We start from the raw sequence: 72,089 nt of genomic DNA, 5'->3' as shown, positions 1-72,089 counted from the left end.
TAAATTTAATATGTCTTATTAGTTCCCTACGTGGACAAGGCAATTGCGACCCACTCCAGTACTCTTGCCTGGAAAAATCCCATGGACGGAGGAGCCTGGTAGGCTGCAGTCCATGGGATCGCTGAGTTGGACACGACTGAGCGACTTCACTTTCACTTTTCACTTTCATGCATTGGAGAAGGAAATGGCAACCCACTCCAGTGGTCTTGCCTGGAGAATTCCAGGGACAGGGGAGCCTGGTAGGCTGAAGTCTATGGGGTCGTGCAGAGTCGGACATGCCTGAAGTGACTCAGCAGCAGTTCTATAAGTGCCCGACATTTTACAGCATGCATTCTTTACTCAATAGTCTAGTAAGTTCATATTTTTGTACTTTTATGAAACGACGAAAAGACATAATTTCTCTCTACTGTTTTCACTGCTCATGCCATTTTTGCTGCCTTGAATTCTAACACAAACATATATGCACAATTTGATACTTTATCATTACTATTCTACCTGTCAATATCTATTTGGATATATCCACATAAGTTCTTTTCTTAAGTTCTTCTTTCCTTTCTGCATATCCAAATTTTCAACTACAATAAGAGTTTCTTCATTATAAGACCTTAAAATGTTTCCTTTACACGGCGTTATTTCATAATTTTGGCTATCTCCCTCCATTTAAAAAACTTCCTAGAAATGAATCCATCTATCCATCTTGTTAGAAGGATATTTGCACTTATTATGGACATCTAATTCATCTATATCTCTTAGGTCACTAGGTACTGCCATTTTAGATTTAGTCACAACCACATTTTATATAATAAACAGTAAATTCAAAACGCTCTTAGTATTTTGAGTATTTATCTTGGCTCTAGGTGGACTAACCATGCTGCTGCTACTGCTGCTAAGTCTCTTCAGTCATGTCCGACTCTGTGCGACCCCATAGAGGGCAGCCCAGCAGGATCCCCTGTCCCTGGGATTCTCCAGGCAAGAACATGAGAGTGGGTTGCCATTTCCTTCTCCAATGGATGAAGGTGAAAAGTTAAAGTGAAGTCACTCAGTCAGGTCTGCCTCTTAGCAACCCCATGGACTGTAGCCTACCAGGCTCCTCCGTCCATGGGATTTTCCAGGCAAGAGTACTGGAGTGGGGTGCCATTGCCTTCTCCCTAGATTTTATTATAGTTAGATGCCGGAAGAGTCAACATATTTGGGCATGTAACAAAGGACATGATGTGTACCAAATTATTTAACTGGAACCAGAAAAATGTATGATAACATGAATAATACATTTAACACTTACCTTGTAGCTCAGCTGGTAAAGAATCCACCAGTAATACAAGAGACTTCAGTTCAATCCATGACTTAGGCAGATCCCCTAAAGAAAGGAATGGCTACCCACTCCAGAATTCTTACCTGGAGCTGGTAGGGTACAGTTCATGCATTTGCAAAGAGTTGGACACAACTGAGTGACTTTCACTTTTCACTTCAAATTTTAAAAGTGAATATTACTGAATTTCACATTATTTGGCATCACTAATGAATGTTTCACATGCGATAATTCAATTAAGTGGGTAATAGAATATTATTTTTTAGTTTATTAATATAAAATATAATAAAGATATTCACCATATAGGTAGCCATTAGCAATTGCTATAGAAAGTTCAAATATTAGTCTATATTATTAAGACATAATAGAGTTTGCAAATAGCTTACAAACAGCTTACAAATACCTGAGAAAAGAAGAGAAGTGAAAGGCAGAGGATCAGGAAAAGATACCCAACTGAATGCAGAGTTCCATAAATTAGCAATGAGAGAGAAAGTCTTCCTAAGTGAACAATACAATGAAATAAAGAAAAACAATAGAATGGGAAAGCCTAGACATATCTTCAAGAAAACTGGAGATACCAAGGGAATATTTCATGCAAAGATAGGCACAAGAGAGGACAAAAATGGCAAGAACCTAACAGAAGCAGAAGAGATTAAGGAGAGATGGAAAAATACCCAGAATACCTGTACAGAAAAGCTCTTAATGACCCAGATAACCACAATGGTGTGGTCACTCACCTAGAGCCAGGTATCTTGAAGTGTGTAGTCAAGTGGGCCTTAGGAAGCCTTACTAAAAACAAGGTAGTGGATGTGGTGTAATGCCAGCTGAGCTATCCCAAATCCTAAAGAATGATGCTGTTAAGTGCTGCACTCAATATGCCAGCAAACTGGAAAACTCAGCAGTGGCCACAGGACTGGAAAAGGGCAGTTTTCATTCCAATCCCAAAGAAAGGCAATGCCAAATAACGTTCAAATTATCCTAAAATGGCACTCATTTCACATGATACAAAGATGCTCAAAATCCTCGAAGATAATCTTCAGCAGTACATGAACAGAGAACTTCCAGATATTCAGGCTGGATTCAGAGAAGACAGATGATCAAATTGCCAACATCCATTGAATCATAGAGAAAGCCAGGGAATTCCAGAAAAAAATCTACTTTTGCCCCATCGACTCTGCTAAAGCCTTTGACTGTGTGGATCACAACCACCTGTGGAATATTCTTAAAGCGATGGGAATACCAGACCAATTTAGCTGCCTCCAGAGAAATCTGCATGCAGGTCAAGAAGCAACAGTAGAACAGGACATGGAACAATGGAATGGCAGGTTGGTTCAAAATTGGGAAAGGATATATTCAACACTGAATATTGTCACCTTGCTTATTTAAATTATATGCAGAGTACATCATATGAAGTGCTGGCTGGATGACTCACAAGATGGAATTAAGATTGCAGTGAGAGATATCAACAACCTCAGATAGCAGATGATACCACTTTAATGACAGAAAGTGAAGAGGAACTAAAGAGCCTCTTGATTCAGTTGAAACAGGAGAATGAAAAAGATGGCTTAAAGTTCAACAATCAAAAAACAGAGATCATGGTATCCAATCCCATCACTTCATAGCAAATAGACGGAGAAAAAGTGGAAACAGTGTCAAATTTCATTTTCTTGGGCTCCAAAATCACTGTCTACAATGACTGCAGCCATGAAATTGAAAAGCGCTTGCTCCTTGGAAGTAAAGCTATGACAAAATTAGATAGCATATTAAAAAGCAGAGACATCATTTTGCTGACAAATTTCCATATAATCAAAGCTATGATTTTTCCAGTAGTCATGTACGGATTTGAGAGTTGAACTATAAAGGGTGAATGCCAAAGAATTGATGTTTTCCAGCTATGGTCCTGGAGAGAGTCCCTTGGACAGCAAGGAGACCAAGCCAGTCAACCCTAAAGGAAGTAAACCCTGAGTATTCATGTGAAGGACTGAGGCTGAAACCGAAGCTCCAATACTTTGGCCACCTGATGTAAAGAGCTGACTCATTGGAAAAGATCCTGATGCTGGAAAAGATTCAATGCAAGAGGAGAAGAGGGCCACAGAGGAATATGTGACTGGATGACCTCACTGACTCAATGGACATGTAGTCGTGGGTGTGTTCAGTCTCTTCAGTCATGTCTGATTCCGTGACCCTATGTACAGTAGCCCTGCTAGGCTCCTCTCTCCATGGAATTTTCCAGGCAAGAATCCTGGAGTGGGTTGCCATTTCTTTCTCCAGGGGATCTTCCTCAGCCAGGGATTGAACCCAGGTCTGTTGCATCACAAGCAGATTCTTTACCATGTGAGCCACCAGGGAAGCCCATCATTGGACGTGAATTTGAACAAACTCAGGGAGATAGTAAAAGGGAAATTTTGCCTGCTGCAGTCCACAGAGTCACAAAGAGTCAGACATGGCTTCACGACTGAACAACAACAATAAATTGGTATATAACTACAGATTTATATTCCATTTGTCTAGATTTTAGAAAGCTAAAAATTAGATGACAGTTAAAAAAGTTTAAAACGTAGTAACTCTTCTGAATTAGGGATAAGTATCCTTAAATACGTACTGTTAATGGAATTATGATTTCCTCCATTATAATAGAAATGACACAATGAGATTATAAGGAAAAGAAATAAGTAATGCCTAGATTTAGCAAACTTATCTAAAAGTAAAACTTAAACATTGAAGTTACTCTTGACAAGGAGTAGATGTTCAGCATTGATGAATGAAGTGAAAGCAAGTTAACAGCAGGGTGATCATGTCCTTTGTCCCCCTATATCTTTTAGAAAGGGAAATCAATTCTCAGAGGAACTCACCAAAGAACAAACTAACTGATACACTACATATCCAAAGTCTCCTATACTCTGGAGTTGTGTGATGAGATAAACTGTCTTCAAAATACCCAAGCGTAAGAATTTCCTGTTTCAGTGACTCGGTCATAAGAATGTACTTTTTCCACTATTGTTTCACTCTGGGCCTTCACAGGGCAGTCTGTGAAGACCACAGACATTGTTTGATTTTCACAGTAACCTGGCCACTCACGAGAAGAGGCAGGACTCTGGCCTGTAGAAGGTATGTGTTTCCCTCTCCTTCCTAATTCCTCATCTCATTTAGCAGGAGATTACAAATGCCAATGTGGTTCGACTTAGGGACAATTGCTAAGCAAACAAATTAAAGAGATATTGGTATCTGTATTTGATATTTGGGTATTTTAGTTTTGGGAGAAAATAAGAATAAAATATGAAGTATTTGGGAAGATTTCTTAAAATGTTCAAATTCTTGCCTGCAGACATTATTCAATGGAAAACTTTCATGTATAACTGAGTTTGTTAATCAATCCAATTTAAGACGGAATATCAGTAGCATCAGGACAAGGGACAGTTAACATTGTATTTTGTCATCAATAGACATAGAATTAGATATAGTATTAAATATTTAACTCAGCCCTTAAAAATATGTTATTAAAATGGATTCATAGAATTGTGAGTGGCCAATAAAATTCTTCACTGGTCTAATTAAAGTAAAAATCAGAATATGGTACCTCCAGTAAAATGCTGGATTAACTCAATTATATACAATCAAATGCTTTATAAAAACTTGGTCATAAATTTGAAAAAAGATAAATCACACTAACACAGAGATTTCTTTCTAATAAATTATATGCCTGATATGAATACTATCATGGCAATTGCATTAAAATAAGAAATAAAATAAAAGGCAAATTTAATATTAGGTGTTTTACATGCTTTATATCATACATATTTTTATTCTCATTTTAGATTAGTAAACTCATTTGCTAAATACTAAATAATTTTTAAAGGTCATACATTGTAAATTTCAAAGCCAGAATTAATTGTAGATTGCACTACTACAGAATCCATTGACTGAATTTTTAAGGCACATTGTTGACTTCTTATAATTGCTGATACAACTAAAGCTTCCCTCATTGACTTAACAGCCTCAGGATCTTCCTCGAAGTTTGTACCAACATTGTTCTTCCATAAATGATGTATGCTTTTCCTTATCATTTTGTGATTTCATATCTTAGCCATTGTCAACTGTCAATTACTCATGTGAAATAAGTATTTAATGACATTTTAACATTGTTTTGTCTTTATATGATGAACTCTTTGGAGAATTTAATATGTCATGTACCATTTTTAACATATAAAATATTTATTTAATTTTTAATGATTTCTTAGAGCTCCACAATCACTCAAATTAGAAGAATTATTTGATAGCATCTCATTCCCTTTTCATTAATGAATGTCCCAATTAAAGTAGATTAATGCAGAGTGTACCATATATGCCAATACTGTTATTCCCTCATCATAGAAAGCTGTCTTTAACTTTTAGCGGATTTTAAACTTACCTATATAATTGGTGCATGTTTTTCAAATATAGACTTTAATTTGAACAAAGATATTATAACAATTTTCAAGTGTTTCTGTGAATTTTGACTTTCAATTCATCAGGATATTACTATTCATGAACTTTTTCAGTAATCTACTAATTTTCATTGTTCCAATAAACATGTAACATTATGTCAAACAGAGAATTAGTTGTTTTTAACTGATTGATGATGGTTTACAATCTTGGTTTGATTTCTGTCATACATCAGCATAAATTAATCATAGGTGTACATATGTCCCCTCCTTTGAGTTTACTTCTCACTTCCCGCCATTTCCCACCATTCTTGGTTATTACACATCAAATACTATTTTTAAAACTACTTACTCTACGAAAAACAGTTGTCTAAAGGTCTACTGAAATGAGAACCAAACTTGGATTTGCTCAACTGCTAAATGAGTGCTGTTAACTGATCTCACACATCACCCAGTTTAACCTTTCAAGGCTTCTTGTGATTTTATACACCATTTATTAACTACTTATGTGAAGTTTCCATAGAGCAACATCCTTGACATTAAACAGCCACAGAGATGAAGAACCAAAAGGAAAACTACTCAGAACCGAGTCTGGTTAAGGACACCAGGAGACAGCAAATGAGAGGTAAGATCCTGAGAAGATCAATTTTAGCAGCTGAGCAGGAGAAAACCTACGTGGGATTAAACTTTCAAATTGCCTTTCTTTATGTCAATGGAATGACAGGAACTACCGCTGCAAGTGTAAAGCATTTACCCGCTTACATGTTTTTATTAATGAGACTTAGAGCTGGAATTTGAAATACAATATTCTAATATGACATATGTGCTGTGCTGTGCTTAGTCGCTCAGTTGTGTCCAACTCTTTGCCACCCCATGGACTGTAGCCCGCCAGGCTCCTCTGTCTATGGGGATTCTCCAGGCATGAATGCTGGAGAAGGTTGCCATGCCCTCCTCTAGGACTACCTACCCAGGCATTGCTGTAATTTGTAGTCTTTGATCTACAACTCGTGAAGCCTTATATTCGCTGAAAAAGGAATGGTATATTCTGAGAGGAGGATTGCAATGGTAAATGTTTTGGGGTCCAAGTTGATGTCTTTGAATTCTCACAGATGTGGGATCTTTTGTTCTTCTAAAATAACTGTCTTCATCACTCCTTTCTCAGTGTTTCCTTTTCTCTCCCTGCAGATTCACCGTCAGCTCAAGAGAAGCTCATTGTTGTGATCCTGGGAATCCTGAGAATGTTTTGTCTTGATGTATGCTATAGTGAGAGTGATAACTTCTATTCCACGTAAGTCAAGTTTTGAAAGATTATGATTGAACCTTTCATTTTAATGATCGTTGGTGCCTCTAAAATGTCATATTATTATGGAATAGAACTCTTATTTTAATGTGTGCATTTAGCCTAAGTATTGAATTCTTATTCTGAGTTGAGCAAAGTATAAATTACAGAATGATTGTAGGGAAAATTAAATATATACATAGATATTTTCTGATTTCATAACTCAAAGATATACTTTAACAAATTGAAACACCTTATTGAGAAAAACAAATTAATTCTTGAGATTGCTTGAACCAAGTATTGTAAGAGGTGGTGGAGTCTTTTCTCTAAGATTTTTGAAATATACACCCCCCAGTCTTCATTACCTCATTAATTATTCTTAAAGCAATTTTTTCCAGATCATCCTAAATCCTACAAACACCATGTTTATACTAAAAACATAATGATTTATTTAAATCAATGTTAATATTTTCGAAGATTACTTCCATTTTTTTCTAGGTACCCAAATATCAGGACAAAATAAGTCCTCTCTGGTAACAAAGCTCCAGAAAGGTACATAATGATTTCAAACTTCTAATATAAATATAGTTTGTGTTTTGTCTCTCTCTTAGGCTAGTGAAGATAGAAACAGATTTTGGGGTAGAACATAAATTATAAAATCAGGCAACAAATATTCCTAAATAATCATTATAAGAGAGGCTTTCTCCCTATGCAGCAATATGATCACCATATCCATTATAGGCAATTGACTCTAATTTTATCCTGCTATAAGAGATAAAAAATATTGTTATTCTAAAACAGAGCGTTTTAGTATCATATCTAAAAAACCATTGCCTAATCCAGGATCACACTTTCACCTATGCTATCTAAAGCATTGTTTTTACTTCTTCATGTTTGTGCTTTCATCCATTTTCAGTTAATTTTCACATGTGACATAAGGGAAATATGATATATCTTTACATCCATTTATTTAAATCTTTGACTTTTAACAAGTTTGTTTTTAAAGTATATGTTTTGCACATATTAGTTAAATATATTTCTGGATATTTTATTATTTTTGATCTATTTTAAATAAAACATTTTTCTTTTTTTTATTTTTTCCAACTTTATTGAGCTATAACTGACATTTAACATTGTGTAAGTTGAAGGTATACAATGCATTGATTTTATACACATATATTGTAAAGTGATTACCACCAGCCACATAATTACCACTTCTTTCTTGTGGTGAGAATATTTAAGATCATTTCAGCAACATTCAGGTATTGAATACAATATTTTAAATTACAGTCACAATCCTGTACATTAGATACTCATGTATTTATTTTATAACTGAAATTATGTACCCTTTGAATATTTCTCCCCCTTCTCTGCTCCCCAGAACCTAGAACCTACTATTCTGCTCTCTGCTTCTATGAGTTCAGTTTTTCAGATTCCACAAATAAGTGACAGCATACAATACTTGTCTTTGTCTGACTTATTTCACTTAGTATAATGTCCTTAAAGTTCATCTATGTTGTTGCAAATGGCAGAATTTCCTTCTTTCGTGTGCCTGAGTATTGTATTGTATGTATGTGCATACATGTGTGTGTGTGTGTATCCCACAACTTTTTAATCCATTCATCTGTCAATGGACACCTAGGATGTTTCCATATCTTGGCTGTTGTGAATAATTCTGCAAAATGCTATTTTCAGATTACTCATTGCTGGCATTGAGATCACAAGCTCTACCGTAAAAATCCAACTACCTTAGCATCCCTGAAGGCTTTTTCATGAGGTAATTTGTGCCTTCCTTTATAGTCTTATCTCCCTAAAAAGCACAGGAATAAAACTCCTGAACATTAATTGACATCTTAAAATTTAATGTATGCCTTTTAGTCTGCCCCATGTTATGTTTTCCTGGAGCTAATGATGTACTGATGTCCCTGAGAGCTCAGTTGGTAAAAAATCTGCCCACAATGCGGGAGACCCTGTTTTGATTCCTGGGTTGGGAAGGTCCCCTGGACAAAGGATAGGCTACCCACACCAGTATTATTGGGCTTCCCTTGTGGCTCAGCTGGTAAAGAATCCGCCTGCAATGCAGGAGATCTGGGTTCGACCCCTGGGTTGGGAAGATCCCCTGGAGAAGGGAAAGGCTACCCACTCCAATATTCTGGCCTGGAGAATTCTACGGAACGTATAGGCCATGGGATCGCACATGGTCGGATACAACTGAGCTACTTTCACTTCACTTCAATAATGTACAGTGAAAGTTTTCCAGGGTGGATTACCAGAGCCTCTATTGGACAATGGAACACAAGAAAATTCCACATCTAAAATCATGACTTTCAAAGAGAACCCACTTTAGAGTTATGTAGATAAAAGACTGAGACCAACAAGTATCTTCTCTGCTTCTCTCAGTCAATTGATAACCTGCTCAATTTGGATGTTATTTTAGACTCAGCCAACTATAAAGTCCAACTTTCATTTTATTTCAGAAAAAAATACTCGTCTTTCCCAGTAGTTAGATTCTTCAGTATACATGATATATTCTTTTAAATCACCACTTCTCAAAATAATACTTTTTCTACCAAAAAATTCTACATCTCCTTTAGCACAGTCTCTAATCCTTATTATATGCTCTCATATGGGTATGTAGATTAGGCACTAGGTTAGTGTATCAATGCTAAGTTAAGATCAGCTCTGTACCTATAGATTTTACTTAGTCTAGAGACTGCTTCCCTTGTGGCTCAGCTGGTAAAGAATCCGCCTGCAATGCGGGAGACCTGGGTTCGATCCCTGGGTTGAGGAAATCCCCTGGAGAAGGGAAAGGCTACCCACTCCAATATGCTGGCCTGGAGAATTCCATGGACTGTATAGTTCACAGGTTGCAAAGAGTCAGACGTGACTGAGCAACTTTCAATTTCTTTCTTTCAGAGAATACAAAGAAGTTGTTTTCCCCTGTGAACTCCTATCTGTAGAGATTGTGAGAAAAAACATCAATTTTCTAAGATATATTTCCTAGAGAATTTTAATAGTCTCATGCATAGATTTGGAGGGATGTAAGTCATCTCCCTAAGTCCAGGAACGTAGAAACGAAGTCCATCCATCTCACGAAATCAATGGTTTTACAAGGAGTAGAAAGGATTCCTCAGTAGCTAAGTTCCAGAGCATTCCTTTCAAGATACACACTGAATGGTCTCTGGGGAATATCTTTTGTTTTGAAGGAAAGGAATGTAAAAGTAAATGGTCGTGTTGTGGACAGAAATGTTACTATTTTTCAGATGAATCGAAGAACTTTGAAGAAAGTAAAAAACGCTGCAAGGAAATGGACTCCACACTTCTTAAGATAGAAGATAAGGAAGAACTGGTGACGTATTTTTGTTTTCCGTCTCACCCTGTATTCATCTTATTCTTTTGGCCATCTGGCCATTAGTTGTTGCCTAAATCATTTTTTTTTTTAAGCTGTGCTGGGTCTTCCTCGCTACCCGTGGGCTTTCTCTAACTGTGGTGACAGGGTTTCTTGTGGAGGTGACTTCCCTTGTTGTGGAGAATGGGCTCGAAAGCTCAGGCTCAGTAGTTGTAGTGTGCAGGTTTAGCTGTCTGTTGCACGTGGAATCTTACTGGACTGGGGATCCAAGCTGTGTCCCCTGCGTTGCCTGACAGATTCTTAACAACTTGACCACCGGGAAAGTCCTGTTAGCTAAATCTGAATGCTTGATAATATTTGAGTGTCCATAGTTTACAGTTGTAAGTTGATTCAGATCTAGACAGTTCTCATCTTAAGGTCAGAAATACAAGTAGAAATGAAATTAGAATTTCCTTTAATTCATCTAACTCACCCACAGTTAGAACTTTTCCAGTAGAGCAAATGTAAAGGGAAACATGAAACAATTAGGAAAAAATTATGCTTAAAATATTTCATTTTATCAGAGATAATTATATTTTCATACTTATAATTTCATGGAAATGTAGCTTCTCTCTAAAAAAAAAAAATGTCATTTTACCTCCAACAAAATCAAGAAGTACAATACCACTGAGTTTAGGGTAAAAGGAAGTCTTGGTATGAATTTAAAATTCATATGATTATCAGATCAATTAATTCAAACTCATATTAAATTTTAACTCATACTAACTTTCAAGAAAATTGAACTAAATATTTCATAATCCTTATCAATATCCTTGATTTGAATAGAGAATTAACTTACTATTATTCTTTCAAGAAATATATTTCTACATTCCAAGTTAAGGAGAATCTTTTAATATTCTTTCACAGACACTAAGACTAACTCAATTATCTGTAATAGTACAATCACCCATATTTTTGGCTTTTAAACTCATAAATAGTTATAAAAATATGAACTTGAAAACCATCAAGAGAACAGAGCAAATCTGAACCTGAAAAGAACACATTCGCAGATCTGAATTAACTTCCTTTTTATTCCAAGGGGCTTCCCTGGTGGCTCAGACAATAAAGAATCTGCCTGCAATGCAGAAGATCTGGGTCTGATCCCTGGGTCAGCAAGATCCCCTGGAGAAGGGAATGGCAACCCATTCCAGTATTCTTGCCTGGAGGATTCCATAGACAGGGAAGCCTGGTGGGCTCAAAAATTAGCTTTAGAGTCTAGAAGCCCTAATCTTTTATGTAGGATATCTCCATCAAGAAATAAGACCATCTATGAAAACCATAAAATTGAATGTCAAATCTTATGAGTAGATGGTATGTACGTAACTTTTTTCTGGGTAGAGAGACTAAGTGTTTGCCATATTCTCTATGGTGAAAGAAACAAAGGAAAATAAAAACAAACTAAGGGTAAAAACTAAAGCAGAATAGAGAAATACAGAATTTATAGTCAGAAACTCTCTCTTTAATTCCCTCTCACACATTACTTTGCTTGTAATAAAACTGGTTATATTTTCTTTCCAACATATTTTAGGAAGATCACATGAGATAATATATGTACATTGCTGTTGTTTGTTGTTTAGTTGCTAAGTCATGTCGACTCTTTTGTGACCCCATGGACTGTAGCCTGCCAGTCTCCTCTGTCCATGGGATTTCCCAGGCAATAGTACTTGGGTGGGTGACCATTTCCTTCTCCAGGGAATCTTCCAGAACCAGAGATCAAACCCTCATCACCTTCATTAGCAGGCAGGTTCTTTACCACTAGCCATCAGGGAAATCCCAATATATGTGCATAAACGTGGTAAAAATTAAGTTACAAGATGAACATCATTTACATTTGTACTTATCAAGTAATTTCCAGATACCTATGTAAACATCTCATCTGGTATAATAAGGACACTTCTTCAAGATGCTCACTTCACAAAAAATAAGCACAGTACTTTTGAAAAAAAAAATTTTAATGACATTGGTAAAAACCTCACATCTGTCACACCTGGACCTCAAAATACCAACCAATTTTGCTCAGAATTTTTTCTTGAGCTACAATGATCAGTTTTGAAAGTAAATTAAGATATTTTAGTCTGAAGATTAAATAAGATAGGAACAGACTTCCCTAGTGGTCCAATGGTTAAGACTTTACCTTTCAACACACAAGGTACAGTTGTGATCCCTCCTCATGCAGCTAAGAGCCCACATGCCTCTCGGCTAAAAATCCAAAGCATAAAACAGAAGCATATTACAACACATTCAATAAAAGCTTTAAAATCTTTGTGACCCCATGGACTGTAGCCTACCAGGCTCCTCTGTCGATGGGATTTTCCAGGCAATAGTACTGGAGTGGATTGCCATTTCCTTCTCCAGGGGATCTTCCTGACCCAGGGATTGAACCCAGGTCTCCCATATTGTAGACAGACGCTTAACCGTCTGAGCCACCAAGGAAGTCTCAAAAAATGATCTACATCCAAAAAAAAAAGATAGGTAAGCTAAGACAGTGTTATTTTATGTCTCATTTATGTCACTATATTTAATAAATATAACTAAGATTCTTTTATTTTATCATTTGAACAGAATCAGGATGAAATTGATCTTGAAACTATTTGTTACTCAAAATAGTAAAATATTAAAAAGATTATTATTTCATTTCAGAATTATGAAAAGACATTTTTATCATAGAATATATCACTTTTTATTGCAGAACTTCATTCAAAGCAGACTGTCCAATTTCTATGGGATTGGATTATCTCATTAAGGAACCAGAAATCAATGGACATGGGAAGATAAGTCAATGCCTTCTTTAAAATCGTAAGTCTCTAGAATAGATAGTAAATAATAAGTTCCATATTCTGGTTTACATTTTGAAAAGTATATAGGGAAATGCACACTTTCAATATATAGACAAATATGCATACATATATGGGCATATACAGGTGGTTCAGTGGTAAAGAGTCCTTTGGTAATGCAGGAGACACAGGTTTGATCCCTGGATCAGGAAGATCCCCTGGAGAATGGCAACGCACTGCAATATTCTTGCCTGAGAAATCCCATGAACAGAGGAGGCTGGCAGGCTACTGTCCATGGGGTTGTAAAGAATAGGACAGAACTTAGCGACTGAGCACACACATGAGCATTGCGTGTACATACAGACACACACATACAAAGAATTTAAGTTCAGAAAATGAGTATATATAGAGAGGGAGGCTATAAAATATATAGAGAGGGAGGCTTTTCAACTTGTTGCTATAATCCTTATAGAGTATGCTTTAGGAAAGGCTAGGGCACCAAGGGATAGTTTCTTGTAAGGAAAGAAAAAATATATATACCTTAACTTTGAACCAATATTTCTTATGTTTACATTAGTGAATGTCTATTTTACATTATTTATATGCTTTTATTTTATTTTAAGTGATTGGACCGAGTCAAATGAAGGAAACTGCATATATTAAAGCAACAAAGAAGTCTGCTTCTGACTGTTCCAGATTCATGCACTTCATTTGTGAGAAGTTGATAGCTTGTCTTGCTACCTAATGAAACAACAACCAAAGACACATGCAACAACGTTTCTTATAAAAACTCAGACCCTTGGAAGTCCAGTCTATATCGCTAATTTCAGAATGCTTTGTTACGGGCTGCACCTATATTTTAGCTTGATGAAGATACATTGTGGACCCTCCACTTCTGCCTCTTTCAAACATAAATCCCAGATCGTACCAATTATGAGCACAGGTTGGCAGAGTGAGAAAGTATCAGTGCTTCTCATGAACCTTAGGACTGTGTAGTCAATTTCTGCAACTCACACAGATCTAGTAGGTAATCTTTCAATCTGTTGTCACAGCCATGTACATTTTACCTGGGATTTAATGCCAAGAGTACATGAAGTCATTATTCTGTATCAATTGTATATGCATTTGTTTGATTTCTTACGTTTTATCAGAAAGACAGTATAGTAACAGAAAGAAAACAAATAGATCTGTGTTTGTGATCTTTACCACAACTAATAGCTTGAATGCTCTCTGGCAAGTCCAGACTTCTGGGTATGATTCCACATGGCAAAGTGGCTGTACCATTTTGCATTCTATTAGCAGTGTATGAGAATTCCATTTGCTGGTGTCCTACTAACTTTAATATTGAAAAAATTAAAAACTGATTTTAATAAAGGTATAGTATAATGAAGGTATATTTGTATATCTCTAATGAATATTGCGGGAGAAATATCGATAACCTCAGATATGCAGATGATACCACCCTTATGGCAGAAAGTGAAGAGGAACAAAAAGGCCTCTTGATGAAAGTGAAAGAGGAGAGTGAAAAAGTTGGCTTAAAGCTCAACATTCAGAAAACTAAGATCATGGCATCTGGTCCCATCACTTCATGGGGAACAGATCGGGAAACAGTGGAAACAGTGTCAGAGTTTATTTTTCTGGGCTCGAAAACCACTGCAGATGGTGATTGCAGCCATGAAATTAAAAGATGCTTACTCCTTGGAAGGAAAATTATGACCAACCTAGACAGCATATTCAAAAGCAGAAACATTACTTTGCCTACCAAGGTCCGTCTAGTCAAGGCTATGGTTTTTCCAGTAGTCAGGTATGAATGTGAGAATTGGACTGTGAAGAAAGCTGAGCACCGAAGAATTGATGCTTGTGAACTGTGGTGTTGGAGAAGACTCTTGAGAGTCCCTTGGACTGCGAGGAGATCCAACCAGTCCATTCTGAAGGAGACCAGCCCTGAGATTTCTTTGGAAGGAATGATGGTAAAGCTGAAACTCCAGTACTTTGGCCACCTCATGCGAAGAGTTGACTCATTGGAAAAGACTCTGATGCTGGGAGGGATTGGGGGCAGGAGGAGAAGGGGACGACAGAGGATGAGATGGCTGGATGGCATCACCGACTTGATGGACATGAGTTTGAGTAAACTGCAGGAGTTGGTGATGGACAGGAAGGCCTGGCATGCTTCAATTTATGGGGTCACAAAGAGTCGGACACCACTGAATGACTGAACTGAACTGAACCAATAAATGATGTGCACCATCCTTTCATATGATCTCCTATGGTAAAGATTGATTAAATATCTTGCTTATTTTTAGTGGGTTGTTCATTTTCTTATTATCGAGCTCTGAGAGTTCTCTCTTTATGTATTTTGGATGTTTGCATTGATATCTATATTTCGTTGCATTAATTTTGTATATAGAGCAAAGTATGGATTAAATTCTTTTTAAAAATGTTTTGCAAAAAGATGTCTAGTTATTTCAGCACCATTTTTTGAAAATTGTACTCTTCTATTGAATTATAATGGCAGTTTGTCAAAAATCAATTCACCACTTGTACTTGTATCTATTTCTAAACTCTATCCTATTTCATTGATCTGAATATCTGCCTTCTTTCACCAATTACTTGATTATTGTGAATTTATAGGACGTTGTGAAGTGATGTGAGTTCTCCTGTATTGTCTTTTTCAAAATCGTTTTAACTTTTTTTTGCAAAGAAGAAAAAACTTACTTAGCGGCCATTTTTTATTATAATTCCATTACTAGTAAATAAAATCTTAGCTACTTGAAGAAAATGGCTGATTCTAAAATAGGGGTAGGAAATACATAAGAAGAGCCTGGAGATTTTTGTAGTTCTAGAAAATGGACAAATGCTTAAAACTGTAGAGGTATATCAACTAGGTAAAGGAATTACCAATGGCCAAAGCTGGAACAATTTAAGCAGCAAAAATCACAGAAAATAAATAGTATTAATTATAACCCCAATATAAAATACCCATGAGTCCACAGTAGTATAAAATGATTGAATACTTTAGCAAATGAGGGAGATGAAACAATCTCCTGTGCAGAAAAATTCTAAATAAATAATGTAGATGCTCTTGCCTAAAGGGATGGGACTCCTTACTCCTTAAGTACTTACTGCACATAATGATTTCCTTCCAAAGAAATTATTACAGAGTCATGTGGAAGAGGGAAAATAAGAGTAACCTTCGAGTGGAAAACCTGACAAACACCACCTCAGTGAGCAAAGGTAACATCAGCAGTGAGGTCATGTTCACAGTTTGTTCCCTTGATTTGGTGTAATAAAATTTGCACTATGTCGTCCTCCCCAAATTTACAACTCCAATCTCCTCATGAGAAAAATGTCAGACATATCTCAATGAAGGGTACTCTAAAATATACCTACCTTGCACTTTTCAAAACTATCAAGATCATCAAACACAAGGAAAGACTGTAATAGCCAAGGGGAGCCTAAAGAGACGTGACATCTAAATGATATGTGGTAACCTGGATGGGATTCTGGAATAGAAAAAGGACATAGGTAAAAACAATTACAGAAGCATGAATAAACTATGGATTTTCATTACTAAAAATACACTGATGTAGGTTTATTAATTACAACAAAAGTGCAAGACTAATATAAAATGAATTAAAGAGGAACTGATTTCAGAATGGAATTCTATACTATCTTCAAACTTTTTCTGTAAATGTTCTAAAAAACAAAATTCATTTTAAAAAATTAAAATTAATATGCAACTTTCTACAAAATAAAAGCTTAATATGTTTCTTATTTTTTAACTTTTTTTTAGTTGAAGGAAAATTGCTTTACAATGTTGTGCTGATCTCCTTTAGGATGGACTAGTTGGATCTCCTTGCAGTCCAAGCGACTCTCAAGAGTCTTCTCCAACACCACAGTTCAAAAGCATCAATTCTTCGGTGCTCAGCCTTCTTCACAGTCCAATTCTCACAACCATAAATGACCACTGGAAAAACCATAGCCTTGACTAGACGGACCTTTGTTAGCAAAGTAATGTCTCTGCTTTGAATATGCTATCTAGGTTGGTCATAACTTTCCCTCCAAAGAGTAAGGGTCTTTTAATTTCATGGCTGCAATCACTATCTTCAGTGATTTTGGAGTCCAAAAAATAAAGTCTGACACTGTTTCCACTGTTTCCCCATCTATTTCCAATGAAGTAATGGGACTGGATGCCATGATCTGCGTCTTCTGAATGTTGAGATTTAAGCCAACTTTTTCACTCTCCTCTTAAAGGAATGCAAAAAAGCAAAATGGCTACCTGGGGAGGCCTTACAAATAGCTGTGAAAAGAAGAGACGCGAAAAGCAAAGGAGAAAAGCAAAGATATAAACATCTGAATGCAGAGTTCCAAAGAATAGCAAGGAGAGATAAGAAAGCCTTCCTCAGTGATCAATGCAAAGAAATAGAGGAAAACAACAGAATTGGAAAGACTAGAGACCTCTTCAAAAAATTAGAGATACCAAGTGAACATTTCATGCAAAGATGGGCTCGATAAAGCACAGAAATGTATGGACCTAACAGAAGCAGAAGATATTAAGAAGCAGTGGCAAGAATACACAGAAGAACTGTACAAAAAAGATCTTCATGACCAAGATAATCAGGATGGTGTGATCACTCACCTAGAGCCAGACATCCTGGAATGTGAAGTCAAGTGGGCCTTAGAAAGCATCACTATGAACAAAGCTAGTGGAGGTGATGGAATTCCAGTGCAGCTATTTCAAATTCTGGAAGATGATGCTGTGAAAGTGCTGCAGTCAATATGCCAGCAACTTTGGAAAACTCAGCAGTGGCCACAGGACTGGAAAATGTCAGTTTTCATTCCAATGCCAAAGAAAGGCAATGCCAAAGAATGTTCAAACTACCACACAATTGCACTCATCGCACATGCTAGTAAAGTAATGCTCAAAATTCTCCAAGCCAGGCTTCAGTAGTACATGAACCATGAAATTCCAGATGTTCAAGGTGGTTTTAGAAAAGGCAGAGGAACCAGAGATCTAATTGCCAACATCCAATGGATCATCAAAAAGGCAAGAGAGTTCCAGAAAAATATCTATTTCTGTTTTGTTAACTACGCCAAAGCCTTTGACTATGTGGATCACAATAAACTGTGGAAAATTCTGAAAGAGATGGAACACCACACCACCTGATCTGCCTCTTGAGAAACCTGTATGCAGGTCAGGAAGCAACAGTTAGAACTGGACATGGAACAACAAACTGGTTCCAAATAGGAAAAGGAGTATGTCAAGGCTGTATATTGTCATCCTGCTTATTTAATTTATATGCAGAGTACATCATGAGAAACGCTGGGCTGAAAGAAGCACAAGCTGGAATCAAGATTGCCAGGAGAAATATCAATAACCTCAGATATGCAGATTACACCATCCTTATGGCAGAAAGTGAGTAGGTTAGGATTGATTCTTGGGTTTTTAAAATGTCTTAATATTTTGCCATTTAGTTACTTTGTAATTTGAGAAATCTAGATTTGAACAATCATTAAATAATGATAAAATGGATAAATACACTACCATTTAGTTTTCAAGAAATATTCTCCCTCATACAATGCCAAATTATAGAGTAAATCTTATAATAGGCAAACTATATTTCATTTGGCTTTATTCACCATCAAATACTTGTACTATATTCAATAAAAAGCAAATTTATAAATACAAAAATGGATTTCTTTTGATAGAAAAATAATCATAGTGCCAAGCCATTTAAACTTTCAGATTGCATCGAATTTGAAGAAGAGGGAATTTGAACACTGGAAAATTTATTGCTAATGAGGTAGGTAACACCAATAGCTGTGGAGAAAACCCCACAAAATTTAACATCAAAAAAAATGAATTAAATATTTCCCAAAACTGGAGACAAAAAGATTATGTTCTGCACAATAAATATTTTTGACCCACTTTCATTTTGATTCATTCTTGTCTTCACCTGTAGAATAACATGAACATTGCTACTGCTGCTGCTAAGTCGCTTCAGTCGTGTCCGACTCTGTGCGACCCCATAGATGGCAGCCCACCAGGCTCCCCATCCCTGGGAGTCTCCACGCAAGAACACTGGAGTGGGTACTGTGAACATTAGATAGTAATTAACATGTACCCCAAGGTAAATTATTTCCTGCAACAGTCAGAACCTCCCAAATTCTACATCGCTCATCCATAGCAAGTTCTCCTGTATCTATCTTTGTTCAACAGTGTGACAGCAGAAGCATGGATTACATGCCCACACTGACTGATCACACCTATGTCTGTGCCTTGAGATTTCACCAGTTGGAGGACAAGCTTGGTCAGAAACACAGCCTGGACGAGCTCTCTCAACTGGCCTTTCACCTCTGCTTTTAGAGTAGGGGGTCCATGTTGATATGTTTGACTGGTTTCAGAGATATAATATCAGAAAAAGATAGCCAATGATCCAATAGCATTCAATATTCCCACACAGAAAGTTTCCACTGGTTTCAGAATTTCATTTACTTCACACCCTTCAGACAAGAATCATAAAGAACTAAAATGCCAAATTTTATGAAGATTTCATAGATCAAACCATTTGTGAACTTTAGCAGCCAACATAAACTTGAAAGATAAAGCCCAACTTTCAGACTCTCATGCAGGTGGGAAATCACTAAATTCAAAAACTCTAAAAATAAATTACCTGACATCATTTCTAGATAAAAATTCAAAATATCAAACTGTGAGTAAATATCAGCCTATATTTTTAAGAAACATCCTAAGGATATCCAACCTGATTGATACAGTACAGTAAATATATCCAATATTGGGTTGACTGATTTGAATAACAGCAGATTTCCATTTCTTTCTTGTGTTCTCTTTAAATTATCTGAAGAAGCAGATATTGGCATTCAAAAAACTATGACAGCTGTAATTGAAAATCTTAAAATGTTTGAAAGTTGCCCTTTAAATGCATCAAAATCAAAAGGATCTATTCTGTTAGCCATAGCAACAATTATAAAAGCATTGTTTAAGAATCATTACATGTTTAAATATAATGAGAATGTCTGAGCCCTATTTTACCCCAGAAGTAAGTGCTAGTTAAGCAGAAACAACAACAAAAAAGGATTGCATTTTGGCTCTTGTTGTTTGTTTGTTTGTTTTTCCTCTTAAGAACTACATAGATCTGTGCACCTAAAGGGCCAACAGTGCTCCAGTGTTTTATAATTTTTCTTCAAAATGTATAGCAATAACAATTGAACAGAGAGGCCTGGCATGCTGCGATTCATGGGGTCGCAAAGAGTCGGACACAACTGAGCGACTGAACTGAACTGAACTGAAGGATTGAAGTTATTTCTATGTCAGTTACACCATTTGGGGTGTTTTCAAAAGCACTTTTAAATGGCTTGGGATTCCTTCTTCTTTGAATCCCAATGCAAAAGTGTTTTTCTCCTTTTAAATAAAGGTAGGCAATGGCACCCCACTCCAGTATGTTTGCCTGGAAAATCCCATGGATGGAGGAGCCTGGTAGGCTGCAGTCCATGGGGTTGCTAGAGTCGGACACGACTGAGTGACTTCACTTTCACTTTTCACTTTCATGCGTTGGAGGAGGAAATGGCAACCCACTCCAGTATTCTTGCCTGGAGAATCCCAGGGACGAGGGAGCTGGTGGGCTGCCGTCTACACGTTCGCACAGAGTCAGACACGACTGAAGCGACTTAGAAGAAGCAGCAGCAGCAGCAGTGCATTTTTTGGGGGCTTTCCTGATAGCTCAGCTGGTAAGCAGGTAAAGAATCCACCAGCAATGCAGAAGATCCCAGCTGGGTTCCTGGGTCAGGAAGATAACCTGAAGAAGGGATAGTCTACCTACTGCAGTATTCTTAGGCTGGTGGTTCAGATGGTAAAGAATCTGTCTGCACTACAGCAGACTTGGGTTTGATGTTTGATCCCCTGGAGGAGGTCATGGGAATCCACTCCAGTATTATTGCATGGGAAATTCTCATGGACAGAGGAGGCTGGCAGGCTACAGTCTTTATGCTTTAACCTCTTAACCACCAGGGAAGCCTTGGGGTTGCAAAGAGTTGGAACACAACTGAGGAACTAAGCATAGCACAATTTTTAGATCTTCTAGTGTGTCAGTTCAGTTGCTCACTCGTGTCTGACTCTTTGTGATCTCATGGACTGCATCACACCAGGCCTCCCTGTTCATCACAAACTCCCAGATTTACTCAAACTCATGTCCATTGAGTCAGTGATGACATCCAACCATCTCATCCACTGTCATCCCCTTCTCCTCCTGCCTTCAATCTTTCCCAGCATCAGGGTCTTTTCAAAGGAGTCAGTTCTTCACATCAGGTGGCCAAAATATTGGCGCTTCAGCATCAGACTTACCAATGGATATTCAGGACTAGTTTCCTTTAGGATGGACTGATTGGATCTCCTTGGTGTCCAGGGGACTCTCAAGAGTCTTCTCCAATAGCACAGTTCAAAAGCATCAATTCTTTGGCTCTCAGCTTTCTTTATAGTCCAAATCTCACATCCATACAGGACTCCTAGAAAAACCATACCTTTGACTAGATGGACCGTTGTTGGCAAAGTAATGTCTCTGCTTTTTAATATGCTGTCTAGGTTGGTCATAACTTTCCTTCCAAGGAGCAAGCAACTTTTAATTTCATGGCTGCAGTGACCATCTGCAGTGATTTGGGGGCCCCCCAAAAAAAGCCTGTCACTGTTTCCATTGTTTCCCCATCTGTTTGCCATGAAGTGATGGGACCAGATGCCATGACCTTAGTTTTCTGAATGTTGAGCTTTAAGCCAACTTTTTCACTCTCCTCTTTCACTTTCATCAAGAGGCTTTTTAGTTCCTGTTCACTTTCTGCCAAAGGGTGGTGTCATCTGCATATCTGAGGTTATTGATATTTCTCCCAGCAATCTTGATTCCAGCTTGTGCTTCATCCAGCCCAGTGTTTCTCATGATGTACTCTGCATATAAGTTAAATAAGTAGGGTGACAATATACAGCTTGACATACACCTTTCATGATTTGAAACCAGTCTGTTTTTCCATGTCCAGTTCTAAATGCAGCTTCTTGACCTGCATATAGATTTCTCAGGAGGCAGGTTGGGTGGTCTGGTGTTCCCATCTCTTTCTGAATTTTCCACAGTTTGTTGTGATCCACATAGCCAAAAGCTTTGGCATAGTCAATAAAGCAGAAATAAATGTTTTTCCGCAGGTCTCTTGCTTTTTTTTTTTTAATATAAATTTATGTAATTGGAGGTTAATTACTTTATAATATTGTATTGGTTTTGCAATACATCAACATGAATCCACCATAGGTGTACACATGTTCCCCATCCTGACCCCCCCTCCTTCCTCCCTCCCTGTATCATCCCTCTGGGTCGTCTCTGCACCAGCCTCAAGCATCCAGTATCATGCATCAAACCTGGACTGGTGACTCGTTTCATATATGATATTATACATGTTTCAATGGCATTTATAATACCCAGGACACGGAAGCAACTTAGATGTCCATCAGCAGATGAATGGATAAGAAAGCTGTGGTACATATACACAGTGGAGTACTACTAAGCCATCAAAAAGAATACATTTGAATCAGTTCTAATGAAGTGGATGAAACTGGAACCTATTATACAGAGTGAAGTAAGCCAGAAAGAAAAACACCAATACAGTATACTAACGCATATATGTGGAATTTAGAAAGATGGTAACGATAACCCTGTATGCGAGACAGCAAAAGAGACACAGATGTATAGAACAGTCTTTTGGTCTCTTGCTTTTTTGATGATCCAATGGATGTTGGAAACTTGATCTCTGCTTCCTCTGCCTTTCCTAAAGCCAGCTTGAACATCTGGAAGTTCTCAGTTCACATACCGTTGAAGCCTGGCTTGGAGAATTTTGAGCATTACTTTGCTAGCAAATGAGATGAGTGCAATTGTGCAGTAGTTTGAACAGTCCTTGGCATTGCCTTTCTTTGGGATTGGAATGAAACCTGACCTTTTCTAGTCCTGTGGCCACTTCTGAGTTTTCCAAAATTGCTGGCATATTGCGTGTAGCACTTTCACAGCATCATCTTTCAGGATTTGCAATAGCTCAACTGGAATTCCATCACCTCCACTAGCTTTGTTCATAGTGATGCTTTCTAAGGCCCACTTGACTTCACATTCCAAGATGTCTGGCTCTAGGCAAGTGATCTGGGTGCTTATCTGGGTCATGAAGATCTTTTTTATATAGTTCTTCTGTGTATTCTTGCCACCTCTTCTTAATATCTTCTGCTTTAGGCCCATAGTATTTCTGTCCTTTATTGTACCCATCTTTGCATGAAATGTTCCCTTGGTACCTCTAATCTTCTTGAAGAGGTCTCTACTCTTTCCCATTCTATTGTTTTCCTCTATCCTTTGCACTGGTCACTGAGGAAGGCTTTCTTATCTCTCCTTGCTATTCTTCAGAACTCTGCATTGAGATGAATATATCTTTCCTTTTCTCCTTTGCCTTTAGCTTCTCTTCTTTTCTCAGCTATTTGTAAGGCCTCCTCAGAAAACCATCTTGCCTCTTTGCATTTCTTTTTCTTGGGGATGGTCTTGACCACTGCCTCCTATACAGTGTCACAGAGCTCCATCCATAGTTCTTCAGGCACTCTCTTTATCAGATCTAATGGATCTTACAGTATATGGTAACACTTTCTCAGAGGCATTTAAAAATGGAAAATGTAAATAACACAACTAGAGGTCCAGTTGTCCTTTTAATTGGAGCCCAAAGTCTCCTATTTTCAGGAGGTGTGTGATAAGCTAAACTCTCTTCAACTCGCCTAAGTGTGAGGATTTCCTGTTCAAACCTGAAGTGACACATTGACGACAAATCAATATTTTCCATTCTAGCTTCACTCTGAGCCTCACAGGGCAGCCTGTGAAGGTCACAGACATTGCTTATTCTTGACTGGGTTTTAAGTTTTTAAATTTCTCCTTTGGTTACCAGCTATAGCAGGTCTCTTTTTAGAGAGTAACCTGATCTGCACACTAAAGAATGCACAACATCCTGGCCAACAGAAGGTATGTGTCCCTCCTCTCCTGTCTCTCTGCTAGACCGTCTCACGTAGTGGGAACTAACAAATGTTAGAGGGGATGCAACTGAGCTATAGTAAATATACAACAAAATCAAAGTAGAACATTGTTGTTTAATAATTTGGTATAAACAATAACCATAAAATACCAAATATTGGGTGATTTCTCCAAGTATTCAAATTATTGTCTGTAGAATACTAGTCAAGTGAATACACGCATGCATATTTGGGTGTGTATATAATATTAAGTGAAATTTATTGACCTCATGATAGGGAACAATTAGTTTTGGATTTTATAATCAGTAGATGGTAAGCTTTTTTGTATAATAATATGTTTATACATATTTTGCTCAACATCTGTAAACAGATTCTTGGAAAGGAATTCATTATATAGCAAAAGGCCAAACATAATTCCTCCTATATGATTTAGATTCAATAAAAAAACCCTAATTTTTTAATGAAATTAAAGATGAAGTAACTTCTTTTTTTAATATATTTTATTTTATTTTTTAACTGTACAATATTGTATTGGTTTTGCCATATATCTAAAGGCTAATTTAAACTTAAATGTCATAAATAAAGTATTTTTTAAAAATCAAACATTGCATAAATGATATGTTATACTAATTAAAGGCTGATGTAAATCAGAAATAGTACCATAGAAATGATGACTAAGATAATAATTAAAACTGATAATTACTGAGAACTTATAAATTCCAGGTTGAGTGCTCAGTGTTACACACGTTATATATTGCATAAACTTATTTCCATTTTATATTAATAATATAGGTTACCAGATAGTAAATAACTTTTTGAAGGTCACATATTATAAATTTCAGTCATCATTAATTTCCAGATATTTCTGACTACTGCATCAATTGTCTGAATTATTAAATTACGTTATCTGGATTTTTTATAAGTAATTACCATCACTTATACAGCTAAAATGACCTTTACTAACTTGGACATCTATCAGATCTTTCTGGAAGTTTGAACCAGCAGTGTTCTTCCATAAGTGACCTATACATGTTTATCATGTTGTGGGTTCAGATATTAGTCATTAAATCAATTATCAACTACTTTTGTAAAATAAATATTTTTAGTCTTTCCTATTGTTTTATTTTTCATATTACTTTGTTATATATGTTTAATGTGTCATGTAACACTTTCCAATATATGAAGCATTTCCTCAGTTTTTAATGCTTTCTCAGAACTCCTCAACCATTTGAAATAAAGACCATTTGTTATCCTTTTTCATCAATAAATGTAAGTCAACAAATAATGTAATTTAGTGTAGGAAATTATTGTATATGTCAACATTACTCTCTCCTCATCTTTAAAGAACTGTTTGTAACCATTATTAAATTTCAAAAGTATCATAAATATGGGTGAATCTCTCTTGTTAACAGAACATTTTAATTTTAACACAAGCACTATGAAGGTTTTAAAATATTTCCATGGAATCTGACTTAATAAAGATATTATTGTTCATGAACTTCTTTATTCCTCCCTAATTTATTGCTTTTCACTGTTTGAATCAATAATATATGCGTCAAATATAGAATATCTTTTTCAAAAAAGCATTCTATCGTGAAAAACTTGTTTACAGTTGTAAGGAATTTACCAGGCTTTAAGTTTGTTCAGCTGCAAAGTGAGCACTAAGCGCTTAGCCCCGCCTGTGTCATTGTACTAGGGTGCTTATCTCACATACACCACTCAACCTCAGTTCACTTCAAGCACAGTCCTTGATCTCACTCAGCTGCAGAGATGAATAACCAAGGAGCAATCTATGCAGAACTGAAGGGAGTCAAGAACTCAAAGAGGCAGATAAGAAAACCTAAGGTTTCTAAAAGTTCCATTTCAATGACTGAGCAGGAATTAACATATGTAGAATTAAATCTTCAAAATGCTCCTCAGAATCTTCATGGGAACGACAGGAATCACCGCTCCAAAGGTAAACACTTACTAGACACACATGCAACTGTTTTAGGATGTACAGTGGGGTGCAGAGGTGTGGAGGAAGAGTAGGGGATAAGCTCACATATTTTTCACTTTGAGAAACAGAACTTGAAGCTGGATATGGGATTCTGATGTGAAATCGGAGGACTACTTTTATTCTGGCATTACTATAATTTGAAGTCTTTGATCCACAACTCATGTAGTCTTATATTTGCTGAAAACGCAATGGTATATTCTGAGAGAAAGACTACAGTGGTCAAAATGGGTTGGGGTCCAAGTTTATATCCATAACTCTGTGTTCGTGTGGGTTCTTGTGTATGTAAACTCTGAAGAGCTGTCCCCATCACTCCTTTCTCAGTTTCCTTTTCTGTCCCTGCAGGTTCACCGTCACCTCCAGAGAAGTTCATTGCTGGGATCCTGGGAATCATCTGCCTCGTCTTGATGTCCACTGTGGTGACAGTGATCATTGTTACTCCTTGTAAGTACGTTTTTGAAAAACTGTAAGGGAACTTATCACTTTACTGATGGTCAATGCCGCTAAACATTTCATAATATTATAGAATGTGCCTATCATTAAAATACATGCATTTAGAATAAATGCAATATGTTATATCTAATTTGTCAGAAATATACAACACAGGAGAATTACAGACAGCATGTATATGTATATTCTGACTTTATAACTCAAAAGCATGCTTTAGGAGGTTTAAAGATCTTTTTGAGAAATACAAATTAATTCTTGAGATTAGTTAAAGCAAATACTGTAAGACGTGGTGAAGTTTGTTCCGTTAGGTTTTTGAAATATTTTTTTTCCATCAAGTCTTCATTACCTAGTTAATTTTTCTTGCTAAATCAGTTTTATTTCAGATTACTCTATTTCTAAACAATAAACTGAATTCTCAAGCTCATAAACTAAAATCATTATGATTCATTTAAAGTAATATTAACTTTTTAATGATTAATTTTGTAGCTACTGTAATACAGGAACAGAATTACTCCTCTCTCATAACAAGGCTCCAGAAAGGTACATAATGATTTTCAAAGTTCTGATATGAATACAATTCATTTTTGTCTCTATCTTAGGCTAGTGAAAATAAGAATAGATTTGGGGATAGAACATAATTCCTAAAATCAGGCAATAAACATTCATATAAATGATTATAGGAGAGTGCTTCTCCCTATGCAATTATATGATCACCATATCCATTGTTGGCAATTGGCTGTAATTTCGTTCTGCTATAATATGAATAGAGACAAATAATTTTGCTATTCTAAAATAGAAGTTTCATTTCTTGATTTTTAGGACATGTAAAGAGTAGACATTTCTATGTGTTTCCTTTATATGGGGCCATATATTAAAGACAGACCCTCTCTATGAATGCATGAATGAGATTTGTTTTATATGTACCAGCCTTGAGGATGCATAGATATGTTATTTTATATATGTGTGTGTGTGTGTGTGTGTGTATACATATGTTTATATCTATGCATATATGTAAGTTAATTTTTATTTTCCAAATTCAAATTGTTTTTGAATAGTAATTCATAATCTTTCTTCAGAATGTCATTGTGGTCATTGTCCAAAAGACTGGCTTACATATTCCAACAACTGCTATTATGCTAGTTTGGAAGCAAAATCGTGGAATGAGAGTTTGATATCCTGTGCTACTAAGAATTCTACTCTGCTTTATATAGATAATGAAGAGGAAATGGTAAGCTATTAAATGTTTCCAATACTTTGTTAAAGGCTTCATTTAGTCAACATTATATTTGTTAGGATTCACTTGTGCTTTTGTACATATTTGTCGCTTGTTTATTTTAAGGTCTGCTAGTATTCCATTAAACAATGGAATATAACTTTATGATACTTTATTTACATTTTTATACCATTCATGCATGTGTAGTAATTTCTGGTTCTTGCTTTTCATAGAAAACCATGCTTCTACAAATGCTATTAAATTCTAAAATACACTGTGCTGTCTAATTTTACCATACATCAAGGAAAATAAACATATGATTTTGCCTATAGAATTGTGTAATTGCACATCAGATCATGGAAAAGAAGTTTGAACTTCCCAGCAGCCCCACTGCTCTGTAATATCTTACCATGTCTCCACCTCCTTATTTACTCACTGTCTTGACTTTTGATATTATAGAATCTCTTTGATTGTTTTTGAATCCCGTGTTCGTGCTTAGTCGTTCAGACATGTCCGACTCTATGCAACCTCAATAACTTCAGCCTGTCAGGCTCCTGTGTCCATGGAATTTTCCAGGCAAGAATACTGAAGTGGGTTGCCATTTTCTAGTCCAGGACATGGAATCATACAGGTTGTCCCTGTCTCATCACTGCCATATGATATTTTGCAGTTCCTCCAACTTTTTGCATTTATTTGAAGTTTTTAAATTTCCACAGCTCATTGTGTGAATTCAACAGTAAGATCCATTCTTTCCAATCCTGCTGGGTGGAGATGGAGTCTTACACCCTCAGGGATAAAGAGGCTTCTTAGCTTCAGTAGTTTTAGTCAAGACATCCCCTTTGCTGGTCCCACTCCCACCCCTATCACCCAACCCTAGTGTCTCTCAGTGGAGGAAACAGAGGCAGTTTCTCTAACTGCTGCTTGTTAGTAAGTGTCCTGATGGATTACCTTGTAAGGCTTACCTGGTGTTGCCTACACGATTCTCTCAATACACAGGAGGAACGGATTACCTGTGCCAGCCCCAACAGCTAGGTTAGGTATGGGGTGTTTGGGAAGTAAGAGGCCTAGGTCACTTTCACCTGGTTGGTGGGGAGATACAAGATGCACCTAATTATCTTTCCCTCACCTCCCACCTTGTTTTCTCATCACGGAGAAGTGATTAGTGATTACAGAGGAGTGGGGCTGCTAGGAAGTCTCAAGCCACATCACCCTTCTCTTTCCACCTTTCAGAGTTCTCTTTTCTCATGTCTTTCATTAGTCCCATGTTTACAGTTGAACTTAGCAGGGAGGAGCAGAGAGAAATGAGTCTCTGACCCCTTGTCTGGTCCACTGGATTCCACCAATACAGAAACAAATGGCTTTGAGGTTTATCTAGTCAAAGAATGGTGTCAGGCTCAGAAAACCAAATCCGGCTCTCATGTCACTTACTTTCTCAATTTCATTTCCTTAATTTCCCTCTAAAACTGAAATTCTGAGAAACATATAATAGTAGAGAAATCCACTGGTACTGTCACAATATCCAGAAAAATGAATGTCATGGAATCTAAAGACTTATTTAAAGCCTTGCTATGTTAGTTTTGACATGAGGAAAAATGAAATTATATGAATCAGAATTTTCCTCATTGCACATATTGAATTATTCCACCTTCTTATCCCTTAGGCTTAATGTTAGATGCGGTTCACAGCTGTAAGTCTCCCCAAGTTGTTATGCAAGGTGTATTCTTTGTGGGATCCCTACAACTAATTCATGTCTTTGTAAATACTCCCTTTATTAAATGGCTGTGGAAAAAAAAAAAGGAATTTTCCTTATTAACATTAGAACACAGTGACACTGATAAGTATAAATGTTGAGTTAATTTTGAACCAAAAGTACAGATAGTGGTTAATATTTATGGCACTATTAAAACTTCGAACTTTCAACTCCTATGCTTTTTAGTGTTAGATTAGAATCTAACATACTCAATTTGTTCAAAGAATGAAAGATGCTATGAAAGAACACATCCTTTGACTTGCATTTAAAAATTAACAAAAACATTTCATAATGACTATTTAAGTGAAAATTCTTTATTTTGGGCTAGAAATTTCTGATGTCCCTATCAATTATATCGTGGATTCAAGTCTCTCGTGAAGGCCGCGGTCGTCCTTGGAAGTGGCTAAATGGTTCCACTTGCAAACTACAGTAAGTTTTTAAAAAGAATGCTATATAGAGGAGGAAAAATACAAAAAAGAAATATTTTTAAAATAACATGAATACATTTGTCTTAGTCAAATTATAGAAAGCTGAAGGGAGATACTGAAAGTTAATAAAATGTTGATACCAATGTTGAAAACTAGGCGACTCTGTAGCCCGATTTCCTAGTAACAAGCTCGTACTGAAATTTTATTAAAGACTTCATTACCCATTTTCAAAATATCTTGTATTAGAGTTACACGGAAAATGCTATTGTTTCTTGAGTTGTCTTCATAGAATGTAACAGAATTATGCATTTTTCCATAACAGGATAACAGACAATGTACTTGGTGAACGTAACTGTGCTGTACAAGTTTTATGGGGCATAAAAGCAGAAGACTGTCAGTTTCCAAATGCATACCATTGCAAGCATAAGCTTGAGAATTAAAATATGAGTTTGGATGCTGTTGGGTAACTTGACCTTTTATGAAATGGAAATCATATTCTGATTGCATACATTTTAAAATGAATTATATTATTTTTTCTGATAATGAATGTTCTTCAAAAACAGTTGAAATATAATTGTGTGTGCTCATTGTTCAGTTGTGTCTGACTCTTTGAGACCCCATGGACCATAGACTGTCAGGCTTCTCTGTCCAAGGAATTCTCCATTCAAGAATACTGGAGTGATTCTATTGCCAGAATTTTAAGGAATTTCCACACTCTTCTCCATAGTGGCTGTACCAGTTTGCATTCCCATCAACAGTGTAAGAGGGTTTCCTTTTTCTCCATACCCTCTCCAGCAATTGTTGTTTGTCGACTTTTTTATGGTGGCCATTCTGACCAGCAGAGAGGATACCTCATTGTGTTTTTAATTAGCATTTCTCTAGTAATGAGTGATCTTGTGATATAAGAAAGCTACATATCTTTTCGTGTGTTTTATTAGCCCTCTGTATATCTTCTTTGGAGAAATGTCTGTTTACTTCTTTGGCCCACTTTTTTTTTTTTAATTTTATTTTATTTTTAAACTTTACAATATTGTATTGGTTTTGCCAAATATCGAAATGAATCCGCAACAGGTATACATGTGTTCCCCATCCTGTACCCTCCTCCCTCCTCCCTCCCCATACCATCCCTCTGGGTCGTCCCAGTACACCAGCCCCAAGCATCCAGTATCGTGCATCGAACCTGGACTGGCGACTCGTTCCATATATGATATTATATGTATTTCAATGTTTAGCCCACTTTTTGATTGGTTGTTCATTTTTCTGGTATTGAGCTGCATGAACTGCTTGTATATTTTGGAGCTTAATTCTTTGTCAGTTGTTTCATTTGCTGTTATTGTCTTCCATTCTGAAGGCTGCCTTTCCATCTGGCTTATAGTTTCCTTCGTTGTGCAAAAGCTTTTAAGTTTACCTAGGTCCCATTTGTATTTTTGTTTTTATTTCCATTAGTCTGCAAGGTGGGTCATAGAGAATCTTGCTGTGATTTATGTCAGAGGGTGTTATGCCTCTGTTTTCCTCTAAGAGTTTTAAGAGTTTCACTCCAGTACTCTTGCCTGGAAAATCCCATGGATGGAGGAGCCTGGTAGGCTGCAGTCCATGGGGTCACTAAGAGTTGGACACGACTGAATGTGTCCAACTTTCACTTTTCACTTTCATGCATTGGAGGAGGAAATGGCAACGTATTCCAGTGCTCTTGCCTGGAGAATCCCAAGGACGGCAGGGCCTCGTGGGCTGCCGTCTATGGGGTCGCACAGAGTTGGACACAACTGAAGTGATTTAGCAGCAGCAGTGTTAAATTTCGGAGAAGGCAATGGCACGCCACTCCAGTACTCTTGCCTGAAAAATCCCGTGGATGGAGGAGCCTGGTGGGCTGCAGTCCGTGGGGTTGCTAAGAGTCAGACACGACTGAGCGATTTTACTTTCACTTTTCACTTTCATGCATTGGGGAAGGAAGTGGGAACCCACTCTAATGTTCTTGCCTGGAGAATCCCAGGGACAGTAGAGCCTGATGGGCTGCCGTGTATGGGGTCGCACAGAGTCAGACACGACTGAAGCGACTTAGCAGCAGCAGCAGCACCAGTGTTAAATTTAGATCTTTAATCCATTTTGAGTTTATTTTTGTTTATGGTGTTAGAAAGTGTTCTAGTTTCATTCTTTTGCATATGCTTTACTGGTTTTCCCAGCATTTGAATCAGTTCTAATGAGGTGGATGAAACTGGAGCCTATTATATGGAGGGAACTAAATCAGAAAAAGAACCCTCAATACACTAGATTAATGCACATATATGGAATTTAGAAAGAAGGTAATAATGATCCTATACGCAAGGCAACAAAAGAGACACAGATGTAAAGAACAGACTTTTGGAGTATGTGGGAGAAGGCGAGGGTGGGATGATTTGAGAGAATAGCATTGAAACATGTATAATCCCATATATAAAAGAGATGACCAGTGCAAGTTGAATGCATGAATCAGGATACTCAGAGCTGGTGCTCTGGGACAACCCAAGGGATGGGGGAGGGAGGAAGGTGAGAGCGGGGTTCTGAATGGGGGAACACATGTGCACCCATGGCTGATTCATGTCTATGTGTGAGAAAAATACCACAATATTTTAAAGTAATTATCCTCAAATTTAAATTAATTAATTAATTTAAAAAAAAAGGCTACTGGAGTGGGCTATCATTTCATATTCCCTGGAGGACCTTCCTGACCTAGGAATCAAGCCCTCATCTCCTGCACTGGCAGGCAGTCGCTTTACCACTAGTGCCACCTGGAAAACCCCACTGAAGTATCATATACACATCCAAATATAGGTATTGTTCTTTTGTGTCTCATTTTTTTTGCTCAACAGTATGTTTATGGCATTCAAACTTCTAAAAGATTGCATACTGTGTGAGCCCATTTCCATGTAATATCAAAAATAGGAGTAGAGAGACCAAAAGTAGATTAGTGCTTACTAAGGGTTGTGAAGAGACGAAATAGGAAAAGACTGCAAATTGCTTAGGGATGAATGCTTTCTAGAGTTTGAAAGTAGTGATGGTTGTAAACTGTGAATAATTTTAAAATCATGGAGTTATATATTTTAAATGGATATATTTTATGTTCTGTAAATTAACACCTAATAAAGTTTTTAAAAAAGTAAGTGCTTTGGGACTGCATTTAATCTTTAAAATAATTTCTGAAGATAATCGTCTTACAATATTGACTCTTCCAGTCACTATTCATGCTTTATCCTTCCAATCAATTAGGTTTTCTTTAAATTCTCCCTATTTTATTGATCAATTTTTATTTATTATTTTTTTGTGTGACCCTGTTCGGCATGTGGTATCTTGATTCAGTGACCAGGGATCGAACGCCCACTCCCTGCACCAGGAAGCAAGTAACCAAACCACTGGACCACCAGCAAAATCCCTCTAGAATATTTTATAGTTTCCAACATAGAAATTTCACACAAATATGGACATTTCATAGCCATGCTTTTGTAAATATCAATTTTGTTTTTAAATTTGTAGTAATTGTTGCTGCTACAAATAGAATTGTGCCCAATGACTTCTCTGATTGTAGGTATTAATTTTATTATTTCAAATATATATTCCTCTGGATTGTTTATGTAAATAGATATTGCATCTCTGAATAATCACGTTTTATTTCTTCCCTCCAGGTGCAATAACTTTTTCTTGTTTTTCTTTTCTATTTTTTTTTTCTTCTTGTTTTTGACTTATTTTTACCCAATTGGCTTTTATTTCCATCATTAAACAGATGATACAGTAAAGGTCTTATAAGTATCCTTCCTATACTGGGGGAAAATATTTCAATATTTCATCGCTCAAATATGAGGTCTTTTTAAAGGTTTTTTTATATACCTTTCTAACATAAAAGCAATTCCATAGTATTCAAAAAATTCTTATAGGTTTTGTATCCAATCAGTCATGTTACCATTTTATTATTTTTCTTTCAGTGAAATGAGAAATATTTTAATGTTTTTGAAATATCTCTTTCCTTCAAATGTTGACCAATTATGCATTCTTGAAATAAAACCACAAAAATCATTCTGTATTTTCTTCCTTTGAAAAATAACTGCATATATCATATTTAGATTAAGATGATTTTCTTCATCCATTTATCACAAAGAGTTTGGACTGAGTCCATTGATATTATGTAACTTGACATGTTTTGTTATCAAGGCTCTTTGGAAGACTCTGTTTTACGGTGAAAGACCTGGCATAGTTTTAAGTGTTATTATTCACTGCTGATACCATTAGGGCTCCTAGAATATTTTGTAGGAAGGTTTGTACAGTGAACCTAATATATTTAACACATGTTAAGCTTATACAGGTTTATGGTTGTTGTACTACATTTGTTAATTTGCATTTTCTAGACATTCTATTTCATATGGATTGTAAAAAGTTCTTATAATACAGCTTTATTGTCCATTTAACATCCGTAAAAACCATAATTGTTTTGTCAGATTTCAGTTCAGTCACTCAGTCATGTCTGACTCTGCAACCCCATGGACTGCACTATGCCAGGCTTCCCTGTCCATCACCAAACTCCCAGAGCTTGCTCAAACTCATGTCCATCGACTTGGTGACACCATCCAACCATCTCATCCTCTGTTGTCCCCTTCTCCTCCCACCTTCAATCTTTCCCAGCTTCAGGGTCTTTTCCAGTGAGTCAGTTCCTCCCATCAGGTGGCCAAAGTATTAGAGTTTCAGCTGCAGCATCAGTCCTTCCAATGAATATTCAGGACTGATTTTCCCCAGGATGGACTGGTTTGATCTCCTCCCAGCCCAAAGGACTCTCAAGAGTCTTCCCCATCACCACAGTTCAAAAGCATCAATTCTTCAGTGCTCAGCTTCTATATGGTCCAATTCTCACATCGATACATGACTACTGAAAAACCAAGCTTTGTCTAGACAGACCTTAATGTAGTGTGTCTGATTTTAATATGCTGTCTAGTTTGGTCATAGCTTTCCTTCCAAGGAACAAGCGTCTTTCAATTTCATGGCTACAGTCAAATCTGTAATTTGGAGTCCAAAAAAAAAAATAAAGTCTCTCACTGTTTCCATTGTTTCCCCATGTTTTTGCCATAAACTGATGGGATTGGATACCATGATCTTCGCTTTCTGAATGTTAAGTTTTAAGCCAGCTTTTTTACTCTCCTATTTCATTTTCATCAAGAGGCTCTTTAGTTTTTCACTTTCTGCCATAAGGGTGGTGTCATCTACATATCTGAGGTTATTGGTATTTCTCCCAGCAATCTTGATTTCAGCTGTGCTTCATCCAGCCTGGCATTTCGCATGATGTACTCTGCATGGAAATGAAATAAACAGGATGACAATATACAGCCTTGAGATATTCCTTTCCCAATTTGGAAACAGTCCACTCTTCCATGTCCGGTTCTAACTGTTGCTTCTTGACCTACATACAGATTTCTCAAGAGGTAGGTCAGGCGGTCTGGTAATCCTATCTCTTGAATAATTTTCCACAAGTTTGTTGTGATCTACACAGTCAAAGGCTTTGGCATAGTCAAAGCAGAAGGTGTTTTTCTGGAAGTCTTTTGCTTTTCCAATGATCCAACAGATGTTGGCAATTTTATCAAAAACAGAGAATCAAATTGCCAACATCTATTGGATTGTCACAGAGAAGGCCCTGGTGACCCACTCCAGTGCTCTTGCCTGGAAAAATCCTATGGACAGAGGAGCCTGGGCTGCAGTTCATGGGGTCGCTAAGAGTCGGACACTACTGAGCGACTTCACTTTGACTTCTCACTTTCACGCACTGGAGAAGGAAATGGCAACCCACTCCAGTGTTCTTGCCTGGAGAATCCCAGGGACAGAAAAGCCTGGCAGGCTGCCGTCTATGGGGTCACACAGAGTTGGACACAACTGATGCGACTTCACAGCAGCAGGAGCATTGGATTGTTGTATTTATATAGATATAAATGATTCGTGTTTTCTCTATTCTCCACACGTCATTTATTAATTTTATTGTCTTTCAAGTGAAAGTAGCTTTAACCCTTTTATTCCCCTCTACTGTAATTTTTCATCATGATTTTTCATATTTGCTAGTTTCTTCCTTCATCACTATGTCAACTACTTTAATTTCACGAAAATTGCTTTTTCATTTCAAATTTCTTGTCAAGCATGCTCAGATTTCTTCTTTCTTTTTTTTTTTGTTTATAATGTATGCATTTAATGCAATTAATATGTCACAAGACAGAATCTTGTTACATTTTTCTTTTAATTCATATAAAATTATGAAATTTGACTTTTATTTTTCCTTGGTTCATATGTTATTTAGAAATAGATTACTGAATATAAAACCCAATAAAGATTTTCAAAATTTTGGTTATTGACTTCTATTTTAGGCAAACTAGTTGGAGAATTTTTCATGAACCTGGAAATAGTCTGTAATTCTACTGCATATGGCTGATGTGACTATGAAATCAATCTGAAATGTTTATTTCTTCTACTTAATTAAAAATTAAATTTGAATATTCACATTTCAAGTGGCCACTTGCCAAACTTGGCTGGGGGCTAGTGTTGTGACACCATAGTTCTGTAGCTTTTTTGGTAATGTAACTGGACTTGGGCATATATAGCAAATTTTTGGGAAATGTTCATTTGAACTTAAAAACTAAGAATATTCTATGTTAGTGTATGTGTGTGTGTTCATATATGCACTGGTTACTTGTCTAGCTTAGATATTTCTATTGCCTACTGCTATATCTGCTTGCTTGGTAAGTAGTGGACATAAATTGTTTAAATCTCCATTTATGATTATTTATGCATGGTTTTCAAATCTGTGTTGACCTTGTGTTATTCAGTACATACATTTTTTAACTGCTAATAGCTTAGATACTCAATATATAATTATTAAACAGTCTCCATCTTTTGTAACGTGGTTCTTGCTTTATACTGTGAGAGTACATTAACTAAAGCAGTTTGTGTTCTTTACTTTCCAGTTCATGGCTTTTGATAAAATAATATGGCTCATTAAGTGAGCAGTTATTAAAATAACTGTTTTACATACATAGCTGTGTTAAACAAAATATTTTAAAATATAAACATTCTTAAAATTTAAATGGAAAGCTATTCCATATATATTTAATATGAATTTAGGATTTATACGCTCTATTTACATATATTATTTATATGTAAGTACATATAGTTAATATTTAAGTATAATATATTGTTACTTTGAATTCTACATTATGTTGTTTTCTTAGCTTTCACAATAAATATTTTTAACTTTCTTTTATAAGAATTTATAAATTTAATATGTCTTAGTTCTATAAGTGGACAAGGCAATGGCGACCCACTCAAGTACTCTTGCCTGGAAAAATCCAATGGATGGAGAAGCCTGGTAGGCTGCAGTCCATGGGATTGCTGTCGGACACAACTGAGCGACTTCACTTTCACTTTTCACTTTCATGCACTGGAGAAGGAAATGGCAACCCACTCCAGTGTTCTTGCCTGGAGAATCCCAGGGATGGGGGAGCCTGGTGGGGTAAGTGTCTATGGGTCGCGCAGAGTCGGACACACCTGAAGCAACTCAGCAGCAGTTCTATAAGTGCCCTACATTTTACCGCATGCATTCTTTACTCAATACTCCAGTAAGTTCATATTTTTGTACTTTTATGAAACAACGAAAAGGCATAATTTCTCTCTACTGTTTTCACTGCTCATGCCATTTTTGCTGCCTTGAATTCTAATACAAACATATATGCACAATTTGATACTTAATCATTACTATTGTACCTGTCAATACCTATTTGGACATATCCACATAAGTTCTTTTCTTCAATTCTTCTTTCCTTTCTGCATATTCAAATTTTCAACTAGAATAAAACTTTCTTCATTATAAGACCTTAAAATGTTTCCTTTACACAGAGTTATTTCATAATTTTGGCAATTTCCCTCCATTTAAAAAACTTCCTAGAAAGGAATCCATCTAGCCATATTGTTAGAAGGATAATATTGCACTTACTATGGACATCTAATTTATCTATATCTCTTAGGTCACTAGGTACTGTCATTTTAGATTTAGTCACAAACAATTATATAATAAACACTAAATTCAAAATACTCTTAGTATTTTGAGTATTTATCTTGGCTCTAGGTGGACTAACCATGTTGTTGCTACTGCTGCTAAGTCGCTTCAGTCATGTCCGACTCTGTGCCACCCCATAGACGGCAGCCCACCAGGCTCCCCCATTCCTGGGATTCTCCAGGCAAGAACACTGGAGGGGGCTGCCATTTCCTTCTCAAATGCATGAAAGTGAAAAGTGAAAGTGAAGTCGCTCAGTCAAGTCTGCCTCTTAGCAATCCCATGGACTGCAGCCTACCAGGTGGCAAAAATACCCAGAATACCTGTGACTGCAGCCATGAAATTAAAAGATGCTTACTCCTTGGAAAGAAAGTTATGTCCAACCTACATAGTGTATTCAAAAGTAGGGACATTACTTTGCCAACAAAGGTCTATCTAGTCAAGGCTATGGTTTTTCCTGTGGTCATGTATGGATGTGAGAGTTGGACTGTGAAGAAGGCTGAGTGCTCAAGAATTGATGCCTTAGAACTGTGTCATTGGAGAAGACTCTTGAGAGTCCCTTGGACTGCAATGAGATCCAAACAGTCCCTTGTGAAGGAGATCAGCCCTGGGATTTCTTTGGAAGGAATGATGCTAAAGCTGAAACTCCAGTACTTTGACCAGCTCATGTGAAAAGTTGACTCATTGGAAAAGACTCTGATGCTGGGAGGGATTGGGGGCAGGAGGAGAAGGGGATGACAGAAGATGAGATGGCTGGATGGCATCACTGACTCAATGGACGTGAGTCTCAGTGAACTCTGGGAGTTGGTGATGGACAGGGATGCCGGGCGTGCTGCGATTCATGGGGTCGCAAAGAGTCGGACAGGACTGAGCGACTGAACTGAACTGAACTGACCTGTACAGAAAAGCTCTTAATGACCCAGATAACCTCAATGGTGTGGTCACTCACCTAGAGCCAGACATTCTGAAGTGTATAGCCAAGTGGTCCTTAGGAAGCCTTACTAAAAACAGGGTATTGGATTTGGTGAAATGCCAGCTGAGCTGTTCAAATTCTAAAGAATAATGCTGTTAAAGTGCTGCACTCAATATGCCAGCAAACTGGAAAACTCAGCAGTGGCCACAGGATTGGAAAAGGGCAGTTTTCATTCCAATCCCAAAGAAAGGCAATGCCAAATAACGTTCAAATTATCCTAAAATGGCACTCATTTCACATGATACGAAGATTATGCTCAAAATCCTCGAAGATAATCTTCAGCAGTACATGAACAGAGAACTTCCAGATATTCAGGCTGGATTCAAAGAAGGCAGATGATCAAAATGCCAACATCCATTGAATCATAGAGAAAGCCAGGGAATTCCAGAAAAAAATCTTTTGCCTCATCGACTCTGCTAAAGCCTTTGACTGTCTGGATCACAACCACCTGTGGAATATTCTTAAAGCGATGGGAATACCAGACCAATTTAGCTGCCTCATGAGAAATCTGCATGCAGGTCAAGAAGCAACAGTAGAACAGGATGTGGAACAACGGAATGGCAATTGGTTCAAAATTGGGAAAGGAATACTTCAAGGCTGGATATTGTCACCCTGCTTATTTAAATTATATGCAGAGTACATCATATGAAGTGCTGGCTGGATGACTCACAAGATGCAATTAAGATTGCAGCGAGAGATATCAACAACCTCAGATAGCAGATGATACCACTTTAATGACAGAAAGTGAAGAGGAACTAAAGAGCCTCTTGATGCAGGTGAAACAGGAGACTGAAAAAGATGGCTTAAAGTTTAACAATCAAAAAACAGAGATCATGGCATCCAGTCCCATCACTTCATAGCAAATAGATGGAGAAAAAGTGGAAACTGTGTCAAATTTCATTTTCTTGGGCTCCAAAATCACTGTCTACAATGACTGCAGCCATGAAATTTAAAAGTGCTTGCTCCTTGGAAGTAAAGCTATGACAGAATTAGATAGCATATTAAAAAGCAGAGACATCATTTTGCCAACAAAGGTCCATTTAATCAAAGCTATGGTTTTTCAGTAGTCACATATGGATTTGAGAGTTGAACCATAAAGGCTGAACGCCAAAGAATTGATGTTTTCCAGCTATGGTCCTGGAGAGAGTCCCTTGGACAGCAAGGAGATCAAGCCAGTCAACCCTAAAGGAAATAAACCCTGAGTATTCATGTGAAGGACTGAGGCTGAAACCGAAGCTCCAAAACTTTGGCCACCTGATGTAAAGAGCTGACTCATTGGAAAAGATCCTGATGCTGGAAAAGATTCAATGCAAGAGGAGAAGAGGGCCACAGAGGAATATGTGACTGGATGACCTCACTGACTCAATGGACATGTAGTCGTGGGTGTGTTCAGTCTCTTCAGTCATGTCTGATTCTGTGACGCCATGGACGGTAGCCCTGCTAGCCTCCTCTCTCCATGGAATTTTCCAGGCAAGAATACTGAAGCAGGTTGCCATTTCTTTCTCCAGGGGATCTTCCTCAGCCAGGGATTGAACCCAGGTCTGTTGCATCACAAGCAGATTCTTTACCATCTGAGCCACCAGGGAAGCCCATCATTGGACGTGAATTTGAACAAACTCAGGGAGATAGTAAAAGGGAAATTTTGCCTGCTGCAGTCGACAGAGTCACAAAGAGTCAGACATGGCTTCACGACTGAACAACAACAATAAATTGGTATATAACTACAGATTTATATTCCATTTGTCTAGATTTTAGAAAGCCAAAAATTAGATGACAGTTAAAAAAGTTTAAAATGTAGTAACTCTTCTGAATTAGGGACAAGTATCCTTAAATATGTACTGTTAATGGAATTATGATTTCCTCCATAATAATAGAAATGATACAAGGAGATTATAAGGAAAAGAAATAAATAATGCCTAGATTTAGCAAACTTATCTAAAAGTAAAACTTAAACATTGAAGTTACTCTTGACAAGGAGTAGATGTTCAGCATTGATGAATGAAGTGAAAGCAAGTTAACAGCAGGGTGATCATGTCCTTTGTCCCCCTATATCTTTTAGAAAGTGAAATTAATTCTCAGAAGAACTCACCAAAGAACAAACTAACTGATACACTACACATCCAAAGTCTCCTATATTTTGGAGTTGTGTGACGAGATAAACTGTCTTCAAAATACCCAAGCGTAAGAATTTCCTGTTTCAGTGACTCAGTGATAAGAATGTACTTTTTCCACTATTGTTTCACTCTGGGCCTTCACAGGGCAGTCTGTGAAGACCACAGACATTGTTTGATTTTCACAGTAACCTGGCCACTCACGAGAAGAGGCAGGACTCTGGCCTGTAGAAGGTATGTGTTTCCCTCTCCTTCCTAATTCCTCATCCCATTTACCAGGAGATTACAAATGCCAAAGTAGTTCAACTTAGGGACAATTGCTAAGCAAACAAATTAAAGAGATATTGGTATCTGTATTTGATATTTGGGTATTTTAGTTTTGGGAGAAAATAAGAATAAAATATGAAGTATTTGGGAAGATTCCTTAAAATGTTCAAATTCTTGCCTGCAGACATTATTCAAGGGAAAACTTTATGTATAACTGAGTTTGTTAATCAATCCAATTTAAGATGAAGTATCAGAAGCATCAGGACAAGGGACAGTTAACATTGTATATTGTCATCAATAGACATATAATTAGATATAGTATTAAATATTTAACTCAGCCCTTAAAAATAGGTTCTTAAAATGGATTCATAGAATTGTGAATGGCCAATAAAATTCTTCACTGGTCTAATTAAAGTAAAAATCAGAATATGGTACCTCCAGTAAAATGCTGGATTACCTCAATTATATACTATCAAATGCTTTATAAAAACTTGATCATAAATTTGAAAAAAGATAAAACACACTAACACAGAGATTTCTGTCTAATAAATTATATTGCCTAATAGGAATAATACCATGGCAACTGTATTAAAATAAGAAATAAAATAAAAGTCAAATTTAATATTAGGTGTTTTACATGCTTTATATCATACATATTTTTATTCTCATTTTAGATTAGTAAACTCACTTGCTAAATACTAAATAATTTTTAAAGGTCATACATTGTAAATTTCAAAGCCAGAATTAATTGTAGATTGCACTGACTACAGAATCCATTGACTGAATTATTAAGCCACATTATTGACTTCTTGTAATTGCTGATACAACTAAAGCTTCCCTCATTGACTTAACAGCCTCAGGATCTTCCTGGAAGTTTGTACCAACATTGTTCTTCCTTAAATGATGTATGCTTTTCCTTATCATTTTGTGATTTCATATCTTAGCCATTGTCAATTGTCAATTACTCATGTAAAATAAGTATTTAATGTCATTTTAACATTGTTTTGTCTTTATATGATAAAAACTTTTGGAGAATTTAATATGTCATGTACCATTTTTAACATATAAAGTATTTCTTTAATTTTTTAATGATTTCTTTGAGCTCCACAATCACTCAAAATACAATTATTTGATAGCATCTCATTCCCTTTTCATTAATGAATGTCCCAATTAAAGTAGTTTAATGCAGAGTGTACCATATATGCCAATACTGTTATTCCCTCATCATAGAAAGCTGTCTTTAACTTTTAATGGATATTAAACTTACCTATATAATTGGTGCATGTTTTTCCAATATGGACTTTAATTTGAACAAGGATATTATAACAATTTTAAAGGATTTCTGTGAATTTTGACTTTCAATTCATCAGGATATTACTATTCATGAACTTTTCCAGTAATCTGCTAATTTTCATTGTTCCAATAAACAAGTAACATTATGTCAAACAGAGAATTATTTGTTTTTAACTGATTGATGACTGGTTTACAATATTGGTTTGATTTCTGTCATACATCAGCATAAATTAACCATAGGTGTACATATGTCCCCTCCTTTGAGTTTCCCTCTCACCTCCCACCCATTCCCACCACTCTTGGTTATTAAACACCAAATAGTATCTTTAAAACTACTTACTCTACCATGAAACAGTTGTCTAAAGGTCTACTGAAATGAGAACCAAACTTGGATTTGCTCAGCTGCTAAATGAGTGCTGTTAACTGATCTCACACATCACCCAGTTTAATCTTTCAAGGCTTCTTGTGATTTTATACACCATTTATTAACTACTTATGTGAAGTTTCCATAGAGCAACATCCTTGACATTAAACAGCCACAGAGATGAAGAACCAAAAGGAAAGCTACTCAGAACCGAGTCTGGTTAAGGACACCAGGAGACAGCAAATGAGAGGTAAGATCCTGAGAAGATCAATTTTAGCAGCTGAGCAGGAGAAAACCTACGTGGGATTAAACTTTCAAATTTCCTTTCTTTATGTCAATGGAATGACAGGAACTACCCCTGCAAGTATAAAGCATTTACCCGCTTACATGTTTTTATTAATGAGACTTAGAGCTGGAGTTTGAAATACAATATTCTAATATGACATATGTACTTTGCTATGCTTAGTCACTCTGTTGTGTCCAACTCTTTGCCACCCCATGGACTGTAGCCCGCCAGGCTCCTCTGTCCATGGGGATTCTCCAGGCATGAATGCTGGAGAAGGTTGCCATGCCCTCCTCTAGGACTACCTACCCAGGCATCGCTGTAATTTTTAGTCTTTGATCTACAACTCATGAAGCCTTATATTCGCTGAAAAAGGAATGGTATATTCTGAGAGGAGGATTGCAATGGTAAATGTTTTGGGGTCCAAGTTGATGTCTTTAAATCCTCACGGATGTGGGATCTTTTGTTCTTCTAAAATAACTGTCTCCATCACTCCTTTCTCAGTGTTTAATTTTCTCTCCCTGCAGATTCACCATCAGCTCGAGAGAAGCTCATTGTTGTGATCCTGGGAATTGTCTGTTTTGTCTTGATGTATACTATAGTGAGAGTGATAACTTTTATTCCACGTAAGTCAAGTTTTGAAAGATTATGATTGAACCTTTCATTTTAATGATCGTCGGTGCCTCTAAAATGTCATATTATTATGGAATAGAACTCTTATTTTAATGTGTGCATTTAGCCTAAGTATTGAATGGTTATTGTGAGTTGAGCAAAATATAAATTACAGAATGATTGTAGGGAAAATTAAATATATACATAGATATTTTCTGATTTCATAACTCAAACATATACTTTAACAAATTGAAACACCTTATTGAGAAAAACAAATTAATTCTTGAGATTGCTTGAACCAAGTATTGTAAGAGGTGGTGGAGTCTCTTCTCTAAGGTTTTTGAAATATGCACCCCCCAGTCTTCATTACCTTATTAATTATTCTTAAAGCATTTTTTTCCAGATCATCCTAAATCCTAAAAACACCATGTTTAAACTAAAAACTAAAATTATTATGATTTATTTAAATCAATGTTAATATTTTAAAAGATTACTTCCATTTTTTTCTAGGTACCCAAATATCAGAACAGAATAAGTCCTCTCTGATAACAAAGCTCCAGAAAGGTACATAATGATTTCAAACTTCTAATATAAATATAGTTTGTGTTTTGTCTCTCTCTTAGGCTAGTGAAGATAGAAACAGATTTTGGGGTAGAACATAAATTATAAAATCAGGCAACAAATATTCCTAAATAATCATTATAAGAGAGGCTTTCTCCCTATGCAGCAATATGATCACCATATCCATTATAGGCAATTGACTCTAATTTTATCCTGCTATAAGATATAAAAAATATTGTTATTCGAAAACAGAGGTTTTAGTATCATAGCTAAGAAACCATTGCCTAATCCAGGATCACAACTTTCACCTATCCTATCTAAAGCATTTTTTTTTCTTCTTAATGATTGTGTTTCATCCATTTTCTGTTAATTTTCACATGTGACATGAGGGAAATATGATATATCTTTCCATCCATTTATTTATCCTTTGATTTTTAACAATTTTGTTTTTAAAGTATATGTTTTGCACATATTAGTTAAATATATTTCTGGATATTAATTATTTTTGGTCTATTTTAAATGGAACATTTTTCTTTTTTTTATTTTTTCCAACTTTATTGAGCTATAATTGACATATAACACTGTGTAAGTTGAACTTATAAAATGCGTTGATTTTATACACATATATTGTAAGGTGATTACCACCAGCCACATAATTACCACTTCTTTCTTGTGGTGAGAATATTTAAGATCTTCTCAGCAACATTCAAGTATTGAATACAATATTTTAAATTACAGTCACAATCCTGTATATTAGATACTCATCATGTATTTATTTTATAACTGAAATTATGTACCCTTTGAATATTTCTCCTCCTTCTCTGCTCCCCAACACCTAGAACCTACTATTCTGCTCTCTGCTTCTATGAGATCAGTTTTTTAGATTCCACAAATAAGTGACAGCATACAATACTTGTCTTTGTCTGACTTATTTCATTTAGTATAATGTCCTTAAAGTTCATCTATGTGGTTGCAAATGGCAGAATTTCCTTCTGTCTTGTGGCTGAGTATTGTATTGTATGTATGTGCATATATATGTGCGTGTGTGTACTGCACAACTTTTTTATCCATTCATCTGTCAATGGACACCTAGGATGTTTCCATATCTTGGCTGTTGTGAATAATTCTGCAAAATGCTATTTTCAGATTACTCATTGCTGGCATTGAGATCACAAGCTCTACCGTAAAAATCCAACTACCTTAGCATCCCTGAAGGCTTTTTCATGATGTAATTTGTGTCTTCCTTTATAGTCTTATCTCCCTAAAAAGCACAGGAATAAAACTCCTGAACATTAATTGACATCTTAAAATTTAATGTATGCCTTTTAGTCTGCCCCATGTTATGTTTTCCTAGAGCTAATGATGTACTGATGTCCCTGAGAGCTCAGTCGGTAAAAAATCTGCCCACAGTGGGAGACCCTGTTTTGATTCCTGGGTTGGGAAGGTCTCCTGGACAAGGGATAGGCTACCCACTCCAGTATTGTTGGGCTTCCCTTATGGCTCAGCTGGTAAAGAAACCACCTGCAATGCAGGAGATCTGGGTTCGACCCCTGGGTTGGGAAGATCCCCTGGAGAAGGGAAAGGCTACTCACTCCAGTATTCTGGCCTGGAGAATTCCATGGACTATATAGTACATGGGATCGCAAATGGTCGGACACAACTGCGCTACTTTCACTTCACTTCAATAATGTACAGTAAAAGTTTTCCAGGGTGGATTTCCAGAGCCTCCATTGGACAATGGAACACAAAAAATTCCGCATCTAAAATCATGACTTTCAAAGAGAAACCACTTAATATAGGTATGTAGATAAAAGACTGAGACCAACAAGTATCTTCTCTGCTTCTCTTAGTCAGTTGATAACCTGCTCATTTGGATGTTATTTTAGACTCAGCCAACTATGAAGTCCAACTTTCATTTTATTTAATTTCAGAAAAAAATACTCATCTTTCCCAGTAGTTAGATTCTTCTGTATACATGATATATTCTTTTAAATCACCATTTCTGAAAATAATATTTTTCTACCAAAAAATTCTACATCTCCTTTATCACATTCTCTAATCATTATTATATGCTCTCATATGGGTATGTAGATTAGGTACTAGGTTAGTGTATCAATGCTAAGTTAAGATCAGCTCTGTACCTATAGATTTTACTTAGTCTAGAGAATGCTTCCCTTGTGGCTCAGCTGGTAAAGAATCCGCCTGCAATGCGGGAGACCTGGGTTAGATCCCTGGGTTGAGGAAATCCCCTGGAGAAGGGAAAGGCTACCCACTCCAGTATTCTGGCCTGGAGAATTCCATGGACTGTATAGTTCACAGGTAGCAAAGAGTCAGACATGACTGAGCGACTTTCACTTTCTTTCTTTCAGAGAATACAAAGAAGTTGTTTTCCCCTGTGAACTCCTATCTGTAGAGACTGTGAGAAAAAACATCAATTTTCTAAGATATATTTCCTAGAAAATTTTAATAGTCTCATGCATAGATTTGGAGGGATGTAAGTCATCTCCCTAAGGCCAGGAACTTAGAAATGAAGTCCATCCATCTCACGAAATCAATGGTTTTACAAGGACTAGAAAGGATTCCTCAGTAGCTAAGTCTCAGACCATTCCTTTCAAGATACACTCTGAATGGTCTCCGGGGAATATCTTTTGTTTTTAAGGAAAGGAATGTAAAAGTAAATGGTCATGTTGTGGACAGAGATCTTACTATATTTCGGATGAACTGAAGAACTTTGAAGAAAGTAAAAAAAGCTGCAAGGAAATGGACTCCACACTTCTTAAGATAGAAGATAAGGAAGAGCTGGTGACGTATTTCTTTTTCCATCTCACCCTGTATTCATCTTATTCATCTGGCCCTCTGGCCATTAGTTGTTGCCTAAATCTTTTTTTTTTTTTTTTTTAAGCTGTGCTGGGTCTTCCTCGCTGCCCGTGGGCTTTCTTTAACTGCGGTGACAGGGCTTCTTGTGGAGGTGACTTCCCTTGTTGTGGAGTATGGGCTCTAAAGCTCAGGCTCAGTAGTTGTAGTGCGCAGGTTTAGCTGTCTGTTGCACGTGGAATCTTATTGGACTGGGGATCCAAGCTGTGTCCCCTGCTTTGGCAGACAGATTCTTAACAACTTGACCACTGGGGAAGTCCTGTTAGCTAAATCTGAATGCTTGATAATATTTGAGTGTCCATAGTTTACAGTTGTAAGTTGATTCAGATCTAGACAGTTCTCATCTTAAGGTCAGAAATACAAGTAGAAATGAAATTAGAATTTCATTTAATTCATCTAACTCACCCACAGTTAGAACTTTTCCAGTAGAGCAAATGTAAAGGGAAACATGAAACAATTAGGAAAAAATTACGCTTAAAATATTTCATTTTATCAGAGATAATTATATTTTCATACTGATAATTTCATGGAAATGTAGCATCTCTGTGAAAAAAAATGTCATTTTACCTCCAACAAAATCAAGAAGTACAATACCACTGAGTTTAGGGTAAAAGGAAGACTTAGGATGAATTTAAAATTGAAGATTAGTTAATTCAAACTCATATTAAATTTTAACTCATACTAACTTCCAAGAAAATTGAACTAAATATTTCATAATCCTTATCAATATCCTTGATTTGAATAGAGAAATAATTTACTATTACTCTTTCAAGAAATATATTCTTACATTCCAAGTTAAGGAGAATCTTTTATTATTCTTTCAAGGACACTGAGACTAACTCAATTATCTGTAAGAGTACAATCACCCATATCTTTGGCTTTTAACAACTCATAAATAGCTATAAAAATATGAACTTGAAAACCATCAAGAAAACAGCAAATCTGAACCCGAAAAGAAGACATTTGCAGATCTGAATTAACTTCCTTTTTATTCCAAGGGGCTTCCCTGGTGGCTCAGACAATATAGAATCTGCCTGCAATGCAGAAGATCTGGATTCGATCCCTGGGTCAGCAAGATCCCCTGGAGAAGGGAATGGCAACCCACTCCAGTATTCTTGCCTGGAGGATTCCATAGACAGGAGAGCCTGGTGGGCTCAAAAATTAGCTTTAGAGTCTAGAAGCCCTAATCTTTTATGTAGGATATCTTCATCAAGAAATAAGATCATCTATGAAAACCATGAAATTGAATGTCAAATCTTATGAGTAGATGGTATATACGTAACTTTTTTCTGGGTAGAGAGACTAAGTGTTTGCCATATTCTCTATGGTGAAAGAAACAAAGGAAAATAAAAACAAACTAAGGGTAAAAACTAAAGCAGAATAGAGAAATACAGAATTTATAGTCAGAAACTCTCTCTTTAGTTCCCTTTCACACATTATTTTGCTTGTAATAAAAACTGGTTATATTTTCTTTCCAACATATGTTAGGAAGATCACATGAGATAATATATGTACATTGCTGTTGTTTGTTGTTGTTTAGTTGCTAAGTCATGTCGACTCTTTTGTGACCCCATGGACTGTAGCCTTCCAGGCTCCTCTGTCCATGGGATTTCCCAGGCAAGAGTACTTGGGTGGGTGACCATTTCCTTCTCCAGGGAATCTTCCAGAACCAGAGATCAAACCCTCATCACCTTCATTAGCAGGCAGGTTCTTTACCACTGAGCCATCAGCGAAATCTGAATATATGTGCATAAATGTGGTAAAAATTAAGTTACAAGATGAACATCAGTTACATGTGTACTTATCAAGTAATTTCCAGATACCCATGTAAATATCTCATCTGGTAGAATAAGGACCACTTCTTCAAGATGCTCACTTCACAAAAAATAAGCACAGTACTTTGGGAAAACAATTTAAATGACATTGGTAAAAACCTAACATCTTTCACACCTGAACCTCAAAATACCAACCGATTTTGCTCAGAATTTTTTCTTGAGCTACAAGTGTCAGTTTTGAAAGTAAATTAAGATATTTTAGTCTGAAGATTAAATAAGATAGGTGCAGGACTTCCCTAGTGGTCCAATGGTTAAGACTTTACCTTTCAACACACAAGGTACAGATGTGACCCCTCGTCATACACCTAAGAGCCCACATGCCTCTTGGCTAAAAATCAAAAGTATAAAAAAAAGCAATATTACAACACATTCAATAAAAGCTTTAAAAATGATCTACATTCAAAAAAATCTTAAAAAAAAAGATAGGTAAGCTAAGACAGTGTTATTTTATGTTTCATTTATGTCACTATATTTAATAAATGTAATTAAGACTATTATTTTATCATTTGAACAGAATCAGGATGAAATTGAATTTGAAACTGTTACTCAAAATAATAAAATATTAAAAAGATTATTATTTCATTTAAGAATTATGAAAAGACATTTTTCTCATAGACTATATCTCTTTTTATTGCAGAGCTTCATTCAAAGCAGACTATCCTATTTCTATTGGATTGGATTATCTCGTAAAGGAACCAGAAATCAATGGACATGGGAAGATAACTCATTGCCTTTTCTAAAATCGTAAGTCTCAAGAATAGATAGTAAATAAAAAGTTCCATATTCTAGTTTACATTTTGAAAAGTATATAGGGAAATGCACACTTTAATATATAGACAAATATACATACATATATGGGCATATACATGTGGCACAGTGGTAAAGAATCCATTGGTAATTCAGGAGACCCAGGTTTGATCCCTGGATCAGGAAGATACCCTGGAGAATGGCAATGCACTGCAATATTCTTGCCTGGGAAATCCCATGAACAGAGGAGGCTGGCAGGCTACTGTCCATGGGGTTGTAAAGAATAGGACCTAACTTAGCGACTAGCACACACATGAGCATTGCGTGTACATACAGACACACACATACAAAGAATTTAAGTTCAGAAAATGAGTATATATAGACAGGGAGGCTTTTCAACTTGTTGCTATAATCCTTATAAAGTATGTGTTAGGAAAGGCTAAGGCACCAAGGGATAGTTTTTTGTAAGGAAAGAAAAAATATATATACCTTAACTTTGAACCAATATTTCTTATGTTTGCATTAGTGAATGTCTATTTTACATTGTTTATATGCTTTTATTTTAAGTGATTGGAACGAGTCAAACGAAGGAAACTGTGCATATATTAAAGCAACAAAGATGTCTGCTTCTGACTGTTCCAGATTCAGGTGCTTCATTTTTGAGAAGTAGGTAGCTTGTCTTGCTACCTAATAAAACAACAACCAAAGACACATGCAACAACATTTCTTTATAAAAACTCAGACCCTTGGAAGTCCAGTCTGTGTATCTCTCATTTCAGAATGCTTTGTTATGGGCTGCACCTATATTTTAGCTTGGTAGAGATACATTGTGGACCCTCCACTTCTGCCTCTTTCAAACATAAATCCCAGATCACACCAGTTATGAGCACAGGTTGGCAGAGTGAAAAAGTATCAGTGCTTCTCATGAACCTTAGGACTGTGTAGCCAATTTCTTCAAGTTACACAGATTTAGTAAGTAATCTTGCAACCTGTTGTCACAGCCATGTACATTTTACCTGGGATTTAATGCCAAGAATAAGTGAAGACATTATTCTGTATCAATTGTATATGCATTTGTTTGATTTATTACTTTTTAGCAGAAAGACAGTATAATAACAGAAAGAAAACAAATAGATCTGTGTTTGTGACTTATACCACAACTAATAGCTTGAATGCTCTCTGGCAAGTCCAGACTTCTGGGTATGATTCCATATTGCAAAGTGGCTGTACCATTTTGCATTCTATTAGCAGTGTATGAGAATTCCATTTGCTAGTGTCCTACTAACTTTAATATTGAAAAAATGAAAAAAATTTTAATAAAGGTGTGGTATAATAAAGGTATATTTGTATATCTCTAATGAATGTTGCCAGGAGAAATATCGATAACCTCAGATATGGAGATGACACCACCTTATGGCAAAAAGTGATGAAGAACTAAAAAGCCTGTTGTGAAAGTGAAAGAGGAGAGTGAAACAGTTGGCTTAAAGCTCAACATTCAGAAAACGAAGATCATGGCATCTGGTCCCATCACTTGATTGGAAATAGATGGGGAAACAGTGGAAACAGTGTCAGACTTTATTTTTCTGGGCTCCAAAATCACTGCAGATGGTGACTGCAGCCATGAAATTAAAAGACGCTTACTCCTTGGAAGGAAAGTTATGACCAACCTAGATAGCACTTTCAAAAGCAGAGACCTTACTTTGCCAACAAAGGTCCATCTAGTCAAGGCTATGGTTTTTCCAGTGGTCATGTATGGATGTGAGAGATGGACTGTGAAGAAAGCTGAGCACTGAGGAATTGATGCTTTTGAACTGTGTTGGAGAAGACTCTTGTTAGTCCCTTGGACTGCAAGGAGATCCAACCAGTCCATTCTAAAGGAGATCAGTCCTGGGTGTTCATTGGAAGGACTGATGCTAAAGCTGAAACTCCAATACCTTGGCCACCTCATGCGAAGAGTTGACTCATTGGAAAAGACTCTGATGCTGGGAGGGATTGGGGGCAGGAGGAGAAGGGGATGACAGAGGATGAGATGGCTGGATGGCATCACCGACTTGATGGACATGAGTTTGAGTAAACTGCAGGAGTTGGTGATGGACAGGGAGGTCTGGCGTGCTGCAATTCATGGGATCGCAAAGAAACAGACACCACTGAATGACTGAACTGAACTGAACCAATAAATAATGTGCACCATCCTTTCATATGATCTCCTATGGTAAAGATTGATTAAATATTTTGCCTATTTTTATTGGGTTGTCCATTTTCTTATTATTGAGCTCTGAGAGTTCTCTCTTCATATATTTTGGATGTTAATATTTTTTCAGACATGTGTTTCATAAATACTGCCTTCCAGTATACCTAGTATTCCCTTAACATTCTTTTTAGAAGTTTAGATGAGCAGAAGTTTAACTTTAAGAAGTGAAATAAATAATTTTTAAACATATGTTTTTATATTTATGAAGTTTTTAATTAAGAAATCTTAATTAACCTGAACTTAAAAAATTTTCTCCTATGCCTTCTTCTAGAATGTCTGTTTACATTGATATCTATATTTCATTGCATTAATTTTGTATATAGTACAAAGTATGGATTGAATTCTTTTTAAAAATGTTTTGCAAAAAGATGTCTAGTTATTTCAGCACCATTTTTTGAAAATTGTACTCTTCTGTTGAATTATCATGGCACTTTTGTCAAAAATCAATTCACCACTTATACTTGTATCTATTTCTAAACGCTATCCTATTTCATTGATCTGAATATCTGCCTTCTTTCACCAATAACTTGATTGTTGTGAACTTATAGGACGTTGTGAAGTGATGTGAGTTCTCCTGCATTGTCTTTTTCAAAATTGTTTTAGCTTTTTTTTGCAAAGAAGAAAAGACTTACTTAGTGGCCATTTTTTATTATAATTCCATTACTAGTAAATAAAATCTTAGCTACTTGAAAAAAATGGCTGATTCTAAAATAGGGGTAGGAAATACATAAGAAGAGCCTGGAGATTTTTGTAGTTCTAGAAAATGGAGAAGTGCTTAAAACTGTAGAGGTATGTCAACTAGGTAAAGGAATTACCAATGGCCAAAGCTGGAACAATTTAAACAGCAAAAGTCACAGAAGGAAAAACACCAATACAGTATAATAACACATAATATGGAATTTAGAAAGATGGTGACAATAACCCTGTGTACAAGACAGCAAAAGAGACACTGATGTATAGAACAGTCTTATGGACTCTATGGGAGAGGGAGAGGGTGGGAAGATTTGGGAGAATGGCATTGAAACATGTAAAATATCATATATGAAACGAGATGCCAGTCCAGGTTCGATGCACGATACTGGATGCTTGGGGCTAGTGCACTGGGACGACCCAGAGGGATGGTATGGGGAGGGAGGAGGGAGGAGGGTTCAGGATGGGGAACACATGTATACCTGTGGTGGATTCATTTTGATATTTGGGAAAACTAGTACAATTATGTAAAGTTTAAAAATAAAATTAAATTAAATTAAATAAATAAATACTAGGGAGAAAAAAAATTTATTTAAAAAAATTAAAATTAATATTCAACTTTCTACAAAATAAAAGCTTAATATGTTTCTTATTTTTTAACCTTTTTTTTTTAATTGGAGGCAAATTGCTTTACAATGTTGTGCTGAATTCTATTATACAACAATGTGAGTCTGTCATAAGTATACATATGTCCCCTCTCACATGAATCTTTCTCCCACTCCATGCAGCTCCTGTAGGTTGTCACAGAGAACCAGGCTGTGTGTTTCTGATTATAACTGACTTAACTTTACAGAGCAATTAAGGGAGAAAAGGAATCATCATAATGTTTAGACTTCCAGTTTAAGACTATAGTTTATTTATCAATTTGTCTTTTTCAACCTTTCTCACTAGTATTTTATAATTCAGCATACAAACGGTGCAAATATTTGGTACATTTATACTATCAACTTAAAGCTTTTGACCCCATGAATTGTAGCCTACCAGGTTCTTCCATCCATGAGATTTTCCAGGCAAGAATACTGGAATGGGTTATCATTTCCTTCTCCAGGAGATCTTCCCAACCCAGGGATTGAACCTGGGTCCCCCACATTGTAGGCAGACGCTTTACCATCCAGGCCACCAAGGAAGTCCATTATAAATGATACTTTTTGTTTTTCTCAATTTCTAACAATTTATATAGAAATATAACCGATTTTGGGAGAAGGCAATGGTACCCTACTCCAGTACTCTTGCCTGGAAAATCCCATGGATGGAGGAGCCTGGTAGGCTGCAGTCCATGGGGTCGCTAAGAGTTGGACACGACTGAGCGACTTCACTTTCACGTCTCACTTTCATGCATTGGAGAAGGAAATGGCAACCCACTCCAGTATTCTAGCCTGGAGAATCCCAGGGACGGGGGAGCCTGTTGGGCTGCCGTCTATGGGGTCGCACAGAGTCGGACACGTTTGAAGCACCAGCAGCAGCAGCATAACTGATTTTAATATTCTGTCCTATCTGAAACCATATTTCGGTTTGGTTCAGTTCAGTCGCTCAGTTGTGTCCTACTCTCTGCGACCCCATGGACTGCAGCACACCAGGCTTCCCTGTCCATCACCAACTCACGAAACACTCAAACTCTTGTCCATCAAGTCAGTGATGCTATCCAACCATCTCATCTTCTGTCGTCCCCTTCTCCACCTGCCTTCAATCTTTCCCAGCATCAGGGTCTTTTCCAATGAGTCAGTGCTTTGCATCAAGTGGCCAAAGTATTGGACTTTCAGGTTCAGCCTCAGTCCTTCCAATGAATACTCAGGATTGATTTCCTTTAGGATTGACTGGTTGGATATGCTTGCAGTCCAGGGACTCTACTTACTGATTAGTTTTAGGAGGATTTTGGAGATACTTTGGAATTTGTGCAGACAATTATGTCATTTCACAAATAAACAGTTTTATTTCTCTTTCCAATCTATATGACATTTTATGATAGAGAAGTAGAGTCAACAGATGTAGTAAATTTATGGTTACCACCTAGACAGCAAATTAAAAAGCAGAGATACTACATTGCCAACAAAGGTCCCTATAGTTAAAGCTATGGCTTTTCCAGTAGTCGTGTATGGATGTGAGAATTGGACCATAAAGAAGGCTGAGCATTGAAGAATTTATGCTTTTGAACAGTGGTGCTGGGTAAGACTCCCAAGATTCCCTTGGACTACAAGGAGATCAAACCATTCTGTCCTAAAGAAAATCAAGTCTTAATATTCATTGGAAGGACTGATGCTGAAGCTGAAGCTCTAATATTTTGGCCACCTGACGCAAAGAACTGACTCATTTGAAAAGACCCCGATGCTGGGAAAGACTGAAGGCAGGAGAAGAGGACGACAGAGGATGAGATGGTTGGATGGCATCACTGACTCAATGGACATGAGTTTAAGCAAGCTTTGGGAGATGGAGATGGACAGGGTTGCCTGGTGTGCTTCAGTCCATGGGGTTAGGGATACACTGGGAGATTAGCATTGACATCTACATATTGCTGTATATAAAAGAGAACCTGCTGTGTAGCACAGGGAACTCTACTCAATACTCTGTAATGGCCTATACAGTAAAAGAATCTAAAAGCAGAGTAGATACAGATATGTGTATAACTGAATCACTCTGCTGTACACCTGAAACTATCACACATTATAAATCAGCTAGAATCCAATAAAAATTTTTTTAAAGAAAAAAAATGTGTGTCTTACTTATTCATTTGTGTGTTTCTTAAATATTTGCTTTTGCTCCTAAAACAAAACAAAACATGTCTTTCCACATATATGTTCATGAAGTAAGGGCCTGTTTGCCTCTCAATGCCTTTTCATCACATAGGAGACTTCAAAGTGCACACTCAATATTCAGTGAGACTGTGGAGTCAGTGATACTCCTCTATTTTTCACATGTTATATTATGAATGTATATGAATTCCTGACCTATGAAAATATTTTAAATAAATGAATAGAGAATTGATGTCGGAGTCTCACAGAGAAATATTTTATAACTTTTAGATGAGTTTGTAGATGACTAATACAAAATAAATTACCGAGAAAATTTAAAGTAGTAGTAAATAAAGAAATAAAAACACATCTTTTTTCTGAAAAATATTTTTATGACCTGTAAACATTGCCAGAACTTTCTTCCTCATCAGTTCAGTTCAGTTCAGTTGCTCAGTCGTGTCTGACTCTTGGCGACCCCATGAATCGAAGCACACCAGGCCTCACTGTCCATCACCAACTCTGGAGTTCACTCAAACTCATGTCCATTGAGTCGGTGATGCCATCCAGCCATCTCATCCTCTGTCATCCCCTTCTCCTCCTGCCCCTAATCCTTCCCAGCATCAGAGTCTTTTCCAATGAGTCAACTCTTCATGTGAGGTGGTCAAAGTATTGGAATTTCAGCTTTAGCATATTACTTCCAAAGAACAACCAGGACTGATCTCCTTCAGAATAGACTGGTTGGATCTCCTTGCAATCCATGGGACTCTCAAGAGTCTTCGCCAACATCATAGATCAAAAGCATCAATTCTTCGGCAGTCAGCTTTCTTCACAGTCCAACTCTCACATCCATACATGACCACTGGAAAAACCATAGCCTTGACTAGATGGACCTTTGTTGGCAAAGTTATGTCTCTGCTTTTGAATATGCTATCTAGGTTAGTCATAACTTTCCTTTCAAGGAGTAATGGTCTTTTAATTTCATGGCTGCAATCACCATCTGCAGTGATTTTGGAGTCCAAAAATAAAGTCTGACACTGTTTGCACTGTTTCCCCATCTTTTTCTCATGAAGTGACGGGACTGGATGCCATGATCTTTGTTTTCTGAATGTTGAGCTTTAAGCCAACTTTTTCACTCTCCTCTTAAAGAAATGCAAAAAAGCAAAATGGCTGTCTGGGGAGGCCTTACAAATAGCTGTGAAAAGAAGAGACGTGAAAAGCAAAGGAGAAAAGGAAAGATACAAGCATCTGAATGCAGAGTTCCAAATAATAGCAAGCAGAGATAAGAAAGCCTTCTTCAGTGATCAATGCAAAGAAATAGAGGAAAACAACAAAATGGGAAAGACTAGGGATCTCTTCAAAAAATTAAAGATACCAAGGGAACATTTCATGCAAAGATGGGCTCGATAAAAGACAGAAATGGTATGGCCCTAACAGAAGCAGAAGATATTAAGAAGAGGTGGCAAGAATACACAGAAGAACTGTACAAAAAAGAACTTCATGACCAAGATAATCAGGATGGTGTGATCACTCACCTAGAGCCAGACATCCTGGAATGTGAAGTCAAGTGGGCCTTAGAAAGCATCACTACGAACAAAGCTAGTGGAGGTGATGGAATTCCAGTTGAGCTATTCCAAATCCTGAAAGATGATGCTGTGAAAGTGCTGCCCTCAATATGCCAGCAAATTTGGAAAACTCAGCAGTAGCCACAGGACTGGAAAAGGTCAGTTTTCATTTCAATCCCAAAGAAAGGCAATGCCAAAGAATGCTCAAACTACTGCACAATTGCACTCATCTCACACACTAGTAAAGTAATGCTCAAAATTCTCCAAGCCAGGCTTCAGCAATATGTGAACCGTGAACTTCCTGATGTTCAAGCTGGTTTTAGAAATGGCAGAGGAACCAGAGATCAAATTGCCAACATCTGCTGGATCATAGAAAAAGCAAGAGAGTTCCAGAAAAGCATCTATTTCTGCTTTATGACTATGCCAAAGCCTTTGACTGTTTGGGTCACAATAAACTGGAAAATTCTTAAAGAGATGGGAATACCAGACCACCTGACCTGCCTCTTGAGAAATTTGTATGCAGGTGAGGAAGCAACAGTTATAACTGGACATGGAACAACAGACTGGTTCCAAATAGGAAAAGGAGTTCATCAAGGCTGTATATTGTCACCCTGTTTATTTAATTTATATGCAGAGTACATCATGAGAAACGCTGTACTGGAAGAAAAACAAACTGGAATCAAGATTGCCGGGAGAAATATCAATAACCTCAGATATGCAGATGACATCACCCTTATGGCAGAAAGTGAAGAGGAACACAAAGGCCTCTTGATGAAAGTCAAAGTGGAGAGTGAAAAAGCTGGCTTAAAACTCAACATTCAGAAAATGAAAATCATGGCATCCGGTCCCACCACTTCATGGGAAATAGATGGGAAACAGGGAAGCAGTGTCAGACTTTATTTTTCTGGGCTCCAAAATCACTGCAGATGGTGACTGCAGCCATGAAATTAAAAGACGCTTACTCCTTGGAAGGATAGTTATGACCAACCTAAATAGAATATTTAAAAGCATAGATATTACTTTGCCAACAAAGGTCCATCTAGTCAAGGCTATGGCTTTTCCTGTGGTCATGTATGGATGTGATAGTTGAACTGTGAAGAAAGCTGAGCACCGAAGAATTGATGCTTTTGAACTGTGGTGTTGGAGAAGACTCTTGAGAGTCCCTTGGACTGCAAGGATATCCAACCAGTCCCTTCTGAAGGAGATCAGCCCTGGGATTTCTTTGGAAGGAATGCTAAAGCTGAAACTCCAGTACTTTGGCCACCTCATGGAAGAGTTGACTCATTGGAAAAGACTCTGATGCTGGGAGGGATTGGGGGCCGGAGGAGAAGGGGACAACACAGGATGAGATGGCTGGATAGCATCACTGACTCGATGGACTTTGAGTCTCAGTGAACTCTGGGAGTTGGTGATGGACAGGGAGGCCTGATGTGCTGCGATTCACGGGGTCACAAAGAGTCAGACATGACTGAGCGACTGAACTGAACTGAAAAAAGTTTAATATGTAGTAACTCTTCTGAATTAGGGACAAGTATCCTTAAATACAAACTGTCAATGGAATTATGATTTCCTGCATTATAATAGAAATGACACAATGAGATTATATGGAAAAAATAAATAATGCCTAGATTTAGTAAACTTATCTAAGAGTAAAACTTAAACATTGAAGTTACTCTTGACAAGGCGTAAATGTTCAGCATTGATGAATGAAGTGAAAGCAACTTAACAGCAGGGTGATCATGTCCTTTGTCCCCCTATATCTTTTAGAAAGGGAAATCAATTCTCAGAAGAACTCACCAAAGAACAAACTAACTGATACACTACATATCCAAAGTCTCCTATATTCTGGAGTTGTGTGACGAGATAAACTGTCTTCAAAATACCCAAGCGTAAGAATTTCCTGTTTCAGTGACACGGTGATAAGAATGTACTTTTTTCACCATTGTTTCACTCTGGGCCTTCACAGGGCAGTCTGTGAAGACCACAGACATTGTTTGATTTTCACAGTAACCTGGCCACTCACGAGAAGAGGCAGGACTCTGGCCTGTAGAAGGTATGTGTTTCCCTCTCCTTTCTAATTCCTCATCTCATTTAGCAGGAGATTACAAATGCCAATGTGGTTTGACTTAGGGACGATTACTAAGCAAACGAATTAAAGAGATATTGGTATCTGTATTTGATATTTGGGTATTTTAATTTTGGGAGAAAGTAAGAATAAAATATGAAGTATTTGGGAAGATTTCTTAAAATGTTCAAATTCTTGCCTGCAGACGTTATTCAAGTGAATACATACATGTGTAAGTGATTTTGTTAATCATTGCAATTTAAGACGGAGTATCAGTAGCATCAGGACAAGGGACAGTTAACATTGTATTTTGTCATCAATAGACGTATAATTAGATACAGTATTAAATATTTAACTCAGCCCTTAAATATAGAATGTTAAAATGGATTCATAGAATTGTGAATGGCCAATATAATTCTTCACTGATCTAGTTAAAGTAAAAATCAGAATATGGTACCTCCAGTAAAATGCTGGATTACCTCAATTGTATATGATCACTGCTTTATGAAAAAAAAAAAAAAAACTTGATCGCAATATTGAAGAAAGATAAAACACACTAACACAGAGATTTCTGTCTAATAAATTACATTGCCTGATATGAATAATACAATGGCAATTGCATTAAAATAGGAAATAAAATAAAAGTCAAATTTAATATTAGTTTTTTTACTTGCTTTATATCATACATATCTTTATTCTCATTTTAGATTAGTAAACTCATTTGCTAAATACTAAATAATTTTTAAAGGTCACACATTGTAAATTTCAAGGCCAGAGTTAATTGTAGATTGCACTGACTACAGAATCCATTGACTGAATTATTAAGCCACATTATTGATTTCTTATAATTGCTGATACAACTAAAGCTTCCCTCATTTACTTAACAGCCTCAGGATCTTCCTGGAAGTTTATACCAACATTGTTCTTCCATAAATGATGTATGCTTTTCCTTATCATTTTGTGATTTCATATCTTAGCCATGGTCAATTGTCAATTATGCATGTAAAATAAGTATTTAATGTCATTTTAACATTGTTTTGTCTTTATATGATAAAACTTTTGGAGAATTTAATATGTCATGTACCATTTTTAACATGTAAAATATTTCATTAATTTTTTTAATGATTTCTTTGAGCTCCACAATCACTCAAAATACAATTATTTCATAGCATCTCATTCCCTTTTCATTAATGAATGTCCCAATTAAAGTAGTTTAATGCAGAGTGTACCATATATGCCAATACTGTTATTCCCTCGTCATAGAAAGCTGTCTTTAACTTTTAATGGATTTTAAACTTACCTGTATAATAGGTACATGTTTTTCCAATATGCACTTTAATTTGAACAAAGATATTATAACAATTTTAAAGGGTTTCTGTTAATTTTGACTTTCAATTCATCAGGATATTACTATTCATGAACTTTTTCAGTAATCTGCTAATTTTCATTGTTCCAATAAACAAGTAACATTATGTCAAATAGAATATTTTTTTAAATATTTACTTGTTTTTAACTGATTGATGACTGGTTTACAATATTGGTTTGATTTCTGTCATACATCAGCATAAATTAACCATAGGTGTACATATGTCCCCTCCTTTCAGTTTGCCTCTCACCTCCTGCCCATTCCCACCACTCTTGGTTATTAAACACCAAATATTATTTTTAAAACTACTTACTCTACCATGAAACAGTTGTCTAAAGGTTTACTGAAATGAGAACCAAACTTGGATTTGCTCAGTTGCTAAATAAGTGCTGTTAACTGATCTCACACATCACCCAGTTTAACTCTTCAAGGTTTCTTGTGATTTTATACACCATTTATTAACTACTTATGTGAAGTTTCCATAGAGCAACATCCTTGACATTAAACAGCCACAGAGATGAAGAACCAAGAGGAAAGCTACTCAGAACCGAGTCTGGTTAAGGACACCAAGAGACAGCAAATGAGAGGTAAGATCCTGAAAAGATCAATTTTAGCAGCTGAGCAGGAGAAAACCTACGTGGGATTAAACTTTCAAATTGCCTTTCGTTATGTCAATGGAATGACAGGAACTACCCCTGCAAGTGTAAAGCATTTACCTGCTTACATGTTTTTATTAATGAGACTTAGAGCTGGAGTTTGAAATACAATATTCTAATATGACATATGTGCTGTGCTGTGCTTAGTCGCTCAGTTGTGTCCAACTCTTTGCCACCCCATGGACTGTAGCCCGCCAGGCTCCTCTGTCCATGGGGATTCTCCAGGCATGAATGCTGGAGAAGGTTGCCATGCCCTCCTCTAGGACTACTTACCCAGGCATTGCTGTAATTTGTAGTCTTTGATCTACAACTCGTGAAGCCTTATATTCGCTGAAAAAGGAATGGTATATTCTGAGAGGAGGATTGCAATGGTAGATATTGTTTTGGGGTCCAAGTTGATGTCTTTGAATTCTCACGGATGTGGGATCTTTTGTTCTTCTAAAATAACTGTCTCCATCACTCCTTTCTCAGTGTTTCGTTTTCTCTCCCTGCAGATTCACCATCAGCTAGAGAGAAGCTCATTGTTGTGATCCTGGGAATCGTCTGTTTTGTCTTGATGTATACTATAGTGAGAGTGATAACTTTTATTCCACGTAAGTCAAGTTTTGAAAGATTATGATTGACCTTTCATTTTTAATGATCATCAGTGCCTCTAAAATATCATATTATTATGGAATAGAACTCTTATTTTAATGCATGCATTTAGCCTAAGTATTGAATGGCAAATGAGTTGAGCAAAGTGTAAATTACAGAATGATTGTAGGGAAAATTAAATATATACACAGCTATTTTCTGATTTCGTAACTCAAAGATATACTTTAAGAAACTGAAACACCTTATTGAGAAAAACAAATTAATTCTTGAGATTGCTTGAACCAACTATTGTAAGAGGTGGTGGAGTCTTTTCATTAAGATATTTGAAATATACACCCCCCAGTCTTCATTACCTCATTAATTATTCTTAAAGCAATATTTTCCAGATCATCCTAAAGCCTACAAATACCAGGTTTAAACTGAAAACTAAAATGATTATTATCTATTTAAATCAATGTTAATATTTTAAAAGATTACTTCCATTTTTTTCTAGGTACCCAAATATCAGAACAGAATAAGATCTCTCTGGTAACAAAGCTCCCGAAAGGTACATAATGATTTCAAACTTCTATTATAAATATAGTTTGTATTTTGTCTCTCTCTTAGGCTAGTGAAGATAGAAACAGATCTGGGGATAAAACATAAATTATAAAAACAGGCAACAATATTCCTAAATAATGATTATAGGAGAGTCTTTCTCCCTATGCAACAATATGATCGCCATATCCATTGTTGGCAATTGGCTGGAATTTCCTCCTGATATAATATGATAAGAGACAAATAATTTTGCTATTCTAAAATAGAAGTTTCACTTCTTGAATTTTAAGACATGTAACTAGTCGATATTTCTATGTGTTTGCTTTATATGGGGACATAAATTGGGATATGAGAGCAGACCCTCTCTATGAATGTATGAATGAGACTTGTTTTATATGTCTTTATATGCAGCCTAGAGGATGCATAGATATGTTATTTTATATATGTGTATGTATGCATACATGTTTATATCTATGCATATGTGTAAGTTAATTTTTTATTTTTCAAATTCAAATTGTTTTTGAATAGTAATTCATAATCTTTCTTCAGAATGTCATTGTGGTCATTGTCCAAAAGACTGGCTTACATATTCCAACAACTGCTATTATACTAGTTTGGAAAAAAAATCATGGAATGAAAGTTTGATATCCTGTGCTACTAAGAATTCTACTCTGCTTTATATAGACAATGAAGAAGAAATGGTAAGATATTAAATGTTTCCAACACTTTGCTAAAGGCTTCATTTAGTCAACATTATATTTGTTAGGATTTACTTGTGCTTTTGTACATATTTGTAGCTTGTTTATTTTAAGGTCTGTTAGTATTCCATTAAACAATGGAATATAACTTTATGATACTTTATTTACATTTTTATACCATTCACGCATGTGTGGTAATTTCTGGTTCTTGCTTTTCATAGAAAACCATGCTTCTATAAATCTATTAATTTCTAAAATACACTGTGCTATCTAATTTTACCATACATCAAGGAAAATAAACATATGATTTTGCCTATAGAATTATGTAATTGCACATCAGATCACGGAATAGAAGTTTCAACTTCCCAGCAGCCCCACCCCTCTGTAATATCTTATCACGTCTCACCTCCTTATTTACTCTCTATCCTGCCTTTAGATATTATAGAATCTCTTTGATTGCTTTTGAATCATGTACATGGAATCCCGTGTTCGTGCTTAGTCATTCGTGTCTGACTCTTTGCAACCTTATTAACTTCAGCCTGTCAGGCTCCTGTGTCCATGGAATTTTCCAGGCAAGAATACTGAAGTGGGTTTCCATTTTCTACTCCAGCACATGGAATCATACAGGTTGTCCCTGTCTCATCACTGCCATATGATATTTTGCAGTTCCTCCAACTTTTTGCATTTGTGTGAAGTTTTTAAATTTCCACAGCTCATTGTGTGAATTCAACAGTTAAGATCCATTCTTTCCAATGCCGCTGGGTGGAAATGGAGTCTTACACCCTCAGGGATAAAGAGGCTTCTTAGCTTCAGTAGTTTTAGTCAAGACATCCCCTTTGCTGGTCCCATCCCCACCCCTATCACCCAACCCTAGTGTCTCTCAGTGGAGGAAACAGAGGCAATTTCTCTGACTGCTCCTTGTTAGTAAATGTGCTGATGGATCACCTTGTAAGGCTTACCTGGTGTTGCCTACACGATTCTCTCAACACACAGGAGGAATAGCTTACCTGTGCTACACCCAACAGCTAGGTTAGGTATGGGGTGTTTGGGAAGTAAGAGGCCTAGGTCACTTTCACCTGGTTGGTGGGGAGATACAAGACGCACCTAATTATCACTCCCTCATCTCCCACCTTGTTCTCTCATCACAGAGAAGTGATTAGCAATTACAGAGGAGTGGGACTGCTGGGAAGTCTCAAGCCACATCACCCTTCTCTTTCCACCTTTCAGAGTTCTCCTTTCTCGTGTCTTTCATTAGTTCCCATGTTACAGTTGAACTTAGCAGGGAGGAGCAGAGAGAAATGAGTCTCTGATCCCTTTATTAAATGGCTGTCAAAAAAAAAGGAATTTTCCGTATTAACATTAGAACACAGTGAAACTGATAAGTATAAATGTTGAGTTAATTTTGAATCAAAAGTACAGATATTGGTTAATATTTATGGCACTATTAAAACTCAAACTTTCAACTCCTATATTTTTTAGTGCTAGATTAGAATCTAACATGCTCAATTTGTTCAAAGAATGAAAGATGCTATGAAAGAACACATCCTTTGACTTGCATTTTAAAAATTAACAAAAACATTTCATAAGGACTATTTAAGTGAAAATTCTTTATTTTGACTAGAAATTTCTGATGTCCCTATCAATTATATCGTGGATTCAAGTCTCTCGTGAAGGCCGCGGTCGTCCTTGGAAGTGGCTAAATGGTTCAACTTGCAATCTACAGTAAGTTTGTAAAAAGAATGCTATATAGAGGAGGAAAAATACAAAAAAGAAATATTTTTAAAATAACATGAATACATTTGTTTTAGTCAAATTATAGAAAGCTGAAGGAAGATATTGAAAGTTAATAAAATGTTGATACCAATGTTGAAAACCAGGCTACTCTGTAGCCCGATTTCCTAATAACAAGCTCTAACTGAAATTTTATTAAAGACTTCATTACCCATTTTCAAAATATCTTGTATTACAGTTACACGGAAAATGCTATTGTTTCATGAGTTGTCTTCATAGAATATAACAGAATTATGCATTTTTCCATAACAGGATAACAGACAATGTACCTGATGAACATAACTGTGCTGTACAATATTTATGGGGCATAAAAGCAGAAGACTGTCAGTTTCCAAATACATATCATTGCAAGCACAAGCTTGAGAATTAAAATATGAGTTTGGATGCTGTTGGGTAACTTGATCTTTTATGTAATGGAAATAATATTCTGATTGCATAAATTTTAAAATGAATTATATTATTTTTTCTGATAACGAATGTTTTTCAAAAACAGTTGAAATATAATTGTGTGTGCTCATTCGTTCAGTTGTGTCTGACTCTTTGAGACCCCATGGACTATAGGCTGTCAGGCTTCTCTGTCCAAGGAATTCTCCAGTCAAGAATACTGGAGTGGTTCTATTCCCAGATTTTTAAGGAATTTCCACACTCTTCTCCATAGTGGCTGTACCAGTTTGCATTCCCATCAACAGTGTAAGAGGGTTTCCTTTTTCTCCACACCCTCTCCAGCTATTTGTCAACCTTTTTATGGTGGCCATTCTGACCGGCAGAGACAATACCTCATTGTGTTTTTAATTTGCATTTTCTAGTAATGAGTGATGTTGTGATATGAGAAACCTACATATATTTTCGTGTGTTTTATTAGCCCTCTGTATATCTTCTTTGGAGAAATGTCTGTTTACTTGTTTGGCCCACTTTTTTTTTTAATTTTATTTTATTTTTACATTTTACAATATTGTATTGGTTTTGCCAAATATCGAAATGAATCTGCCACAGGTATACATGTGTTCCCCATCCTGAACCCTCCTCCCTCCACCCTTCCCACACCATCCCTCTGTGTCGTCCCAGTGCACCAGCCCCAAGCATCCAGTATCCTGCATCAAACCTGGACTGGCGACTCGTTCCATATATGATATTATACGTATTTCAATGTTTGGCCCACTTTTTGATTCGGTTGTTCATTTTTCTGGTATTGAGCTGCATGAACTGCTTGTATATTTTGGAGCTTAATTCTTTGTCAGTTGTTTCATTTGCTGTTATTGTCTTCCATTCTGAAGGCTGCCTTTCCACCTGGCTTATAGTTTCCTTTGTTGTGCAAAAGCTTTTAAGTTTACCTAGGTCCCATTTGTATTTTTGTTTTTATTTCCATTACTCTGCAAGGTGGGTAATAGAGAATCTTGCTGTGATTTATGTCAGAGGGTGTTATGCCTCTGTTTTCCTCTAAGTGTTTTAATAGTCTCTGGTGTTAAACTTAGATCTTTAATCCATTTTGAGTTTATTTTTGTTTATGGTGTTAGAAAGTGTTCTAGTTTCATTCTTTTGCATATGGTTGACTGGTTTTCCCAGCGTTTGAATCAGTTCTAATGAGGTGGATGAAACTGGAGCCTATTATACAGAGGTAACTAAATCAGAAAGAGAACCATCAATACACTATATTAATGCACATATATGGACTTTAGAAAGAAGGTAAAAACGATCCAATACGCAAGGCAACAAAAGAGACACAGACGTAAAGAACAGACTTTTGGAGTATGTGGGAGAAGGCGAGGGTGGGATGATTTGAGAGAATAGCACTGAAACATGTATATTCCCGTATATAAAAGAGATGACCAGTGCAAGTTGGATGCATGAAGCAGGACACTCAGAGCTGGTGCCCTGGGACAACCCAAGGGATTGGGGAGGGAGGAAGGTGAGAGCGGGGTTCTGAATGGGGGAACACATGCGCACCCATGGCTGATTCATGTACATGTGTGAGAAAAATACCACAATATTTTAAAGTAATTATCCCCCAATTAAAATAAATAAATTAATTAAAAAAAAAAAAGACTACTGGAGTGGGCCCTGGAGGACCTTTCTGACCCAAGGATCAAGCCCTCATCTCCTGCACTGGCAGGCAGTCTCTTTACCACTAGTGCCACCTTGGAAAACCCCACTGAAGTATCATATACACATCCAAAATATAGGTATTGTTACTTTTGTGTCTCACTTTTTTTGCTCAACAGTATGTTTATGGCATTCAAACCTCTATAATGTTGCATATTGTGTGAGCCCATTTCCATGTAATATCAAAAATAGGAGTAGAGAGACCAAAAGTAGATTAGTGATTACTAGGGGTTGTGAAGAGACAGAACAGGAAAAGACTGCAAATTGATTAGTGATGAATGCTTTCTAGAGTTTGATAGTAGTGATGGTCGTAAACTGTGAATAATTTAGAATCATGGATTTATATATGTTAAATGGATAAATTTTATGCTCTGTAAATGACACCTCAATAAAGTTTTTAAAAAATAACTGCTTTGGGACTGCGTTTAATCTTTAAAATAATTTCTGAAGATAATCGTCTTACAATATTGACTCTTCCAGTCAATATCATGCTTTATCCTTCAAATCAATTAGATTTTCTTTAAATTCTCCCTATTTTATTGATCAATTTTTACTTATTTATTTATTTATGTGGCACTGTTCAGCATGTGCTAATTTGATTCAGTGACCAGGGATCGAACGCCCACTCCCTGCACCGGAAGCAAGTAATCCGAACCACTGGACCACCAGCGAAATCCCCCAAAATATTTTACAGTTTCCAACATAGAAATTTCACACAAAATGGACATTTCATAGCCATGTTTTTGTAAACGGCTATTTTGTTTTTAAATTTGTAGTAATTGGTGCTGCTACAAATAGAATTGTGCCCAATGACTTCTCTGACTGTATATTAATTTTATCATTTCAAATATATATTCCACTGGATTTTTTATGTAAATAAATAGTGCATTTCTGAATAATCATGTTTTATTTCTTCCCTCCAGGTGCAATAACTTTTTCTTGTTTTTATTTTCATTTTTTGGGGTTTTTCTTGTTTTTGACTTATTTTTACCCAATTGGCATTTATTCCAATGTTGAACAGATGATACAGTAAAGGTATTATAAGTATCCTTCCTATACTTGGGGAAAATATTTCAATACTTCATGCTCAAATACGTGTTTTTTAAGGTTTTTTCATATACCTTTCTAACATAAAAGCAATTCCATAGTATCCAAAATTTTCTTATAGGTTTTGTATGCTATCAGTCATGTTACCATTTTACTATTTTTCTTTCAATGGAATGAGAAAATTTTTAATGTTTTTGAAATATCTCTTTCCTTCAAATGTTGACCAATTATGCATTCCTGAAATAAAAACCACAAAAATCATTCTCTATTTTCTTCCTTTGAAAAATCACTGCATATATCATATTTAGATTAAGATGATTTTCTTCATCCATTTATCACAGAGTTTGGAGTGAGTCCATTGATATTATGTAACTTGACATGTTTTGTTATCAAGGCTCTATGGAAGCCTCTGTTTTATGGTGAAAGACATGGCATAGTTTTAAGTGTTATTATTCACTACTGATACCATTAGGGCTCCTAGAGTATTTTGTAGGAAGGTTTATACAGTGAACTTAATATATTTAACACATGTTAAGCTTATACAGGTTTATGGTTGTACTATATTTGGTAATTTGCATTTTCTAGACATTCTATTTCATATGGATTTTAAAAAGTTTTTATAATACAGCTTTATTGTCTGTTTAAAATCCGTAAAAATCATAATGGTTTTTCAGGTTTCAGTTCAGTTCAGTCACTCAGTCGTGTCCGACTGTTTGCGACCCCATGGACTGCACTATGCCAGGCTTCCCTATCCATCACCAACACCCAGAGCTTGCTCAAACTCATGTCCATCGACTCAGTGACACCATCCAACCATCTCATCCTCTTTTGTCCCCTTCTCTTCCCGCCATCAATCTTTCCCAACGTCAGGGTGTTTTCCAGTGAGTCAGTTCCTCTCATCACGTGTCCAAAGTATTGAAGTTTCAGCTGCAGCATCAGTACTTCCAATGAATATTCAGGACTGATTTTCTCTAGGATGGACTGGTTCGGTCTCCTCCCAGCCCAAGGGACTCTCAAGAGTCTTCTCCATCACCACAGTTCAAAAGCATCAATTCTTCAGTGCTCAGCTTTGTATATGGTCCAACTCTCACATCCATACATAACTACTGAAAAACCAAGCTTTGACTAGACAGACCTTAAAGTAATGTCTCTGATTTTAGTACGCTGTCTAGTTTGGTCATAGCTTTCCTTCCAAGGAACAAGCGTCTTTCAATTTCATGGCTGCAGTCAAATCTGCAATGATTTTGGGGTCCAAAAAAATAAAGTCTCTCACTGTTTCCATTGTTTCCCCCTTTTTTTTTTGCCATAAACTGATGGAACTGGATACCATGATCTTCGCTTTTTGAATATTAAATTTTAAGACAGCTTTTTCACTCTCCTATTTCATTTTCATCAAGAGGCTCTTTAGTTCTTCCCTTTCTGCCGTAAGGGTGGTGTCATCTACATGTCTGAGGTTATTGATATTTCTCCCAGCAATCTTGATTCCAGCTGTGGTTCATCCAGCCTGGCATTTCACATGATGTGCTCTGCATGGAAGTTAAATAAACAGGGTGTCAATATACAGCCTTGACATATTCCTTTCCCAATTTGGAAACAGTCCACTTTTCCATGTCCAGTTCTAGCTGTTGCTTCTTGATCTACATACAGACTTCTCAAGAGGCAGGTCAGGCGGTCTGGTAATCCTATCTCTTGAATAATTTTCCACACTTTGTTGTGATCTACACAGTCAAAGGCTTTGGCATAGTCAACAAAGCAGAAGGTGTTTTTCTGGAAGTCTCTTGCTTTTCCAATGATCCAACAGATGTTGGCAATTTTATCAAAAACAGAGAATCAAATTGCCAACATCTATTGGATTGTCACAGAGAAGGCACTGGAGACCCACTCCAGTGGTCTTGCCTGGAAAAATCCTATGGACAGAGGAGCCTGGGCTGCAGTTCATGGGGTCGCTAAGAGTTGGACACGACTGAGCGACTTCACTTTCACTTCTCATTTTCATGCATTGGAGAAGGAAATGGCAACCCACTCCAGTGTTCTTGCCTGGAGAATCCCAGGGATGGAAAAGCCTGGCAGGCTGCCATTTATGGGGTCACACAGAGTCGGACACAACTGATGTGACTTCACAGCAGCAGGAACATTGGATTGTCATATTTATATAGATATAAAAGATTCATGTTTTTTCTATTCTCCACGTGTCATTTATTAATTTTATTGTCTTTCAAATGAAAATAGCTTTGACCCTTCTATTCCCCTCTACTGTAATTTTTTCTTGGTTATGATTTTTCATATTTGCTAGTTTCTTCCTTCGTCTTTATGTCAACTACTTTAATTTCACCGAAATTGCTTTTTCATTTCAAGTTTCTTGTCAAGCATGCTCAGATTTCTTCTTTCTTTTTTTTTGTTTATAATGTATGCATTTAATGCAATTCATATGTCACAAGACAGAATTTTGTTGTTCTATTTTTCTTTAATTCATATAAAATTATGAAATTTGACTTTGATTTTTCCTTGGCTCATATGTTATTTAGAAATACAGTACTGAATATAAAACCCGATAAAGATTTTCAAAATTTTAGTTATTGCCTTCATTTTAGGTGAACTAGTTAGAGAAATTTTCATGAATCTGGAAATATTCTGTGTGTCTATTACATATGGCTAATGTGACTATGAAATCAATCTGAAATGTTTATTTCTTCTAATTAATTAAAAATTAAATTTGAATATTCACATTTCAAGTGCCCACTTGCCAAACTTGGCTGTGGGCTAGTGTTGTGACACCAAATTTCTGTAGATTTTTTTAGTGGTGTAACTGGACTTAAGCATCTATAGCAAATTTGGGGGAAATGTTCATTTGAGCTTAAAAAAATAAGAATATTCTATGTTACTGTATGTGTGTGTGTTCATATATGTACTGGTTACTTGTCTAGCTTAGATATTTCTATTGCCTACTGCTATATCTGCTTGATAAGTAGTGGACATAAATTGTTTAAATCTCCATTTATGATTATTGATGCATGGTTTTCAAATCTGTGTTGACCTTGTGCTATTGAGTTCAGTTCAGTTCAGTCGCTCAGTCGAGTCCGACTCTTTGCAACCCCATGAATCGCAGCACACCAGGCTTCCCTGTCCATCACCAACTCCCAGAGTTCACTCAGACTCACATCCATCGAGTCAGTGATGGCATCCAGCCATCTCATCCTCTGGTGTCCCCTTCTCCTCCTGCCCCCAATCCCTCCCAGCATCAGAGTCTTTTCCAATGAGTCAACTCTTCCATGAGGTTGCCAAAGTACTGGAGTTTCAGCTTTAGCATCATTCCTTCCAAAGAAAGCCCAGGGCTGATCTTCAGAATGGACTGGTTGGATCTCCTTGCAGTCCAAGGGACACTCAAGAGTCTTCTCCAATACCACAGTTCAAAAGCATCAGTTCTTCAGCACTCAGCCTTCTTCACAGTCCAACTCTCACATCCATACATGTCCACAGGGAATACAATAGCCTTGACTAGACGGACCTTTGTTGGCAAAGTAATGTCTCTGCTTTTGAATATGCAATCTAGGTTGGTCATAACTTTCCTTCCAAGGAGTAAGTGTCTTTTAATTTCATGGCTGCAATCACCATCTGCAGTGATTTTGGAGCCCCCAAAAATAAAGTCTGACACTGTTTCCACTGTTTCCCCATCTATTTCCCATGAAGTGATGGGACCAGATGCCATGATCTTTGTTTTCTGAATGTTGAGCTTTAAGCCAACTTTTTCACTCTCCACTTTCACTTTCATCAAGAGGCTTTTGAGTTCCTTTTCACTTTCTGCTGTAAGGGTGGTGTCTCTGCATATCTGAGGTTATTGATATTTCTCCTGGCAATCTTGATTCCAGCTTGTGTTTCTTCCAGCCCAGCGTTTCTCATGATGTACTCTGCATATAAGTTAAATAAGCA

At 36.6% G+C, this 72,089-nt stretch overlaps 2 protein-coding genes across 4 annotated transcripts; both read left to right on the top strand.

Moving 5' to 3' along the window:
• Positions 1-25,917: 25,917 nt before the first annotated feature.
• LOC112446743 (NKG2-A/NKG2-B type II integral membrane protein) lies at positions 25,918-33,189 on the top strand. Its single transcript, XM_024992633.2, has 6 exons — positions 25,918-26,172; positions 26,557-26,655; positions 27,148-27,201; positions 27,738-27,889; positions 29,953-30,053; positions 30,375-33,189. Exons 1-6 carry the CDS (start codon positions 25,986-25,988, stop codon positions 30,490-30,492), a joined length of 711 nt encoding a protein of 236 aa, XP_024848401.1. The 5' UTR covers positions 25,918-25,985; the 3' UTR covers positions 30,493-33,189.
• A 4,083-nt stretch (positions 33,190-37,272) lies between these two features.
• On the top strand, positions 37,273-52,430 carry LOC132345339 (NKG2-A/NKG2-B type II integral membrane protein). Of its 3 annotated transcripts, XM_059887063.1 has the most exons (8): positions 37,273-41,417; positions 43,247-43,357; positions 43,918-44,016; positions 44,513-44,566; positions 47,223-47,365; positions 49,910-50,016; positions 50,587-50,685; positions 51,391-52,430. In XM_059887063.1, exons 2-8 carry the CDS (start codon positions 43,288-43,290, stop codon positions 51,455-51,457), a joined length of 639 nt encoding a protein of 212 aa, XP_059743046.1. In that variant the 5' UTR covers positions 37,273-41,417; positions 43,247-43,287; the 3' UTR covers positions 51,458-52,430. The 3 variants fall into 3 exon arrangements, with proteins under 3 accessions (XP_059743046.1, XP_059743048.1, XP_059743047.1); XM_059887065.1 differs by lacking the exon at positions 50,587-50,685 and having other exon boundaries at positions 37,273-43,357; XM_059887064.1 differs by lacking the exons at positions 37,273-41,417; positions 43,247-43,357; positions 43,918-44,016; positions 44,513-44,566 and adding an exon at positions 45,132-46,362.
• Positions 52,431-72,089: the final 19,659 nt, after the last annotated feature.

Source organism: Bos taurus, chromosome 5 (genome assembly GCF_002263795.3).
Source record: "Bos taurus isolate L1 Dominette 01449 registration number 42190680 breed Hereford chromosome 5, ARS-UCD2.0, whole genome shotgun sequence".
Taxonomy (NCBI): domain Eukaryota; kingdom Metazoa; phylum Chordata; class Mammalia; order Artiodactyla; family Bovidae; genus Bos; species Bos taurus.
The sequence above is the reverse complement of the archived record's forward strand: the minus strand, read 5'-3'. Positions and strand labels throughout refer to the sequence as shown.

Excerpts from the sequence above, each read along its gene's own strand:
- LOC112446743 (XM_024992633.2), top strand. The coding sequence starts at position 25,986 with ATGAATAACCAAGGAGCAATCTATGCAGAACTGAAGGGAGTCAAGAAC. Across the intron at positions 26,173-26,556 it reads CAGGAATCACCGCTCCAAAG|GTTCACCGTCACCTCCAGAG; the intron begins GTAAACACTTAC and ends CTGTCCCTGCAG. Across the intron at positions 27,202-27,737 it reads CATAACAAGGCTCCAGAAAG|AATGTCATTGTGGTCATTGT; the intron begins GTACATAATGAT and ends ATCTTTCTTCAG.
- LOC132345339 (XM_059887063.1), top strand. The coding sequence starts at position 43,288 with ATGAAGAACCAAAAGGAAAGCTACTCAGAACCGAGTCTGGTTAAGGAC. Across the intron at positions 43,358-43,917 it reads CAGGAGACAGCAAATGAGAG|ATTCACCATCAGCTCGAGAG; the intron begins GTAAGATCCTGA and ends CTCTCCCTGCAG. Across the intron at positions 50,686-51,390 it reads AGGTGCTTCATTTTTGAGAA|GAGAAATATCGATAACCTCA; the intron begins GTAGGTAGCTTG and ends GAATGTTGCCAG.